The sequence below is a fragment of the Spinacia oleracea genome, chromosome 5 (assembly GCF_020520425.1).
Source record: "Spinacia oleracea cultivar Varoflay chromosome 5, BTI_SOV_V1, whole genome shotgun sequence".
In the NCBI taxonomy this organism is placed as follows: domain Eukaryota; kingdom Viridiplantae; phylum Streptophyta; class Magnoliopsida; order Caryophyllales; family Amaranthaceae; genus Spinacia; species Spinacia oleracea.
The window spans coordinates 78,522,030-78,594,118 of NC_079491.1; the positions used below are offsets into that span (position 1 = coordinate 78,522,030).

General features: G+C 38.6%; 4 protein-coding genes across 7 annotated transcripts; 1 reads left to right on the forward strand and 3 right to left on the reverse strand.

Annotated features, from left to right (window-relative positions):
* Positions 1 to 23,416: 23,416 nt before the first annotated feature.
* Positions 23,417 to 26,152, reverse strand: LOC110805482 (heavy metal-associated isoprenylated plant protein 28-like). Of its 4 annotated transcripts, none has more exons than XM_056828855.1 (3): positions 25,331 to 25,994; positions 25,158 to 25,237; positions 23,417 to 24,640 (listed from the first exon to the last, which is right to left on the reverse strand). In XM_056828855.1, exons 1-3 carry the CDS (start codon positions 25,391 to 25,393, stop codon positions 24,286 to 24,288), a joined length of 498 nt encoding a protein of 165 aa, XP_056684833.1. In that variant the 5' UTR covers positions 25,394 to 25,994; the 3' UTR covers positions 23,417 to 24,285. The 4 variants fall into 4 exon arrangements, 2 of the variants coding, with proteins under 2 accessions (XP_056684833.1, XP_056684834.1); XM_056828856.1 differs by lacking the exon at positions 25,331 to 25,994 and adding an exon at positions 26,017 to 26,152 and having other exon boundaries at positions 23,419 to 24,640; XR_008921282.1 differs by lacking the exon at positions 25,331 to 25,994 and adding an exon at positions 26,017 to 26,094 and having other exon boundaries at positions 24,490 to 24,626.
* Positions 26,153 to 36,103: 9,951 nt separating this feature from the next.
* LOC110805481 (pathogenesis-related protein PR-1-like) lies at positions 36,104 to 37,400 on the forward strand. The gene has a single exon (XM_022011094.2). It carries the CDS (start codon positions 36,647 to 36,649, stop codon positions 37,163 to 37,165), a length of 519 nt encoding a protein of 172 aa, XP_021866786.1. The 5' UTR covers positions 36,104 to 36,646; the 3' UTR covers positions 37,166 to 37,400.
* A 323-nt stretch (positions 37,401 to 37,723) lies between these two features.
* Positions 37,724 to 39,843, reverse strand: LOC110805483 (plant-specific TFIIB-related protein PTF2). Its single transcript, XM_022011095.2, has one exon. The coding sequence runs from the start codon at positions 39,503 to 39,505 to the stop codon at positions 37,892 to 37,894; it is 1,614 nt and encodes a 537-aa protein (XP_021866787.1). The 5' UTR covers positions 39,506 to 39,843; the 3' UTR covers positions 37,724 to 37,891.
* Positions 39,844 to 40,357: 514 nt separating this feature from the next.
* Positions 40,358 to 43,559, reverse strand: LOC110805479 (probable inactive dual specificity protein phosphatase-like At4g18593). Its single transcript, XM_022011091.2, has 3 exons — positions 43,373 to 43,559; positions 40,892 to 41,158; positions 40,358 to 40,773 (listed from the first exon to the last, which is right to left on the reverse strand). The coding sequence occupies exons 2-3, from the start codon at positions 41,124 to 41,126 to the stop codon at positions 40,619 to 40,621; spliced, it is 390 nt and encodes a 129-aa protein (XP_021866783.1). The 5' UTR covers positions 41,127 to 41,158; positions 43,373 to 43,559; the 3' UTR covers positions 40,358 to 40,618.
* Positions 43,560 to 72,089: the final 28,530 nt, after the last annotated feature.

Sequence of the window (72,089 nt, forward strand, 5' to 3'; positions counted from 1 at the left end):
AAGCGTCTTTCAACGCTTTCATTGGATTCACCAGGTCGAGGGGATGTTGGATGGTTGCCATCAACACCTTGGGGACATGTACCGGAGGCAGGAGTGCACTCAAGTTGATCTCCAATCGATTGAGTAGGGGGTGAACTATTGCCAATGTTGGGCCCTCAGTTCGATAGTCCAGGAACGTTGTGTACGCCGGGGGAATACGTACCTCCAACGTAATAGGGGGATGAAGAGGGTTCATTGTTGAGGTCATTACCAATCTGCGCTAGATCGGTTCTTGTAGGCAATAGGGATAATGACTTAGGGTATAAAGGAATAGAATTCTCTTTTCCTTGAGACACTGAATTAATAGGCAGAGAGAGATTTCTAGTATCCATAGACTTAGACTTTGACTGCAGGGAGTTTTCTTTGAAAGGAAATTACCTTGGCCCAAAAGATTTCTTCCCTAGGTGAGCTACTGGTGTATTTTTGGTAATATTACCAATGCCACGCGGGTCACGTTTTTCCTTAAAAGTGTGCTGAGATTTTGATACCAAATTAACCGTAGAGAAAGTATTCTCATTATTTTCCAAAGATAGATTCACCCCTTGTTCTGAGTTATTATTTAGGACACAAGAGTCCTCATTCAAATTCACCACAGAATCGTCTTTAGGGATCAAATCTTTCGAAGATAAACGATTTTCCTCATACCCATCCTTGATTGTGCAATTTCTTTCCATAGTATGATCTTGTGAATCAATTAACCCCGTAATTTCTTCCTGATTTTGTGGTTGTAAATCTTCCTGCATAATTTCCAACTGACTAGTTGGTAATTGATTTTCCACACTACTATCTTCATTCGGGATTTTTAATCTCGATCCCCGATTAATTCTTTTTTTATTTTAAGCCTGATTAATCTCCTTCCTTCTATGGTCCTGGGATTTCGCATTCGGTGGTCCTGACTATTGAGCAGCAACGCTCGTAGCCTGATTCTTGCCTTGAGTGACCTTACCTCGTTGTTGGTTCCGTCATGGAGGGCGTTGGACCAACATCCATGCTCCACATCGGGTTTTTTTTTAAGTTGGGATTTGAGGAGACTGGAAGGACTTTCCTCTACTTCGCCCAATTCATGGGCTCTTAAAGCTGCAAATGTAGGGCACATATCATCCTTGTGGCCAAGCTTGCCACACTTAAAGAAAATCTGTCTTAGACCTTCATACTGGACACCCTAAACTCTTCCATTGAGACGAAACTTAGATAACAATGGACGAGTGATGTCCACCTCTATACATAACCCGGATATACTAGCCTCTGCTCATGGACTCGGTGTGTGTATCTATTTTAATGACCTTCCCAATCTTCTCACCGATCTTCAGCAGGAACTTTGTGTCAAAGTACTCAACAGACAAATTAGGGATACGCACCCAAGCTGTTAAAACTTTAATCGGTTCCTCATCTGGAACAAAATTGGGAATCCATTTCCTAATAGTAAGGTAGCTATCAACAATCACCCAGGGACCCTTAGTTAATACGAAAGAATAGTCGTCTGAATTGGTAAATCTAACCACATAATAAGCACATCCTACATCTGTAAGGGAGATGTCTCCTTTAAGGCTCCATTTGAGACTTAACTTTTTTATTAACTCTTCATACCTCATTATTTTGTCAAAAAGCTTGACAACCAATGCATTCAGCCATGGCTTCCTTAGCTTTCTCCTCTTTTCCTTTGATAGTGCAATTACTGGACAAAGCGGATCTTTCATTTCACTGCCATCTATTATCTCATCATCAGATATTTCATCAAATAAATATTCTCCATTTTCCTCCTCCATAGGGTGGACTACTCCATTGCCTCCAATCGCGTTGCTGTACGAGATCCCCTCTCTCCTTCTTCCATTCACCAGGGTGAGTTGTTCCACTGTGGGGAAAACATGAGTCAATGGAACTTCGTCCATATCCATGGATGAATCATTATCATACCGATGTTTTACTTTCTTGTTTGATCTTTGCATCAGATCAATTTCTTCAAAGGATAGGCTCTCGTTTTCTCTCGACTCTCTCATAGTGAAAAAACTTAATATATTCTTTGATTTTGTCAAAAGCAATTTGACATTGTTCATCCCATTCTGTTTTATCCTGTTTTTTCACCTTTTTGGAAATTGGCTCGCAAGTCATAGTAAGTTTGGATATGAACCTACTAATGAATTGGAGTTTTCCCAGAAATCCTTGGATCCGTTTTTCATATTTTGGTGGAGGCATATCAGCAATAGCTTTGATCTTGGATGGATCGATTTCAATTCCCCGTTTGCTGACTGCGTATCCGAGTAACTTGCCTGAAGTTACACCGAAGACGCATTTTTACGGGTTCAGCCTCATATTATACTTCAAGATTCGGGCGAAGATCTTTCTAAGTGCCGGTAGGTGGCTTTGCCGGTCCTTAGATTTGACTATCATGTCATCGAAATAGACTTCGATTTCTTTATACATCATGTCATGAAGTAATGTGGTACTAGTCCTTTGATAGGTAGCCCCTGCCTTTTTCAAACCAAAAGGCATGATGGTGTAGCAATAAGTGCCCCACGGAGTAATGAAGGTGGTTTTCTCCATGTCCTCTTCCGCCATGAGAATTTGGTTATATCCTCCGTACCCATCCATGGAGAGAAGCACATGATTCGTCGTATTATCGACTAGTATGTCGATGTGTGGAAGCGGAAGTCATCCTTTGGACTGGCTTTGTTGAGATCGCGAAAATCTACACACATTGGCACTCGTCCATCTTTTTTAGCTACTAGGTCAACATGGGCTACCCAATATTGATAATTGGATACCTTTCTAAAGCTTGCCTCTAATTGTTTGGTGACTTCTTCTTTAATTTTTAGTGTTATCTATGGCTTAAGCCGTCGTAGATTTTGTTTTACTGGTATCATTGTGGGATTAAATGGAAACCTATGTTCGGCAATTTCGCGATTTATTCCGGGAATATCTTTGTAGGACCATGCAAAGACACCCATGAATTCTCTGAGAGTGGAGATAAGATCGGTTTTTTCAATTTGTGTAAAGGTTAAGAGGATTTTTATGAGTTTTGGATCCTCTTCAGTTCCAATGTTTACTGATTCAGTGTCCTCAAGTACTGGAGTTTTATATTCTTGCTCATTTACAGCCTTAATTAATTCAGCATATTCGTTTTCAAGTTCATTGTTTGCAAAGAATTTGGGGTTGCTATTTAGATTTTTAGACAATTCATACTTTAAAGTTTTATTCATCTTACTAAAATCATGGAGAATTACATCAAAAAGGTTTTCTGGAGTAGAAGTAGACGAATTTATGCTAGACATTGTTATTGTGTGGTTCAGACTCGGATTCAGAGTCAGATGCGGATTCATATTCATCGAACATTGGGCCTTCTCCGGCATACACGTTGAACTTTATTCCTTGAGCGTTGGTCCATTTGAAAGTCTTGCGCCAACCGCGCTCGATTTTTTCGGTTTGAACAGGTGATGGAGCAATTAGTTTCATAGGATTCACATGCTGAGTCCTGTAGGGCCAGGGTCATGATTTCAGCTTCACTTTTGGTTGGTTCCTTTTCTAGTCCAAATAGTAGCCCTAGAGAAGGTTGGCGGATAGTTGTTGTATAGTGCATTGCATTCATGGGAAATCTTTGGCCCATACTTTGGAATACCTTCGAGATCGATTGGTTCTCGAAAGTGGTAACTGTCCTGGTACGTAAAGTAGTGAGCCCTGATGATACCAATGTTGCCAATGATGTTTGTCATTGGTACCTCGGGTTCACTGCGGGTTTGTGCGACCGTTAGGGATAGATTTTCTGAATTTGACTTCCCTACAGGGGGATCCGTTAGTGCTAATTGAACTTGTGGATTTTGGAGTAGCATGACTTCTGGTATTGGGGAGAAATATTCGAGATACGATAATTGTTAGTTTGCATAATTATGCCAAGTAGCAGGATCGGTCCTATGTATAAGACAAGCTAGATTTAGGATTTTATATTGTATTTGGGCGGAATTTAGTCTAGACTCGGGATTTCCTTTTTTTGGAAAATGGTTTTCGAAAACGTTTTCCTTTATTTCTTTTTCTTTGTGAACGTTAAAATTATTTGGTTAGCATTAAGGTATTAGGCAGCGCATTAGTGTTATTAAGAGGATAATAACGACTTACAAATTGATTTTCGCGTACGTTTTAAGAAGTCAGTGCACGAAAAGAGCATCGGGGCGCTGAAAGGAAATATATCCTTCACCCAAGGTGCATTAAGTCTTATACCAAGGTTCAGATTAATTGCGAACAATTAATTCAGTGAGATCAAGTGATCGGAACAGCTAGCTGGAGCAATGCTTCTGATCAGTGAGTTCTAATGAATATTAAACTCACAGCTTACTCTTGACTGAACCTACAAGGTCACACCAATGACACGTAACAGATCACCGGATTAAATGAATCGGAAATTCATTTAATAGCTTTTCGGGAATTAGTTGGAAAACGTATTATACGACACGACCTTGCATCGGAATCGTATAATGTATCGCGAATATTCGTGGTGATTCGTCGTATACGAAACGATAAATAATATATCGGAAATATATTAATCGCGGATACGAGGAGGCAACGTTGCCAGCCCAACGAACCAAGGCGCGCAAGCGCGCAAGGCCCACTGGGCGTAGCAGCGAGCCAGCGCGCCAAGGCCCATGCCTTGGCTGGGCGCGCGCGCGCACGCAAGGAACAGCAGCAGCAGCGCACACAGCGCGGCCCAAGGCCCAGCGCCTGTGTGGCTGTGCGCGTGTGGGCTTGCGCGGACGAAGCTGGCTAGCGCTTGGCCTTTGTGCCATGGCCGGTTAGTATTATAACCTAAGGGTTATAATATTATTCCACACACATGTTTTCCATAACCTAATGCAAAATCAGATTCTAACCTAAGACAAGAGAAACCCTAAACTCTCTGTGCCTCCATTAGAATTGTTCTTCCCAAAAGCACAAACTCTTGATCGATTGTCTAAGCTACGATAATCAAGACGGATCTGATCGTGTCGGTGAACCAAGTAGAGGAACGACAATTGGAGTTCTAAGTTCGTGTTCGTTGACAATTTGTGGAAATCACGCTTCAAACGTAAGTATGCTTAATCTGTGCTTTATACATGTTTCCTGGCTTTGGGGATTGTTTCCGCACATGTTATTATGTTTAACAGTATTCCCCTACAGTGGTATCATGAGCCTTATGTATTCAAAGCATGTTTTAGCATGATTTATTTGTTTTTGCATCTGTCGAAATTTTGGAATTTTTTGTTGAATTTTCGGATTTTTTTACGAATTATTGGATGAATTGCGTAATAATCTGTCCCGAAATCAAAAAGATTCGTTTTTTCGATTTTTAAAACCCTAATCTGATTGAAAACGATTTTCTAAGATCAAACCATGGGAACGGAATTGCAAAAACAGGCCTCGAAGTGTCGTTTTTTTGGGCGTTTTTGTTAATTTTTTAATAAAAATTAAAAGTGTCGCACAGTAATTCAATTAAAAGGTCGACCTAAACTACTGGGAATTGCTTGAAATTTTGACACAATGTTTCTGGTTATATTCTTTATCTATGGGTATATTCCGATAAGTATAAACCCTAATTTTGCCTTTCCCCAATTCGTAAAATTTGGAACCCTAATTGAATTTTAATTAATTTTCGTTTAATAATTCGGTTAATTTGGAAACGGGATATAATTTCATGGGTCAGTGGCTAATTTTAAAAATTATTGGATTAAAATTTTGAATGGTTTCGTTAATTTTAATCGCTCTTAAACCTAATTATTAAAAATCTGAAATTTAAATGTTAATGAACGATTTAAATTTTTGGATTTTATTATTTAAAAGTTCAAATTTTTAATGTTGATTCGTTCGTTCTTAAAAATTTGAATAATTTTAGCCTTTGATTTAATATTTTACGAAATTGGATTGTCTTTGAAGTTTATTAAATCGTTAAAAATCGTTATTTTTCGAAAATAAAAATCGTAACTTTTTGAAAAATAATATTAATGCAAGTTCGTGAAATTAAGTTTATTTTTCATTGAGTTGGTCCGTAGCACGAACCAAAGGCACGAACATGTGTGTGTGGTGGGCATGTGGCTCGACGAGCCATGCGAGCTATCATGCGCAATCGAGTCGCAGCGACGCGGGCAGCAGCATGCACGCTGCGTGCCGCGCGCGCTGGGCGAGAGGTAAGGGGCATGTGTTGCGCGCATAGCAGGGCGCAAGCCTTGCGATGGTGCAGCGATGCGCTGCGACGAGTCGAGCAAGGCATGCAGGGGCAGCAACGATGATGCGGGTACGCGTGCACTGGATTAGATTAAGTTCACTAAATATTATGCGTGAATTTATGTATGCTTTGCATGAATAGGTTGTTTCATATGACTCGATTAGATTAAGTTCACTAAATAATCGAACTAACATAGAAACAACTAGGTCCAAAGTAATATTGAGTTTAAAAATTGCCTTCCAAATCAAGCACTTACAAAAATCTAAGGATCTAAGATAGTAGGTTTACGCTAAAGCGAGGTGCTATTTTAGTTGACTTAGGTGGTAAGGCGTCCCAAAGGAGCACGTTGATTGTGGTTTCAACTCAAACAACAATGGAATTATGTTGTGGCAATGGGATAAATTATGGTATTAATTTATTAACCAAGAGTAATTTGGAGATTACTAGCAATAGGTTTTGCTTACCTAGAATCTTAAACTACTTAAGACATGCCAAAGCTGCTTAAGGATTTAGGACTTTTAGGGTCTTGGAATCGTTTCATTCATTTTGGACCATGTTTTATTTTTGCATGAATGAAATGTTTAATAGCTTTGATGATTGCGTGAATGCTTTTATTTCAAGTTATTAAAGTATGATAAGTGTTTTTCTTTGCTAGTTCATTTTGTAGAATCGTAAATCTTCAACTTTATTGCGTTCGGACAATAGAACTGCGATATTTCCTCGATCGATTGGTAACTAATTTTGAGAGAGATTCTCAAAGAAAAGGAGAGTGAGAGCGTATCTTGAATGCTATTTTCTTATAGTGATCTTCATGGTTGTTTTCAAACTTAAATTTGAATGGTAGACCAATTGGACCTCATATATTCAGAATACTGGGTAGTTTTGAAATAATGAAGTATTGAGTTAAAGACTCATGTATAACCAATGGTTAACAACCAATTTTCTTTTGATTCAATAATGAACTAGACTCATTGGATGCGGTCATTCAAAGTGAATAAAAGAAAGGAATTTGTACGCATAACAAAGTAAGAAGATCAAGCAAAGAGTAAAATCTTTAGGACTATAAGAAAACGTGCTAAAAAGGATAGGAAAGGGGAACAAAAGAAATGAATTCAAGATTCAATTTCTACCTTGAAGTTTATGTTAAAGAGAAACGACTTAGCAAATAAACTCCCATGGTATTAGATTACCGCTTGAGGTTCTAACTCTTGTTAAGAACTCAAATTCCGGGAGCTAAGTCTGGTTGCTTGACCTACAAGTGGGAAATGAAGCAAAGTTGTGCTACATTAATTGTAGGGTGATCATGTTTGTTTTAAAGTCCTTCTAAAGGCTAGAACTTAATGGTATTATGTTCCATTAGTCATCATAATCAATTTCTGTTTAGACAACGGAAAGACTCACATTCAAAGTAAACAAAAACATTCGTTGAGTGTTTATTTGAATGAAATGGTCATTTCATGGTTGAGTCATATGATTGATTAATAAACAAACGAATCTCTTCACACTCAAACTTCAGAAGGTTCAAATCAAACATTTTGATTTGTGTTCCACATATCTTTGGCCTTGTCATACGACCATATCAACAAGTCAACATTCTAAGATTCCCTGACATGGATTTCTGAAAGTTGGTTAATTTAAGACACGTGGGTCTTGCTTGTTGAACATGACATAGAAATGAACCATTGTTAGAAGTTTCTAGACAATGAAGTTCATGGGCCAAAGATGGATTTTATGACTTACCTATTTCACAAGAATTTGAGAAAATATGGCTATATTTACTCAAAGTGAAATGTGTGAAATGCTTTAATGTAATTCACAAAAGGGTATAAAATCAACTTGGCATGAATTTCGGAACATCTAGGCTGGGTCACGGTGATGTTTGCATGAGCCAAGAAAGATTATCTAGATTGTTTATATGGAATTATAAAAATCGAAGATCCATAAGAATATGGTATGTCCAAACGGAGAAATCGGAATCCATTCGATTAACGATAATCAAGACTATTTTCCTATATAGTGTCTAAATGATACTCTCAAGTGACTATCACACTAAACAAGGTTGTCAAAGCTAAGGATAAGATGTCATAAGGATTGAACTTCGGTTCAGTACATCTTTTCAGTACATATTTATCTAGGGTTGTCAAAACCAGTGGGAGTTAGTGTTTACATCAAACAAACTCAAGGATAGATATATGTTTCTTTATGAGCGACTCATAGAAACAAAAGGTATTGATTCTGTTAGGTTATGATACATATGAAAATTCATAAATCATGCGGAAAAACCATAAAGCCAGGAAAACATATTATTTACACATAATCATTTAGCATAGTTTAGATGCATACTCTTTGTTGCGTGCCTTCCCTAGCTGCGCCCGAACCGAACAAGAACAAGTCTTTAGGACTCCAAGTGTCGTCCCTCCGTACATAGTCCACAGCACGTCCGGATCCGCCTTAAGATTGACCAACTAGAATCGCCCTTAAGGTACTATTATTTTCGGCACTTTATAGGCAAATGTGTGACTGAATTTTTCTCTCAAAAACTCACTTTGAATACTTTGAAACTTGTTATAAATTGTGAGCCCTAGCCTCATATTTATAGGGGTATGGAAAGGGAATCGAAATCCTACTCAGATACAAATTAATTAAACCTAGAATCCTACAAGAACTCTAATTTAATTAATTTATCAAATAGAATTAGGAATTTAATCATTAACCGAACTCTGCATGTTTTAGGAAACGTGCACGAACACAAACACTTGCACACACACGCACGGCAGCCACGATGGGCCCCCATGCGTGCGCGCGAGCAGCAGCCCACGCAGCGCCCGCGCGCGCCGCGCGCTGCGCGTGCTGTGCGCGCTGTGCGCGCTGCGCAGCCTGCTGGGCCTGGCCTTGCGCTGGGCCTGGCGAGGCTGTTTGTGCGGCGCGCTTGGCTTGCTGGGCGATGGCCTGGCTTCGTGCTGGGCCTCGTCCGGCAGGCCTCGTCCGATGCTTATTCGTACGATGCGCTTCCGATTAAATTTTCCGATTCCGGAATTCATTTCCGATACGAACAATATTTAATATTTCCGATTCCGGAATTAATTTCCGTTTCGAACAAATATTTAATATTTCCGTTTCCGGAATTATTTTCCGATTACGGTAATATTTCCGATTCTGACAATATTTCCGTTTCCGGCAATATTTCCGATTCTGGCAATATTTCCATTTCCGATAATATTTTCCGATACGTACCATGTTTCCGTTTCCGGCAACATCTACGACTTGGATAATATTTATATTTCCGATACGATCCATATTTCCGTTTCCGGCAATATCATCGTTTCCAGAGTATTCATTTCTTGCCTGTGACGATCTTAGCTCCCACTGAAACCAAGATCCGTTGGTTCCGAATATTCATAGATGGAGTATTTAATGCCATTAAATACTTGATCCGTTTACGTACTATTTGTGTGACCCTACGGGTTCAGTCAAGAGTAAGCTGTGGATTAATATCATTAATTCCACTTGAACTGAAGCGGCCTCTAGCTAGGCATTCAGCTCACTTGATCTCACTGAATTATTAACTTGTTAATTAATACTGAACCGCATTTATTAGACTTAACATAGAATGCATACTTGGACCAAGGGCATTATTTCCTTCAGTCTCCCACTTGTCCTTAGGGACAAGTGTGCATTTCCTAATTCCTTTGTCGCTCGATGCTTGCTCTTGAACATAAGGTAAGAGTTGTCATCCTTATTACGTCCAGAGGTGTTCCTCGGTTTCAGAGTTCAACTGATCAAATAAACAGATAATCATAGCCTATGATTCATCCGAGCACGGCCATGCATTTCACAGTTTCTAGCTCTCCGAGTGGCCTTGTACAACTTTTAAGCATCTCATCCCGATTTATGGGAGGACAATCCCAATCTTGCGATCTTGAGATTAGACTTCGTTTGATAGGTGATTACCTGAGCGTTGCCTTTATAGCCTCCTTTTACGGTGCGACGGTTGGTCAACGTCAAAGCAACCAGTTCTCAAACAAGTAATCTCAAATCACTCAGGTATTGAGGATTTAGTGTCTAATAATTTAATGAAATTTACTTATGACAGATTTTCATCTCTTACAGTAAAGTTTCATAGGTCTTGTCCGATACTAGTCTTCCCAAAGTAAGTATCTATGCAAATGATTATGACATTGCCATGTCCACATAGTTCAAGAAACAGAACTACTAGTCATCTTGCATTCTAATCGTCTAACGTTTTCTATGCGTCCAATTTTATAGAAAACTCCGATTAGGGACCATTTTCAACCTTTGACATTCAAGTTCACTTGATAGACATTTCTTAGTCACAGGACTGGTCCTGACAGTCTATCTTGAATACATCGTCAAATTGAAGGGACTCATCATTTAATAAACCACAAATTAAATGGAAAAATGAATTCATTTCATTTATTGTGAATGATTAACCAATAATGTTTTACAAAGATTTAAACTCTAAAACTTTAAAACATTAAACAGAGACATCAAAGCCATTCTCCAATATGCTTGATTCCCATAGCTGCAGTGTGCGAGTTGTGCTTCGCCTGCGGCAGAGGTTTAGTTAATGGATCTGATATGTTGTCATCAGTTCCAATTTTGCTTATCTCGACTTCTTTTCTTTCAACGAACTCTCGTAGAAGGTGAAATCTACGAAGTACATGCTTGACTCTCTGGTGGTGTCTAGGCTCTTTTGCCTGTGCAATAGCTCCGTTATTATCACAATACAGGGCTATTGGTCCTTTAATGGAGGGGACTACACCAAGTTCTCCTATGAACTTCCTTAGCCATATAGCTTCCTTTGCTGCTTCATGTGCAGCAATGTACTCCGCTTCAGTTGTAGAATCCGCAATGGTGCTTTGCTTAGCACTTTTCCAGCTTACTGCTCCTCCGTTGAGGCAGAAGACAAACCCAGACTGTGATCTAAAATCATCTTTGTCGGTTTGGAAACTTGCGTCCGTATAGCCTTTAACAATTAATTCATCATCTCCACCATAGACCAGGAAGTCATCTTTGTGCCTTTTCAGGTACTTCAGAATATTCTTGGCAGCAGTCCAATGCGCCTCTCCTGGGTCTGACTGGTATCTGCTCGTAGCACTGAGTGCGTACGCAACATCCGGGCGTGTACATATCATAGCATACATTATTGAACCAATCAATGATGCATATGGAATCCCATTCATTCGTCTACGCTCATCAAGTGTTTTTGGGCACTGAGTCTTGCTTAGAGTCATTCCATGAGACATGGGTAGGTAGCCTCGCTTGGAGTCCGCCATCTTGAACCTATCAAGCACCTTATTGATATAAGTGCTTTGACTAAGTCCAATCATCCTTTTAGATCTATCTCTGTAAATCTTGATGCCCAATATGTACTATGCTTCTCCTAGATCCTTCATCGAAAAACATTTCCCAAGCCAAATCTTGACAAAGTTCAACATAGGAATGTCATTTCCGATAAGCAATATGTCGTCGACATATAATACTAGGAAAGCAATTTTGCTCCCACTGACCTTCTTGTATACACAAGATTCGTCCGCGTTCTTGATGAAACCAAAGTCACTGACTGCTTCATCAAAACGTATATTCCAGCTCCTGGATGCCTGCTTCAATCCGTAGATTGACTTCTTTAGCTTGCATACCTTTTTAGCATTCTTTGGATCCTCAAAACCTTCAGGCTGTGTCATAAACACAGTTTCTGTTAAAACGCCGTTTAAGAAAGCAGTTTTGACATCCATCTGCCATATTTCGTAATCGTAATATGCAGCGATTGCTAACATTATTCGAATAGACTTTAGCATTGCAACTGGTGAAAAGGTTTCATCGTAATCCACACCGTGGACTTGCCTGTAACCTTTTGCGACCAATCTAGCTTTGAAAACTTCAAGTTTCCCATCCTTGTCCTTTTTCAGTTTGAAAACCCATTTGCTTCCAATGGCTTGGTAGCCATCTGGCAAATCGACCAAATCCCATACTTGGTTTTCAGACATGGAGTCTAATTCAGATTGCATGGCTTCTTGCCACTGCTTGGAGCTAGGGCTCGTCATAGCTTGCTTGTAAGTCGCAGGTTCATCACTTTCAAGTAATAGAACGTCATAGCTCTCGTTCGTCAAAATACCTAAGTATCTTTCCGGTTGAGATCTATATCTTTGCGATCTACGCGGGGTAACATTTCTAGATTGACCATGATTCTCACCAGATTCTTCTAAAGATCTCTGAGTTTCATCCTGAATGTCATCTTGAGCATTCTCTAGAGTTTGTTGTTCGACTCGAATTTCTTCGAGGTCTACTTTTCTCCCACTTGTCATTTTAGAAATGTGATCCTTCTCCAAAAAGACACCATCTCGAGCAACAAACACTTTGTTCTCAGATGTATTGTAGAAGTAATACCCCTTTGTTTCCTTTGGATAGCCCACAAGGATACATTTGTCAGATTTTGGATGAAGTTTGTCTGAAATTAATCGTTTGACGTATACTTCACATCCCCAAATCTTAAGAAAAGACACATTTGGAGGCTTTCCAAACCATAATTCGTATGGAGTCTTTTCGACAGCTTTAGACGAAGCTCTATTTATAGTGAGTGCAGCTGTATTTAGTGCATGTCCCCAAAATTCTAATGGAAGTTCGGCCTGACCCATCATTGACCTGACCATGTCTAGCAAGGTTCTGTTCCTCCGTTCCGACACACCGTTCCATTGTGGTGTTCCAGGAGGAGTCAATTCTGATAGAATTCCACATTCTTTCAGATGGTCATCAAATTCATAGCTCAGATATTCACCGCCTCTATCAGACCGCAGTGCCTTAATCTTCTTGCCTAATTGATTCTCTACTTCACTCTGAAATTCCTTGAATTTGTCAAAGGATTCAGACTTATGCTTCATTAGGTAGACATAACCATACCTACTGAAGTCATCAGTGAAAGTGATAAAGTAGCTGAAACCACCTCTAGCATTTGTACTCATTGGTCCACATACATCTGTATGGATTAAACCCAATAGTTCATTTGCTCTTTCTCCAACTTTAGAGAAAGGTTGCTTTGTCATTTTGCCAAGTAAACATGATTCGCATTTACCATAATCCTCTAAGTCAAATGGTTCTAGAATTCCTTCTCTTTGAAGTCTTTCTAAGCGTTTCAAGTTTATATGGCCTAATCGACAATGCCACAGATAGGTGAGATCTGAATCATCCTTTTTGGCCTTTTTGGTATTTATGTTATATACTTGTTTGTCGTGATCTAATAAATAAAGTCCATTGACTAATCTAGCAGATCCATAAAACATCTCTTTAAAATAAAACGAACAACTATTGTCTTTTATTAAAAAGGAAAATCCCTTAGCATCTAAGCAAGAAACTGAAATGATGTTTTTAGTAAGACTTGGAACATGGAAACATTCTTCCAGTTCCAAAACTAGCCCGGAGGGCAACGACAAATAGTAAGTTCCTACGGCTAATGCAGCAATCCGTGCTCCATTTCCCACTCGTAGGTCGACTTCACCCTTGCTTAACTTTCTACTTCTTCTTAGTCCCTGTGGATTGGAACATAAGTGTGAGCCACAACCTGTATCTAATACCCAAGAAGTTGAATTAGCAAGTATACAGTCTATAACGAAAATACCTGAAGATGGAACGACTGTTCCGTTCTTCTGATCTTCCTTTAGCTTCAAGCAATCTCTCTTCCAATGCCCCTTCTTCTTGCAGTAGAAGCATTCGGATTCAGAAGTGGGTTGACTGACCTTCCTCTTTGCAGATTTGGCGCCAGTTTGCTTAGTTGGGCTGGCCTTGTTGCCACCTTTCTTAGCATTCCTCTTCTTTCCAGATTTCTTGAACTTGCCCCCACGCACCATAAGCACATCCTGCTTATCACTTTTGAGCGTCTTTTCAGCGGTCTTCAGCATACCGTGAAGCTCAGTGAGCGTTTTGTCCAGACTATTCATACTGTAGTTCAGTTTGAACTGATCATACCCGCTATGAAGAGAATGGAGGATGGTGTCTATAGCCATTTCCTGAGAAAATTGCTGATCCAGCCGACTCATATTCTCAATGAGTCCAATCATTTTGAGAACATGTGGACTTACGGGCTCGCCTTTCTTAAGCTTGGTCTCAAGAATTTGCCTATGAGTCTCGAATCTTTCGACTCGAGCCAGATCTTGGAACATGTTCTTCAACTCACTGATGATTGTGAAAGCATCTGAGTTGATGAACGTTTTCTGCAGATCCGCACTCATGGTGGCGAGCATTAGACATTTCACATCCTTGTTGGCATCAATCCAACGATTGAGGGCTGCCTGAGTGACCCCGTCGCCTGCAGCTTCGGGCATCGCCTCATCTAGGACATACTCCTTTTCTTCCTGCATAAGAACTATTTGCAAGTTCCTTTGCCAGTCAAGGAAGTTTTTCCCGTTCAACTTCTCCTTTTCGAGAATTGATCGAATGTTGAATGAATTGTTGTTTGCCATATTAAAAACTACAATTGAAAAGAATAAACAAATAAATAACCATTCACAGTTTCTCTTAATAAACTTAAATTCTAGCATACATGCATAATTCAATGTTTATTAAGCATTTTATTCAAATTATGTGTTCCGGCAGGTGTGAATAAAATGATTCCAAGATCCTAAAATCATTGAAGAACTAAGCACAGTTTGTCGACTTAATCCTAGAACATCTTAGGTAAGCAAAAGCCTTTTGCTAATAGTCTAGAAACTATTCTTGGTTGATAGGTACGTCTAAGAACTTATTAGGTAAACCTATCGAATTTGCCACGACATAAAAGGACTCCTTACTTATATCGTTGAGTTTCACCAAAACTAACATGTACTCACAATTATTTGTGTACCTTGCCCCTTTAGGACCAATAAGTAACACCTGGCTGAGCGAAAACTATTACTAGATTGATGTAAAGGATATCCAAGCAAGTGTATATTTTGGCATGGCACCTTTTAACTCAATTTTTAAGTTTGGAACTTAAGGCTCTTACTATGTTGGTTAGATTTTAAGTGAACTAAAATCCTTAATCATGCAACATAATCAAGCTTTTGATCTCATGCATTTTAAGACATATTTAAAACAATAAATAACTTAAAACATGCATAAGATATTTGTGATCTAGTATGGCCCGACTTCATCTTGAAGCTTTGACTTCAAAGTCCGTCTTGAAAATCTCCGTGGGAGGCACCATTTTCTTCAAATAGGATAAGCTATAACTAATTACAACTATTTGATGGTTCGCAGACCATATTTGAATTGAAAAATAACTTTGGTACTTTAGACCAATTACATTCAAATTAATGGTACGCAGACCATATTTTCTATCCTATTTGGGCCATACTAGTCACTTCATAACCTGCAAAACAGTACATATACAATATATACCATTCACCCATTCATTATCATGAATGGCCCACATAGCTGGTTAGTAAAACACATTATGCATCACGTAAACATTTGCAGCAATTAATCAAGGGCACCAATAATCTACCAATTATTCAGTCCTTATTAATTCTAATCAAGTTGTTTTAACCTTAAGGATTTGTAGACCTAATCAAGAGTTTATGACTAAAATACGCTCCCACTTAAACCAATAAATTCATATGCTTTACTAATTTTAAACATAAAAATGTATTTCTAGTCTAACCGGAAACATACAAATTTAATTAAAATTTAAAGCTCATATAAACTTATAATTGAATCCAAAAAGTTTAATTTAATTTCAGTCGTATTTAAATTAGTTCATGATTTTAATTTTAGTAAAATAATTAGAATAAATAAAATTTATTATAATTACAATATTCAAAATTAAAATCCAAGAAAATAATTTAAATTATTAATTTTAAAATTAATTAAAATTACGTGAACTGGAATTTTCAAATTAAACATTCAAAACGATCTTTAATCGTAACGCAAACACCCTACGCGTTGCACGCCCATGGGCCGCACGCACACAGCCATTGCTGGCCATGTGCGCGCAGCCCATGCGCTCGTCGCATAGCTGCTGCATCCCCATCGCAAGCCTCCGCACGCATTGGTGCTCGCTGCGCGCGCCAGCGCTCATCGCACGCGAGCTATCGCTCGCAGTGCGCGCGCAACATCGCTCGCTGGGCGCGCGAGCCATCGCTCGCTGGGCGCGCGAGCCATCGCTCGCTGGGCGCGCGACATCGCTCGCTGGGCGCGCGACATCGCTCGCTGGGCGCGCGAGCCATCGCTCGCTGGGCGCGCGACATCGCTCGCTGGGCGGGCGACATCGCTCGCTGTGCGCGCGAGCAATGCTGGGCGCAGCGCTCGTGGCACGCGAGCTTGCGCTCGCTGCGCGCGAGGCTGCGCGCTCTTGTGCGAGGCAGCGCGCGTTGTGGCGCAGCTCGCTTGCTGCCCACACGCGACTGCCTTGGCTCGCCCTTCGCCCATGCCCATTCGTCCATTGCTCGTGGCACACGACACAAGGCAGGGCTGCTGCCTTGTGCTCGTGCACTACGCCCTTGCTCATTGCATTCGTGCCGCACGGGCGACGAGCTCCCTTGCTCGTCGTCGCATGCCCGCATTATACAACACCCCTTAAGGGTAACACGAAGCGTCCATTGCTTTGTGCGTGCAAGTTTTATGAACGAATCGCATAAAAAAAATTTAAAATTTATAAAATTAATGACAAATTAATAAATATTATTAATTTCATAATTTTAGGGCGAAAAATCGAAAATTTATTATCCAATTGATTTCCGATTGTTATGGATTCAAGTCTAGGTCATAAAAATTTAAAATTTATCATAAATTTACAATTTTTATGGTGGTTTTTAATCATAGGTTTCTAATTAAATTACAATTAATTATGAAAATCAAATTAATTCTAAATTATTCTAATTTTCAACAAATTAATCATAATTACAAATTAGATTGCATAATTAACAAGACTAGGCATTCAAACTTGTTAAACATATGCAGTAGGTCAATCAAAAATTCAAGATTTATCAACAAGAATCGCAAATATTTAATTTAACATCTTAAATTTACGAAATTTTGCATTCGAAAAACTAAAACCTTCGAAAAGTCATAGTTAGGCTTCGAATTTGAGAATTCTGGGTTCGGCAGAAAATTATTATTTTTGTCAAAATTTTAGAATGCCTTTTACATGCGGAATTGACACAAAAATCACTCAATTCGGATGAGTAACGAAGAAACTGCCGAAAAACTGCGTACGTATAATTAAATAAACGCAATTTGCAATTAATTAACAATTACGAAAATTAATCACCCCTTTTAATTCTTGCAAATTTGTAATATTTAACCATGTTCATGCAATTTAGATTATGAAAATAATAAGGGGCTCGTGATACCACTGTTAGGTTATGATACATATGACAATTCATAAATCATGCGGAAAAACCATAAAGCCAGGAAAACATATTATTTACACATAATCATTTAGCATAGTTTAGATGCATACTCTTTGTTGCGTGCCTTCCCTAGCTGCGCCCGAACCGAACAAGAACAAGTCTTTAGGACTCCAAGTGTCGTCCCTCCGTAGATAGTCCACAGCACGTCCGGATCCGCCTTAAGATTGACCAACTAGAATCGCCCTTAAGGTACTATTATTTTCGGCACTTTATAGGCAAATGTGTGACTGAATTTTTCTCTCAAAAACTCACTTTGAATACTTTGAAACTTGTTATAAATTGTGAGCCCTAGCCTCATATTTATAGGGGTATGGAAAGGGAATCGAAATCCTACTCAGATACAAATTAATTAAACCTAGAATCCTACAAGAACTCTAATTTAATTAATTTATCAAATAGAATTAGGAATTTAATCATTAACCGAACTCTGCATGTTTTAGGAAACGTGCACGAACACAAACACTTGCACACACACGCACGGCAGCCACGATGGGCCCCCATGCGTGCGCGCGAGCAGCAGCCCACGCAGCGCCCGCGCGCGCCGCGCGCTGCGCGTGCTGTGCGCGCTGTGCGCGCTGCGCAGCCTGCTGGGCCTGGCCTTGCGCTGGGCCTGGCGAGGCTGTTTGTGCGGCGCGCTTGGCTTGCTGGGCGATGGCCTGGCTTCGTGCTGGGCCTCGTCCGGCAGGCCTCGTCCGATGCTTATTCGTACGATGCGCTTCCGATTAAATTTTCCGATTCCGGAATTCATTTCCGATACGAACAATATTTAATATTTCCGATTCCGGAATTAATTTCCGTTTCGAACAAATATTTAATATTTCCGTTTCCGGAATTATTTTCCGATTACGGTAATATTTCCGATTCTGACAATATTTCCGATTCTGGCAATATTTCCATTTCCGATAATATTTTCCGATACGTACCATGTTTCCGTTTCCGGCAACATCTACGACTTGGATAATATTTATATTTCCGATACGATCCATATTTCCGTTTCCGGCAATATCATCGTTTCCGGAGTATTCATTTCTTGCCTGTGACGATCTTAGCTCCCACTGAAACCAAGATCCGTTGGTTCCGAATATTCATAGATGGAGTATTTAATGCCATTAAATACTTGATCCGTTTACGTACTATTTGTGTGACCCTACGGGTTCAGTCAAGAGTAAGATGTGGATTAATATCATTAATTCCACTTGAACTGAAGCGGCCTCTAGCTAGGCATTCAGCTCACTTGATCTCACTGAATTATTAACTTGTTAATTAATACTGAACCGCATTTATTAGACTTAACATAGAATGCATACTTGGACCAAGGGCATTATTTCCTTTAGATTCTACCACAAAGCTGAGAACATATGGTTGTTGCTTAAGATAATGTCTTTTAGGAAACCATCATATTTCCAAAAAGGCAAGTGGGAGAAAAATGACCTCGAATGGACTTCGAGTCAAGCAACAAACAAATGTAGGATACTTAGGAGTCTTTGGAAAAGCTCCGTACTCAGAAGCCTTTGGAAGAGCTTCATGAAGACTTTAGAAGTGCTTCAAGAGAATCATAATACTCAAAGGACTTGAGTAATGTCTTTATAGACACTAACGTTGGATGTTCAATACCTAGGTAAATCGTATAAGGAATAGAATTCAACCAAGATAGACACATAGATATCTTGAGGAATGAAAACTATGAAGACTTTGGAAAGTGCTTCAAAAACATACGACTTACAGGTTAGCTACGACGAATTAAAAATTCCCAAGTATGGTTTGAGGCCATCAGAAACATAAGTATGGTTCGAGGCCATACAAAATGGTTTGAGGCCATTTCATCCAAAGTACCTTCATCTTGAAGAATCAAATCTATGATTTGGTTGATTTGCATAAAGGGTTCACTCCCATTAGTTGCAAACATGTTTTCTAAACATACAACGTTGATTTGCATAAAGGGTTTACTCCCATTGGTTGCAAACATGTTTTCAAAACATACAAAGATGATATTGTATACACATACAAAAGAGAAGCTAGATTGGTGGTTAAAGATTGTAAACAACTTCACGGCGTTGATAATGTTGAAATCTTTTTCACCAAGTCGGAATGCTTGAACTATTTTGGATAAATCTATCAATCATTGCATATGGCAATATGGCAATTGGAAAACGAAACACCTTACTCAATTGGACTTGTAGAAAGGAATTGTGTACATCACACAATGTAAAAGTTTTGGATGCTAGATAAAAGAGCAAGCTTAAGAAATCTATTCGTAGATTAAAGCATGCAAGTGGGAATTGGACCATATTTGTCTAAAAGGCTATTCAGCAATCATAGCTTTATGAAAATATGGATCATCTTATAGATGAGGAGTTTAGTGGGAGCTAAGTCCAGTTTATTGGTTCTATATATGAGATACATATCTCTGTATTGAAAATGACATTCAAATTCTAAATGGTTAGATTTGAAAGTATTTTATTAGAACCATGGCAAAACTTAGAACATACTGGGTTAAAGATCTATTGGATAGGATCTAAAGCGTTGTTTGGATTCTGTAAAAGTAATTACTAAATCAAACACAATGGAGAGACTCAAAAGAAACTCTCAACCCATATGAATAAGTCTAAGTTATGAATGATTTAACTAAGTATAAAGCTAGGCTGTTATCACTAAAGTTAAGCATGAAGGACCTTGAAGAGGTGCCTTCACCTTATATCACATGGAAATGCCAAGATTTTAGCAAGATTCAGTGTCTCTTGAAACAGAATGAAGCTAAAAGTTACATGGATGGATTTTAAAATGCGAATGGTTTTTGCATTACAATCAATCATGTATAATGTGATATATAGATCGCCAAGATAACTCGTGAACATTGGATCATGACGAGTTTACACCAATCTCTATTGATCTGGATCAAAGATCACTGGAATAGTATCAAGAACATCCAATACATTTGGATATGTAGGATGAGCACTTGATAAGAGGAAGTGAAGATAACCAAAGTTTTGATGCTACATGCATTTGCCTAAGCAAAAGTTGAACCTTGTTGTTAGGCAAACCACAAACAAACAAGGGCAATTAGGCGTCGTGATTAAAAGGTTGTTACATAGGTTCTAAACCATATGTGGTGCACGGGAAACTGAATCAATGATTAGTTTCCAAGTTCTCATGCAGTTGAAAGATGTATATCTCCCACATCTATGTGAACTGGTTGGAGCATTCCAAAAGGGAAGCATCATTTGAAATTCTACATAATTGAAATGAATTCATTGTTGCCTAAGAAGCAATAAAAGGGAATTGTTTTTAGTGGGAGTTCTTCAATGAACTCAGGTTGATCACAAGTCTGCTACCTGGATGATTTTCTATTTTAGATATGCTTATCATTCTAAACAGCAACGAAAGACTATATCATTCTAGAAACATATTCAAAGATCTTTTCATCTTACATCGAAAGCCTTTCGATAGAAAAGATGCTAAAGGATAGCAAAGTATGATAAACTAAACCTCTGCATTGAATGATACACAACATTCATATGCAGATATGGAATCAAGTTTGAGTTCCATGAATGTTTTAAGTATTGGTTGAAAGTCCTACATCTGTAAAACATTAAATGCTTGATTTTGGGTTAGAGGCCCACAAATTGGTAAGCATTTGGTTTAAACATTTATCATTTATGAAATTATATTTCATAGTTCATTTAATCTTGGTTTAGTATTAAATGATAGGTCCATGTGATTCAAATCATTCAAATGGGGTGTCAAGATGGATTCTTTGACAAAGAAACACCCATAAGTGAACTTGAATATTGAAGTCACAAAAGGATCCCTAATCCAGGTCATTGAAAGGTGGACGGCCAATGACTAATGAAGATTAGATTGCAAGTAGATTACTTAGTTCTGTTTCTTGAACTAGAATGACTGGATGTCAGAATCTTTTGCATAGATACTTATTGGATCTTGTATCGGATTGACCATGAGAACACTTTAAGAGATTAAAGTCATGTCATAGGTAGTTCTCATTAATGGTGATTAGAAACCGTTCCTCAGAACATGAGCGATTATGTCTTCTCGTTTGAGAATTAGTTCGCTTTGATACTAGCTAAACGTCGCACCGTAAAAGGAGGCTATAAAAGCAGTTATTGGGCGTACTATTAATCAAAGTGAGTGTTCATAGATTGCAAAAATGGATTGTCCTCCTATCTTTGATAGGATATGGTGTTGTTGTATAACAAGGCCTCTCGGAGAGTTAGATACTGTAAAATGCATGGCCGTGGTCAGAATGGTTAAGGCTTAACCTTCTGCAAAAGTTTAACAGTAGAGCTCTGTAATCCGAGAAACACTTCTGGACCTAATAAGGATGGCTTGGATCTTACCTTATGTTTAGTAAGTAACACTAAGTGACAAAGGAATGTGAATGCACACTTGTCTGAATGACAAGTGGGAGACTGAAGGAAATATGTCCTTCACCCAAGGTGCATTAAGTCTAATACCAAGGTTCAGATTAATTGCGAACAACTAATTCAGTGAGATCAAGTGATCGGAACAGCTAGCTGGAGCAATGCTTCCGATCAGTGAGTTCTAATGAATATTAAACTCACAGCTTACTCTTGACTGAACCTACAAGGTCACACCAATGACACGTAACAGATCACCGGATTAAATGAATCGGAAATTCATTTAATAGCTTTTCGGGAATTAGTTGGAAAACGTATTATACGACACGACCTTGCACCGGAATCGTATATCCTATCGCGAATATTCGTAAGCTAGGCGAAACGAATAAATCGTATCGTACGACGGTGATTCGTCGTATACGAAACGATAAATAATATATCGGAAATATATTAATCGCGGATACGAGGAGGCAACACTGCCAGCCCAACGAGCCAAGGCGCGCAAGCGCGCAAGGCCCACTGGGCGTAGCAGCGAGCCAGCGAGCAAGGCCCATGCCTTGGCTGGGCGCGCGCGCGCACGCGAGGACAGCAGCAGCAGCGCACACAGCGCGGCCCAAGGCCCAGCGCATGTGTGGCTGTGCGCGTGTGGGCTTGCGCGGACGAAGCTGGCTGGCGCTTGGCCTTTGTGCCATGGTCGGTTAGTATTATAACCTAAGGGTTATAATATTATTCCACACACATGTTTTCCCTAACCTAATGCAAAATCAGATTCTAACCTAAGGCAAGAGAAACCATAAACTCTCTGTTCCTCCATTATAATTGTTCTTCCCAAAAGCACAAACTCTTGATCGATTGTCTAAGCTACGATAATCAAGACGGATTTGATCGTGTCGGTGAACCAAGTAGAGGAACGACAAGTGGAGTTCTAAGTTCGTGTTCGTTGACAATTTGTGGAAAACACGCTTCAAACGTAAGTATGCTTAATCTGTGCTTTATACATGTTTCCTGGCTTTGGAGATTGTTTCCGCACATGTTATTATGTTTAACTGTATTCCCCTACAGGCGCAACAAATTTCTCACGCCTGGATGTTAGGCGCAAGATTACTGTTGCACCGGCCTATTGGGCGCAAGGGGGATCTTGCGCCTGTAGGTCTTTTTCTGCTTGTTCGTACATTATTATTTTTTGGTCATTCCAATTTCTCCGTAGCTTATATTTTACTGAATTAGGCCCTTTGCTTGAGCGTATGTGCACTCAAACATTCAGCCTTCCGGCACGAAAGTATAATTTGTGCGTATTAGCCTTTGGGGTAATTCGTAAATTCTATTTGGATCAATTTCATGAATCGCTTGATTAACTTAATTCCGTAAAAATGCCTTTGGCGCAATTTCGAATTTGCACTTTTTTTGGGGGGACATTTTAACTAAACCAACTTATCTTTTAGCACAAATGCGTTTTGGTCGTTTGAAATAGTTGCACGAATATATTTTTTTTGGCTTCATAAACATACAAATTAAATTCTGGAAAAGTAAAGTGGGCGATATAAACAACGCTCTAATCAGAACATTTGTTTGTTGCTTCGGACAGAGAAAAGCTTCGATCAATACCTGTAAGCTTCGGACAGAGAATAAGATACGTTTGAGAAAATAAGAGTTTTATGAAAAGCAACCTGTAGCGCTAGAAAATTTTAGCGCGCGCTCAACAAGTCAGCGCCAGATCTGCATTTTGACAGTTGAATTAAAAATAATATATGGGCCCACAACGTACCCCACACCCGCGCATCAAAGATCCCAAGCCGCGAGGCATGAGCCCGACCAGCCCGGCCAGCGCACACATGGGTGTGTGTGTGCGCGCGCGCACCGTACCCCTCTTCCCACTTCCTTAAACAAGTAATACACTCAAACCCCAATATATAAATAAAGGAAGATGTTGGTATTTTACCCATGTGGGACATTTTCCCCCCTCACTGTTGCGCTCATTTCTTTATTGTTTCCAACTAGAACTTCCAACACTAACAACATTCATTTGCATATTACTATAGTATACCTTTTTTTGGACATTATAGTATACCTTTGATTTTCTCATATTTGCAACATCCAACAACTATTTAGGCCCTGTTCTTTAGAGCTGAACTGAACTGAACTGAACTGAACTGAATGCTCCTGAACTGAACTGAACTGAATGCTCCTGAACTGAACTGAACTGAACTGAACTGTCAAATATGTCCTGAAGCTGAAATTAAGCCAAAAAGAACAGGGCCTTACAACCATTAGGAACTTGATTGCACTACATAATAGAACATCCACTAGGATTATCATCATTGAACATAGTGAATGTATCATCTCCATTATTATTATCGACCAAAGGAAGAGGATCATACGTACGTTCGTGAACGACGACGATGTTACCATTATTCTTGTGATGTGATGAAGGATTAGGCCTGTAATTGAATGACTTGTGTTGTTCGTAGAAATGATCGAAATCCTGAAATTGAGGATTATAAGGCATTGTCCATGCCTCAACTCTTAGCCCCGTTTTCATGATCGCTTTTTGTATTTTCTTTTGTTCTGCCCATCCCGTCACCGTTACTTTTTGTGTACCTATATCGACTTCGACATCTTTAACTCCTGAAATTTTAAAACTATAAAGGTTTATATAATTATATTGGATATACATTATGTTATCAGCTTTGTACCCGTGTACTGCATGTGTTATTGACTAGTGCGCAACATGTGTTAAGCTAGTTTTAGGTCTTATCAAAAAAAAATTGTAGAGAGTAATTAAAGGTAGAAAAAACACAAAATAGATAAATAGATGATTATACATCATACATTAAGGATATATATAGTAATGAAATGAATTGTAAAAATTATTTGTGAAAATAAAAGTTAACTTTTATTAGAGAATCCAGAATACGTATAACTGAAGTAAGATTTTTTTGTGCCAATGTGCACGGTACAAGCATATAACGATTGAAATAGCATTGATCGATTGTACATAGATCATTGTCTAGTATCGAACTCTATCGTGTAATTGAACTGGATACCTATGACTATATTATATGCAAATTTAAGTATGAATTAGTTAATATATAAACCAATTTGCTAGCAATCTCATATTTAGGTCTAGCTAGCTTATATGAGTGAAAGAGATTATACCATCTAACTTGAGGAGATCTAGCTTTCTTCACTTTGTTCTCGCATCCTGAGCAGTCAATACCAACTCGAAACTCCACTATCTATGTAAGACATATAAACAGAACATAAGTTTTACAGGTATTCATATGAATTATATATGAACGTACAGATCAAAAAAGTCGATTGAAACATACGTTAAGAATTAGAAGGACCCTCAACTCGTACGTACGAGTAACGAGTTGTATGTTGTTTGACATGGAATAAGAAGATATCTAACTTAATTACAACTCTAGTAATAAGGTTCTCGACTTGGTTTAAGGGTGAAACTTTAACTAAACCAGATCATAGGTCGTTATACTTTTCACCCTAAGGTCACGTTTGGATTAGGTGTAATGGGTTATTGGGGTAATAAAAGTCAAACCATCATAATAAAAGGACAATGAAGGTGAATTTAGGTGGTTGCAAGGAGGGTGGTGTGGAGGTATTGTAATGAGAAGTTGTGGTAGTGGTGGTGTTGTGAGGAGAAGGGAGGAAGGGGGGGAAGTAATTACCCCCCAAATTAGGGTAATAATCACCCTAGTGGGATGGTGGGTAACTATTTCCCCCAGATGATGGTATTTGTTCCCCCTTCCCTTTTATTTTCTTCTTGCCAACACTACCTTGTTCCCTTTGCCACCACTTCATCCCTCATCATCACCTTCAATTACCTTAGTTTGACTTTTATTACCCCTTTAATACATTACCCTCAATCCAAGCATGCCCTAAGCATCACTCGTTTTCCGTTCCTTGTAAGTAACTTTATTTATTTAGAAGTGGAAGCAATTTTTTATGACCCATAATACGAGTGAAAAAACAGAAAGTGCAAGAAAGATGAACTCACCGACGTCATTTTTACACTTCCATGACCTCAAATGCTAAAACTCTCAAATTCAAGTTTGATTACTAGGAAGTAAGAAGGAAATAAATTAATTATTTGAGTAGCATATTAAGCTCAAATTGTAAGATTATATAGAAGTAACAGAACTTAATTAGGATCTTATAGTTTGACAATTTCACACCTTTCTTCCAAGAATAATAAAATGACGATGATGTAAGCAAATTAAAATGTCGTTCTTTACTTAAAAATCGAATGCATAATCTTTTCTTTTTTTTTTCTTTTTCAAATAAGTCACAATTAAGGATAATACAAATCTCTAATATATAAGGGAAAGTCTGAGGTAACGTAAATAATTGTCTATTTTACCCTTTATCAAAATAGAAAAATAGCAAAATAAACCCAAAAATATTTTATATTACAAGATGATAAGGAAAAGATATTTACTAAAATCACCAAATATTAAAACTAAGTAAAAAAAATATCAATAAAATGGCAAAAGTAATTAACCAAATAAGTATTATTGTATGTAAGTTTTTAAATTACAAGCATGCATTGCATGCGTAGAAAATTAGTTACATGTGGGAGAGGGAGAATTCGAACATAAGACTTGATTTGAACAGTCGTTCAATCTTATCCACTAGGCAGACCTCGTTAATTTGAATAGTCGAGTATAAATCATGATTTTCTCATTTTATTAAATCGATCTCAAGATTAATTTATGTTTGTGTCTGTATTTCAACTAACAAGTTGGAAGTAATGTAAATTACATGGAAAATGTGTTATGGATAGACTATGTGGAAGTTTAGTTAAGCAATTAAGCTAAAAATTCAAGTTTAACTAGACGCTTAGTCAACTAATGTAAGTCTCCTTTCATTTCATCATAGCATCAATTAAAAATTATAGTAAAATTAAGAAGATGCACTGCTTCTGGGTAAGCCGTGCGTAAGAGTTTGTTGAATGAGTACGTGGAGGATGCATCATTATCCTTTATAATTATATCTCCACATATATTATTAAATTTTTAAGACAATTCATGTCATCTCTCTATGTGTCGCAATGACTTGGCAAGTGACATGACATTTCCACACCATGTCAAACGCACACGTAAAATGATGATACCTATCCTTAAACCCATGATCTCTCATATTTTAATGCAAATTTTTATCCATCACTCCAACGACACAACTTATGACTCTAAAATCGTTCTTTTGAATGTATAAAAATTTAATGCTCAAATTTATGTACTCTCTCTGTTCCATAATGTTCTTCATGTTTACTATTCATATGGTTAAAGTTTAAAAACTTTGACTGTAACTAATAGTATGATTAAGAGTATAAATGTTAACTTGTGAGATATCATTGGATTCGTTTCAATATAAATTTACTAATTATAAATTTTTTATAATTTTTACTAATACGAAATTAAAATTATAACGGTCAAAGTAGTGCATTGGAGACCGTGCATAATGAAAAAGTGAATAACATTATGGAACGGAGAGAGTATGTGAGTAACAATTTATTTATTATAACAATTTTTTTCCTTAATTTTTATAAATTTACTAATCAAATCATATACCTTTTCTAGAAATTTATTTAGATCAAACATAAAACCATGAAATCAACAAAGAAAATAATGGGGAAAAATATTGATGCGCTTTCTTTTAGCTAATCAAATGTGTTTTTTTCCCTATGTATTTCGATTTTGTAACTCAATATACATTGTAACTTAGCACATGTATTTCTTAAGTTATATGTAAACTTGTAAAGTACTACAAAAATAAAGTTTTATACAAACAAAGAAAAATACTCAAAAATTATTCATCAATTTTATTCTTAAACTACATATATAAAGAAATATATATTATTCTCAAACTACAGATATATAAATAAATTTATAATCAGACTCTATGCAACCCGCCCTCTTGGGCATCGCCCAGATCACTAACTAGTTGTCTTGTAAATGGCAATGGATTTATTTTCATATTCGATTTAACTCGTACGAAGGCATGACTAGGCTGCAAATGAGTCGAGTCAATCGAGTTTTGGTCTGATCGAGCTGAACATAATAAGGATTTAGTAGTATTCGAGCTTTAACGAGTTCTAAAAATTCTTGTTCAAGTTTAATTGGCTCGTTTAGAGTTCGGTTTGTTCGAGTTTTGTTCACGAACATGCTCGTTTACATTTTGAGTTTGAGCTCAAGGTTAATAAAATAACATGTGGAGCTCAAGGGTTAACCCTTTCCAATATCCTTATTTCAGAGGCATAGTGAGAACCTTCATTTAAGAAATTTAAAATGAATAAAATAGTACTTTCATGTTTAGGATTACCTAGTGATGCTACTCTCTCCGTCCTTAAAAGAAATTTGTAAAAAATAATTCAACCTTTGACCGTTATTCTAAAAAAAATCTCACATATGAGTTATTCATGAATAATCCAATCTTTGAGGCTTATCATCCCAAAACATTCTTTTTTACCTACAACCTAAATAGCAAGTCAAAATTTTTTTTAAGTTAAACACGCCACATGTCGCTCTTTAACTGGTCTAGATTATTTTAACTTTAAAAAAATATCACTAACATTTATATTTATTTTAACACACAATCTTATTTACAATGGGTGTACAATAAATATCGTACATCGAAGTAAAAGTTAACTCAAAATACTTAAAAGTTAAGCTTATATATGTAAAAGTTACCTATTGTTAAGTGATAAATTTTTTCATTTTAGTAAAACTTATTTCTTCAAAATCACTAATAATGTATAAAATTAATCATTTAACCCTTTAAAATATTTATCTTTCAATTTTTTTTTACTAATATAAAAGTTAAACAAAATTAGGTTAAAGTTACAAAAAAAAGGGTTAAAGTTATCTTGGTGTACAATAAATTTATTGTACACCTTGTGCGCGCAAGACCTTTTGTTATTTTAATTATTAGAAAAAAGCCTCCTCTCCCTTACGTCTTTTTCCGGCCTTCCCCATTACCTTCTTATTCTCTCCCCTCAGCCTCCACCGCCTAGTTCCCCTCTCTTCTCAGTTCCCTCCATTGGCGTTTTCTGCCTCCTCCCCCTCTCTCACCCTTAATCCGCATCACTCTCTCCTCTGCGTTCGTTAACTCTCCCTCTCCTTGCTTAGCCTCGGAATTCTATCTTCGCCGGCTACGTCAATGGTGGGCGGCTCCTCCATGTGGGGCCTTGGTGGGGTCCTTCTTGTTCTGGTTGAAGGTGTTGAGGATACGAGTATGGGTTGTCTTGCAGATGAGGGGCTATGTGTTTGGAATTTTGGGTCAAATCGAGCCCCAAATTAGGAGTGTTGGTGCTGGATATGAGGAGGTACATCAAGGTGGTAAGTGGTGGTGATTCTGGGTTTTGGTTGGTGGTTTGGTGGAGAGTCTGAGGAGGGAATAAAGGTGGTAGGTGGTAATGATTCTGGGATTTTAGGTGGGTGGTTTGGTGGTGAACTGGTGATGGAAAAAGGAAGGGAGTGGTTGGGTGATGGCAGCAGAATGGTGGTGCTTAAGATATGGCTGCCATGGGAGATGACCAAGATGGGTGATGAAAACAATCCAAGAAGGGAAAAAAGAGAAACAAAGTAACTAAAAAAAAGTTTGTTAAAACTAACTCTAAACTTAAAATTTTGACCAATGAATGAGTGATACGTGTCATAACTACCCATTAATCCGGTTACCAACAAGTTCAGGACTGTTTTGGGAAGATAAGTCTCAAAGATTGGATTATTCATGAATAACTCAAAGGTGGGACTGATTTTAGAATAACGGTCAAAGGTTGGATTATTTTGTCAAATTTTCCTTAAAAGATAGTAGCATTTTAATTTTTTGGGTTAAACTTCCGCCCCGGTCAAACCGGTGCGAGTATTAATGGACAGAGGGATTAGTTTATATTACGTTTCTTTTTGTTTCTTATGTATTCTTTTTAGGGTGTTTCACAATGTTTGTTACGTGGAAGAATCTTTCCTTTTATGAACTTATTATACTATCATTTTTTGTGCCATCTTTTAATTTTAATTGGTCCAATTTTTTTAACTCATTAAATTTCTTTACAATTTTCCCAAGTATGTTATGGTAGCATTTTTTGTGCTTTTCCATTATTGGTTCATTTTGATAAATAAAACAATCTTATTGGTTGTTGTAATGATTAGTGGATTGAGGTTTTACTTGGGTTTATTTTTTTAATAAAAAAGAAAAAGAATCTTTATTATACGTTAATAAACGTGCAAAAGTCCAAATGTAACAAACAAAAAGAAACAGAGAGAGTACTTAAAAAGTTAATTCTCTCCTTTAATATGTTGTAAATATTACTACATTGTGATATATTTTATTTTAGCTTCCAAAAAAGGCCTTAAACAATTGGTTTTTATATAGTATATATTTTCTTTTTTACCATAATTTTTAGAAAAAATAAAAAATATATAGAAATAGGTCTACAACCGGTCCAAACCGGTCCAGTCCGAATTTTGGAACGATTTTTCCGGTCCGATCCGGTCCAGATCCGGTCCAAGTATAATCGGTCTAATATTTGGGTCTCGAATTATCAAATTTTCGATTTTCGGTCCGATCAGATCCGGGTTTAGCCTGATGAACACCCCTACTATGATAGTATATTACTCCCTCCGTCCCGGAATACTCGCAACGATTTGACTTTTTGCACTATTCACATAACTCACTTTGACCCTATTTTATTACTAGTATATGAAAATAAGTATTAGCATAAAATATATTGTTGGCTTCATCTTAATATATATTTTCATAATATTTATATTTTATAAGTTTTTATAATATATAATTAAATATATTGATGGTCAAAGTTGTGCATTGACAAACGTGTCCAATTAAACCGTTGCGAGTATTCCGGGACAGATGGAGTATTTACGTAGATTACTCCCACTGGCATGTGAAGCGACAAGATCTTACATTTTCACCAATGGCTTAAAAAAGTGTATGTTGAGTTCTTGACGCTTAAAAAGTTGGATAACATGTTAGCCTTACTTCAAGGTGCTTAAATTGCTTATCTTGTCACATACGATGAGGAATACCATTTTACTCTAATGTCAACTCTTTTTTTTTTTTAACACAAAGTCAACTAATTAATCGAAATCTAGATCGGTTACTTTAATCATTTTTTTCTTCTATTTTTTGGATATATCCCTCTCTTTATTTTTACCCCTTCCATCAACTTTTTATAAAATTTAATTTAGGTCCATAAGATAACACAAATCATGGTCCACCTTCTAAATTGCGTAACACAAAGGATAATAAAAGATAAAAGAATACTATATGTGTTTTTGAATGTTAATCATTTTGGAACCTAAGACAATCCAATATAAATACACTTATCATATGAATCTAGCTCATGTGGGTAGGAGAGAAATAATTAAGGTACTTAATGGAGATAAAGTGTATTTGAGAGTAAACAAGTGAGTTATTTGGAGATTTATGAGGGTATAATGGCGATAAATATTGGACAAATAAGGAAACATTCTAAAAAGGACTAATAAATAAAAACAATCAAAGAAGGAAAGAGAGCTAACATTTAAAAACGGAGGGAGTACAAAAATTCGTAGTTTAATAATGTGGTGTACAATAAATATTGTAACCTGGGTAAAAGTTAAGTCTAGATGTTTAAAAGTTACCTCGATATAATGTAAAAGTTAACTATTTATTAGTGATAAAAAAATTCGCTTTAATAAAAATTATTAACCCCTAACTGTTGTACCCGGGTACAGCCAGCTCTGGCTGTACCCCAAAAAACGATGCGCCCATATTGTTTGTTCTTTCTTGTCAACTGTTCGTTCTTTTTTGTTGTACGGTTTGTTCTTTCTTGTTGTACTGTTTGTTCTTTCTTGTTGTACAGTTTGTTCTTTCTTGTTGTACTGTTTGTTCTTTTTTGTTGTACTGTTTGTTCTTTCATATTGTTTTTTAAATTCATCATCAAATTTTCATAGTTGTTGTATTTTTGTTCTTTTTTCTGTAATTTTATGTTCTTTTTTATATTGTTTGTTCTTTCTTGTTTATTTGTTTGTTTATAATAATCATATGGTTAATGTTCATAATGAAATTAAACTCTTCATTAATCTTTTATGTTTTTACAAGCGCCAATATTGTTTATTCTTTCTTTTGTATTGTTTGTTCTTTCTTGTTGTACTGTTTGTTCTTTCATGTTGTTTTTTAAATTCATTCATCAAACTTATTGTTGTATTGTTTGTTCTTTTTGCTGGAATTTTATGTTCTTTTTTATATTGTTTGTTTATTCTTGTTTATTTGTTTGTTTATAATAATCATATGGTTAATGTTCATAATGAAATTAAACTCTTCATTGATCTTTTGTGTTTTAGTATTGTTTATTCTTTCTTTTTGTATTTCTTGTTGTACTGTTTGTTATTTCATGTTATTTTTTAAAATTCATCATAAAATTGTTCATAATTGTTGTATTGTTTGTTCTTTCTTCTGGAATTTTATGTTCTTTTTTATATTGTTTGTTCTTTTTTGTTGAATTGTTTGTTCCTTGTTTATTTTTTGTTCATAATAATCATCTGGTTAATGTTTATAATGAAATTGCATGTTCATACTTTTTATTTTATTTGTTCATATATTTTGTATTCTTTGTTCGTTATTGTTCTATTAAGTCCACTTATGTAAACATTACCAGATTGACACCGGAAGAATTTGAAGGAATTATCAATATTTTCAATTGCGGTCATCTCCTTTTGTAGTCTTTCATCCTATAGAAGAATAGAGTTGGTTGTTCACAAGAAAAATGTAAATAATCTGCAAGTCTCTTCTCTTAGAAGTTGTTTAGCTTGCCGACTGATCCTAGCTTTAGACCATTACAATTTTTTTTGATCAATGTAGAGAAGGTGCAAAACAGATAAACTTATGAACCAAAACACAAAGTTTCTACACCTTAATCTTAATCACTACTACACATAAAGGTAATGCCTAATTGTCCAAAAATAAAATAATGCCAATCTTCCTGAGTTAATGACTAAGATGAACAAGCTCAAAAGCATCAATGTGTAGAACCAACAATCGGACGAATTCAAAACGGTGTTCTATAAGGATTTTATTTCAAGATAATGTAAACATATGTTCAAAGTAATAACATCGTAATGCAATAACTAAGTTCATTTTAAAATTAGTAAATATTCATTTCACAATCAGTAGATAAATACATTTCTAAATTGGTTGAATAAATGAGGATTGTCAAATAATTAGATAAACGTTCATATTCGAATGGGTGGATAAATGTTCATTTACAAATAAATAAATAAATGTTCATTTCCGAAATAGTAAATGTTCATTTCCAAATAAATAAATAAATGTTCATTTCCGAAATGGTAAATGTTAATTTTCATACCAGTATATTAATGTAATCTTAAACAACATAAAACGACGTCGTTTTGGATGAGGGTACATCCAACTCTAGCTGTACCCGGATACAGCCAAAAATTTGCGAAAAATTACCTCTTCAAAATCACTAATAAAGTATAAAAGTAACCCTTTAAAATGTTTATCCATGAAAAAAATTATAACATAAAAGTTAATCAAAATATGTTAAAAATTAACAAAAACTGTGCAAAAGTTATCAAAAGCTTAGTAAAGTTATCAAAAACTGAGTAAAAGTTACCCCGGTTTTAAATATATTTATTCACACCTAGTGCGTGCAATAATATAAGATAAATTCGAGGTTAATAAGGCCCTGTTCTTTTGGACTTTATTGTAGTTCTATTCAGTTCAGTTCAGTTCAGCTCGATCCATTCAGTTCAGTTCATTTTAGTTCAACTCCATTCAGTTCGGTTCAGTTCAGTTCAGTTTAGTTCATTTTAGTTCAACTTCGTTCAGTTTAGTTCAACTTCATTCAGTTCAATTCAGTTCAGTTCAAAAGAACGGATTCATCTTTCTTTGTAGTTATTTTTATTCTTGATATTGCAATTAAACAATTCTATATATATTTATTTAAGTAAAAAATAATAAAAAATATTTAAGTAATATATATATATATATATATATATATATATATATATATATATATATATATATATATATATATATATATATATATATATTGGTATGTTATACATAGTACATACCTTCTCCATTTATTGGTATGTTAACATACCAATTAATATGCAACTTCAATAACAGGCAAAACGATTAAAAAAGTGAAGGAAGTATATTTTTTGGATAAGTAAAATATTATTTTATGATAACCATGTTCTTCTTGTGAAGTAGTATGATAGACGACTCACAATCCACTCACATATACGTACCTTCTCCATTTATAGGTTTCGTTTTTTCTAGAAAATATTGATAAAAAACATATAATTTATGAAACTACTTATAATTTTCTAAATATTAATTTTTTTTTATTTTTGAGGGACTATATATTATTTTTAGTGTTCTTTTTTAATATTAATTTGTATTCCATATATATTAAGATGGCTAAATTATTTTTTAACACCTAAAAATTTCAAAAAAATATTTTTTACCATCTAAATAACTAAAACTTGTATTTTACCACCTAAAAAATATTTAAAACTTATTTTTTACCACCTGAAAAATGGAAAAGTAGATGAAAATATTATGTGGGGGCACAATAACGATAGTATTTCTAATATGTTCTCTTTTTCCACGATTTCACGTATTCAACTCTCTTCTCTTCCCCCGCTTCCTTATCTTCCATATTAATTCACATAATTTTTCACCCCAATTAATTCTCAAAATTGACAAAATTTAATGGAGGTAAAGAGAGAAGGGTGAAAGAGTTAAAGAAAATTACATAGGGAGTGTAAAAAAGTGGAGGGAAATTGAATTAGGTAGCTACACATTAAGGTTTCATCTATTTTTTCGTTTCCAGGTGGTAAAAAACAAGTTTTAGTTTTTTTTTTAGGTGGTAAAATACAAATTTTAGTTTTTCTAGGTGGTAAAAAACAAATTTTCAATTTTTATAGGTGATAAAAAATAATTTGTCTTTTAATTTTTTAGGTGATAAAAAATAAATTTTCGATTTTTATAAGTGATAAAAAATAATTTGTGCTATTAAATACAACGAAAGATCAACATTGATTATCGAAAAGCAATTAAAATGACATATATTTTAGGAAATGATGCCAATGTTTACAAGAAATGTGTACATTTTGTGTGGAGACCACACTAATCAGAGTTTGGTCGGTGTCACTCTCGTTTCAATTTTTTATTTAATGATTTCTGAAAGACATAGTCTTAGTTAAAACACGAACTTAAAATGAATCATACATTCATACTTATAATAATAATGTTGAAAACTGAAAAAACATTTCGTGTATACTCCTTCCGTACATTTCAAGGGGTTAATCGTATATTACTACTTTCGGCCGTATTTAATTAGGAGTTGCATGTTTATTTTTAGTGACTTTTACACTCACTCTCCAATTCTTTATTATTTCCTACTTCAAATACAATCATAAACAATTGTTTTTAGGAAAATTTGGTAATATTAATCCAACCTTTGACCGATTTTCTTTTATTAAGCCCACATACGACATATTTTTTAATAATCCCACCTTTATTACCCAACAACTTTTATTGGGCCCAACAGGTCATAAAACTGTTGTAAGCGGCATTATTTCTCTACATGGCAGTACTCTCTCTCGATATATTCAGTCATCATCATCAATTTATCACCATCTCGTTGACTTTTTCACCGATTACCGGCCACTTAAGCCCAATAAAAGTCATCGGGTAGTAAAGGTGGGATTATTAAAAAATATGTCGTAGGTGGGATTAATAAAAGAAAATCGGCCAAAGGTTGGATTAATATTACCAAATTTTCCTTGTTTTTAAGTAACTTGCCCAACTTTTACACCCCAATTCTTTTTCTTTTCTATTTCTTTGTTATCAATTACCTCATTTACTTCATTATTATACTTCATTCAACTAAGGTTTCTTAATACTTGTGTCGATCAACATATAACCCGTACAAAAATACGGAAAGAGCACATATTTTTATATTTATTTTTTAAAAAAACTGAAAACAAAAAATGAACAGACAAGCCCTTAGTTACTCGGAAAAAAAAACTATGTCAATGTTCACCTACCTAAGGAGAGTGGTTTCTTACTTTGACGTTTATAGCCTACAAATCCAGCACCTCAATTAAAAGGGTCAAAGGCTCAGGAAGAGCCAGAAGAAGAAGAAGAAGAAGAAGAAGAAGAAGATGAGTCAAAAGAGGTAGAGTAGAAGATTGGCCACTAAGTAAAAAAGTAGGATTCTAAGATAGTAAGATCCAAGATTACAAGTACAAAAGTTTATGGATTCTTTAAAAGTCCCTTTAAGCTAAGTTTTTTTTAGTCTGATATCCCGGAAGGTTGAAGAAAATCATGGTATTTCCTTCGTTTAAACTCTAAATCTCGCGTAATATTTGTCTATATTGGTCCAAGTTTTGATGCTAGTCTCTGTGCAGCAGCTTAAATTTCAATCAACTAACATAAAAATCCATGTGCATATAATTGAATATCAAGCAATTGAATTCCTGTTAAGTTAGTGTATTCTACTTTCCTGTATTTTCTATATAAATAAGACTCCTCCTGCAGCATACATTAAACCCAAACTTTTCATAATAGTCATTAGTCAAAAGCCTAAAATGGCGAAAAAACTGCAGATTCTAACCTCGATCTTTCTAACCATCTCACTACTACTAGTCCTGATGCATGTCAAACCTGCTCAAGCAAAGATTAACCAAACTGAATTTATCAATGAGGTCCTAGAAGGGCATAATGCAGCTAGAAAAGCAGTAGGTGTTCTACCTCTGAGGTGGGAAAATTTGCTAGCTAAATATGCACAGATATACTCATCAAGGAAGAGACGAAAAGACTGCAAACTGATCCATTCTTCCGGTCCATTCGGGGAAAATTTGTTCTGGGGTTCAGGAAAACGATGGACAGCGAAGGATGCAGTGGCAGCATGGGTAGCAGAGAAGCAATGGTATAACTACAGTAATAACTCTTGTATTAGTGGATATCAGTGTGGCCACTACACACAGATTGTTTGGAAGCAAACCAAGTTGGTAGGATGCTCCAAGATTATATGTGATACTGGGGATAGTTTCATTACTTGTGAATACTATTCTGCAGGAAATTATGTTGGGGAAAGGCCATACTAGGATCATCACTTACATATATACATGCCTAATGTCTTTGTGTTCATCAATATGTGTTTATTCCTAGTGAGGAGCACTTTATTTTCGGTAATACCTTGGACAGGGATATTATTTATATTTGCTTTATTATGTCTATTGTTCCTATTTTCTGAAGTTTCTTTATTGTAGCAGTAGAAAAACGAGAGGAACAAGAGCTGTACTACCTTACACCAGCAATAATAAATTTTCTTAATTTGCTCTTTGTAGTTCAAATAATACAGTAGGTTGCGAAACTACAAGCAGTTAAATGCCTTCAGACAAATGGCAATAATGTTTGCAATTTAGCCAAAGGAAACAAAATTTGAGCTATAGGAAACAGTTCAGTTAACACACCAGAACAACAATATTGTCAAGATATATCTGTCAACATGCTTCCAACCAAAAAGTAAACAAAACATGCTCCCAACAACAGTCAACAACAACAAAAAATGCAGATGTTTTTTTAGGACATTGATAGAATGATAGAAAATGACTACGAATAATGTAATCAAGGTAGACCAGCAGTTGCAGGAAATCATGAACTCTACCAGGAAAAAATAAGAATCTTATAATTATATTAAAACATATACATAATCTTACAGTTAATATACAATTTAGTGATCTACCCCCAAAAATGGCTTATTTAGCAGATTTCATCCCCTTGAGCCAAAAGCATAAATTAAGTGCTTGAATGAATCTAAACAGATCCTTTCAGACGAGACCAGATCTAAACACATACAAGCCTAACAAGGCATTGTAGTGGCCCTTCTCTATTTCCTCTTCTTTCACCTGATGCAACAGGAGTGACTCGATGATAAAATCTTCCCAATCAATGGTATCGTGCTGTTTCTTCCTCTTCTTCCGGCTATTAACATTTTCCACAGTGTTAATTTCATTACTACTACAGGATTGAGCATCCAAACTTCTATGCTTAATTGTGTTGTTGGATTTAACAATTGGGGGATTAATAATGTTATTAATGCGCCTCTTCGCGGCTCTTATCTTTTCTTGCCTCCTTTTAACAGCTTTGCAACCACGAATATATGATGGTGGGAGAGGATCCAATCCAACATCTTTCTCCAATAACTGCTCCATCAAAAGCTTTTCACACAATTCTGATCTCCCACTCCACCACTCATCAAAAAGTTGATCATCTAATCCACTTAGTCTATCTCCATAGTCAACTATGTCATTCTTATTAGTTAGTCTACGGTTTAAAAACTCAGCCTTGAACTTTGAGTACACATTTGCCAATTCACTATGTGAAACCTTGAGATTCTCCCATTCCTCTGCTCCGTCTAAACATCCCGAACCACTTGCAACAGCACTAACACCACCATCAATCCCATCATAAGCAACCTCCTTACCCAAACACTCCCCAATTATATCACCCAAATTGAAATCCCCACTCTCCTCCGAAAGGTTTGTTTTCTCTATCCGCCTATCCTCCATTGATTTCATCTCCATATACTTCAACACAAACGGTGCATTCCTCACAATATTCTTAACATTGACATCTTTCCCCCAAGGCAACTTTTGGGCCACCTCCACCATGGCCTCCAAAAGCTCCTTGTACCTCAACTTGCAAGTACTAATCGCCACATTCTCCTCCTTTGCCACATCCTCCATCCGAACCTGAACCCCATTCACCGCCCCCACGAAAACTAACACTGCCACGATAACAGGCACCGGCCTCCGTCCAGTGGTCAAAAACCACTTAATAGCACATTGAATTACAAAATTCCCCTGCTTTACCATCAAATCAACCTTCTCCTTATCAATCTCACTAAACCCAGAAAACCCTTTAATTGTCCTCTCCAACAAACCCACCAAATCAAATTCCTTCAACTCTAACCCTAAAAAATCAACTACCCTGTTTACCATCTTCCCCATTTCATACAATTCACACCCCACAGCCCCAATAACCTCAGAAATTGGCAATGGTTTATTATTCTGACGCATTACAATATAACAACAAGCACCAACAAGAACATAGAACCAGTTACCTAACCCGAATTCGCCATCGGTGACTTTCTTAATCATTTCCTTGACCTCCCGGGTTCGAATATCGCCGAAGCTGAGGCGATTCACGATGTCGTCAATGATCTGATTTGCTTCATAGAGTTTCCGTTCCTTGTATGAGTAATCAGTGCCTGCACCGGCGGTTCCGACACGAACAAAGGTGCCTTCGGGGCCGGAAACACCGCCGAAAGTGTACTGGTAGTCGTCGAAATCTTGAACGATACCGCAAGATGTACAAACTGTTCCTCCAGTGACTTCATCGGTGGTAAGTGCCTTCGATTTACAGCTTCGGCAAGCTGCCATTAAGTGGAGAATGGAGGAGAAGAGAGTCTAGGTTTGCTGATTTTATGTTGATTTTTGAGAATTTATAGGTTTTGTTTTCCAGCCTTTTAAACAACGTCGTTTCCTGTTTGTGAAATATTTTATTTGTAGGGGTGGGTTTTTAAATTGCCAGATCAAATCCTTTTTTCAATTATTGGACTTCAACTTATAAATTGTAAAAATTTACCGAACAAACACGATCTATGATTTCTTTGCTCAATGATAAAGAGGGTTTGTGCCTGATGGATGAAAGGTTTAAATTTCTCCACAAATTCTTATTTACAAGTGGTGTATAATGAATCCTAAACATCGGAATAAAAGTTAACTCAAAATGCTTAAAAATTAAGCTTATGTATGTAAAATTTATGTATCTTTTTTTAGTTATAAAAGTTTTCATTTTATTTAAAAAAATTATCTTGGTGTACAATAAATTTATTGTACAACTTGTACGCACAAGACCTTTTGAAATTTCTCTTCCATAAAAAAAAGAGGAGCTAATTTCACTTTGTAAAATCATCAAAAGGTAATTTCTGTTTTGAAGATTGGCACGAAATTAGTGGAAAATACATAATGTACTCTACCTTTTGCCTAGCTACTCTCTTGCTAAAAGAAACGATAAATTTCAGATAAAAAAATAAAATTAACTTTGATAAAATTATGAAAACAAAATAACCATTTTGCATCAATTTTGAAATATCAAACTCCGTAATCCGCAGAAAATTTTGCAAAACATTACCTTTAAGTTTGGTGATTTTATAAATTGCTACATTTTAAAAGCTTTTTAAAATTTAACTACCTTATAAGTAATCCGTACTTGCTCAAATATACAAGTAGTAACAAACTAACAACAATAAGCATGGAGCTCGCTTATGATTTAAAAGGTACGAGACGGCGAATATTAGCAGTTAAAAAGAGATACGGAAGTAGTTACAACTTACAACAGATGGTTTAGTGAAATTTTCCACACATTTTGGCATTGCTGAAAGCCTTGCGCAAATATATATACAAAGTATATCCATGAAACAGAATCAAAACATGCTTCAAGCTTAGATTAATTATGCTCAACTAAAATAACTATAAATTCATCAACAAAACTCATATACGGCATTCATCTATCCGACTTTTAAGAATCTGAAAAGCTGGATTAACCCAAGCGCCACAGCTACATTGCAAGCCTGCCCAGTTGAAAGAACCTAATCGAGACTTGCACCCCATGCAATAGAGCTTCTCATATATATACCCTTCTTGAACTGGAGTAAAAATATTTACCAAATGGAAATTCAATTAGTATCTTCATAAACTTGGGATTCACGGTTACTCAACCAAAGAAAAGCAGCAATGACAGACTTAAGCCAATGACTCACTCACCTGTTTGCATCCACTTCAAAGGCTCGACAAATATGGCAGTGCATTCGGGCAATGAATCATTTTCAACCTTCTTCTTTCCCCATCTAAAGCTTGCCTCCCCCTTACCTTGCTCATGCGAAACTATACTCTCTTGTGAAGCAACAATTTGTCGGCATTTCTTACACCGATATATCAGTTGAATTTTCACATCAGGCTTTGTCTCAGAGCAGCTGTCAGAACAGCTGGTTTCTGTCATTTAAACAACAGCAGGTGATGCTTCTTAACAATCTGTCAAGTCAGAAAAGAAGACAAAATTGCTGAGCAACTCTTCCACAACAGTTCTGGAAAAACAAGCTATTTTCGGGAACATGCAACATCAGCTAACAAGCAACCAACAATACTACAGTGCAGGAATATGTTCATCTGTTATTTGTTTAAACAGAAAGAAATTTTCAACAGCTGCAATGGTTCCTCATCCATTCATCATATCTTTTACGTCTTACTCTTCTTGACAATCACATATGATGTATCCCCAAGACTCCAAGATAGAACGGTCTTATACTAATGGGAAGAGGGGCAGGAGGGAAATTAACACATTTTGCAATCATTTCATATCTGTGCTAAATGTAGTCATCTTCTGTTGGCATGTCCTCTTCCTCATCTTCTCCCTTACTTTCCATCTCTTCGTCATTAATCATAGGTGGCTCATCATCAATCACTTAGATGGTACGGCATCATAGATAAAATATTGGTGAAATGACACAACGTGTCTTAACTTTAGGTCAGAGCCAGTTAGCATAACCCTAGGCTAACTGTAGTCCTTTGAGTTAAAAATACTCAATGGGGTTTTCACACTTAAGGACTAAGACCTATTTTGGTGGTTACACTAATTCGAGTGGTAGTCTTGCACTACACTTTGGTGGAATTATCTTGTTCACTTAGATCTAAGAAATAATTAACTCATAATAAATGAAGTGTTTGTGTGTTTGCTATGTGTTACTTGTGCATGAAAAGTTTTAAAATAAAATGTTTTCTAAGGTAATAAAAGAGTTTTCGAAAATGTTTTCAGCGGTGAAGTAGTACTTACTCAATTTCCACCATTTGTGGTTTTCTTTTGTATATGTTTTTCCTAATTTAAGGTATGCATGACACGTATTGAGTGATCGTTTCACAACAAAGTTATTAGTAGCAAGACTATAAAGTAGATCGCTTTAAAGACAATTAGTTTGATTATATTTGATTAAATTGTAAATTTGTAATAGATATTTGGGAGTTTGGGTTAAGTTTCAATTATGACAATGTTAGTTTATTTACATTGGGTAAACGGTTTTTGGATGATTTAGCCTTGCATTTGGATTTGTAGCCTAAATTGGAAGTAGTACACTCAATTTAATATTTTATGCTTCCCCGATAAGGGCTGTTCTTTTTGGTTTAATTTTAGGAAAGTTCAGTTCGGTAGCCTTTACTTTAGTTCAGTAAAATTCAATTTAATTCAATTTTAGTTCAGCTTATTATTGTTGTTATTATTATTAGGGTCATTGTTGTTGTGAATAAATAAATTCTTGATTCTATTTTTTCTAAAAGATCTTGTTTCCCAAGTAAATATTGAGGATATTCATGGTAAAGGACCTCAACAAGATGTTGTTCATATTATCTGTTTGTGTCTAACTTAGCTGACCAAGGAAAAGAAAGGGTGGCTTTCTGGTGCAAGATAGAGCGACCCAGAAAAAGAAATGACAGATAATTTTATACGTAAAGGCGTAAACATAATCCTCCCAGTAGAAATGAATCAGATACAAAGGCAGCAAAGCCTATATCCTCCTAGACAATCCTCGTAACAGGAAGGCGATGCAGAATAATCTAATTGTACACAAAGAGGATGGTCCTAAAACTTGTCACGGGAGGTAAGTATGTCAGTGCGGACTTAGAATTGCAGAGATTAAGAGGCTTCCCAATCCTACAGTATTTAAACACAGGATTGAGATTTGAAGTTAGTTCAATACAAATCCAAACCCAATTAACACGAGCCTATGGGGTTTTACCAAGCTATCATAAACTCTCTCTTCATACAAAATCTACTTAGGTCCCCAATTTGTTTATTGCTTTCGCTTATCTTACGACTAATATTTGGGGGAACCTAAGTCCAAATCCTCTATGTAATTCTTGCTACACTCCAAAGGAGGCTGCATTATTTAACATAGTTTCTCTCTCTAAGTACTCTTCAAAAATAATTTTAAGCACATCAAACATTACCCAAAAAAACCCCAATTACAGTGCAATATCAACCATTATAAGGATGATGAATGCTAATCAACTACAATTTTAAATAAAAGCTAGTGAAGTCATGACCAAAGAAAGGCATACAACGCAAAAAATTAAGAATCCAGAAATTCAGTTCAAGTGTAATTGCTCAAGGTTTTGAAATTGAGAAAAAAAATCCACCAAAAACAAAAGAACGAATAATAATTAAAAGTAGGAAAGAAGAGAGAAAAAAGGGAGCACCGTGGAAGGGGCCGGAAATCCTCAACGTGCGACAAGGCGGTGAAGGCTTTGTTGGCGGTGGCGTGTTGCCCAGGGTTCTTAGGGCGTTAACGGCTTCTTCCACTGCGTTTTATTAACCCCCCACTCCCCAGGCTCAAGTGCTCAACTCTCTCTAAATAACAAACCGCCCTATGTCCTTCCCGGTATAACTAAAATAAAGCCGTACGACCTTACGTTTAAGTACTCTTAAACCACAAAACGCACCCGACCTGAATCCGAATCGTATTCGGGACTTTGACTAGAATTAAACGGATTAGACCTAACCAGTGCCAAAATCAAAATTCTACTTGAATATTTTTGTTAGTCTTTATGACTTATTTCATCCGTGTCTTTTTAAACGTTAGGGTTAAATCTCCATTATATAGGAGTTAAGAGTCCTGCTAGTTTAAGACTCCCTAAATCTGTGAAATAGTATATTTTTCCTCAAAAGGTATTGTGCGCACAACTAAGATAACTTTTACTCTTTTTTTTTTTTAACTTTAACCTAGTTTGATTAACTTTTATATTAGTAAAAAAAAATTTGATAGATAAACATTTAAATGATTAATTTTATACATTATTAGTGATTTTGAAGAAATAAGTTTTATTAAAATGAAAAAATTCACTAAAAAATAGATAACTTTTACATATATAAGCTTAACTTTTAAGCATGTTGAGTTAACTTTTATTCTGGTGTACAATATTTATTGTACAACCCTTGTAAATAAGAATTTGTATTTTCCCTCAGGATAAAAACTTTTGTGTAAGATCGTTTAACAGTTAGACCATTATTTTGGTACTAATTAAACTAGTGTAAAATATAACTAAAATTAATAAAATTATAACTAATGGAATAACAAAATAGTTAAGGTATAAAGACAGTAGTTAAATTTATGAGTCGAATAATTATTACTTTTGAACAAACTTATTATTAACTAATTGCATGTTACCCTAAACCCTAAACCCTAAACCTAAATCATAAAATCTAATAATAAACCAAACAATAATATCCTTTCAAGGGTACATAATTGCATGTTACCACTTGCTAAACATACATAAGCAGCCAGACATAAAATATCATACAACAACCACCTAAATATAGTAAACATCCAACTTAATGATGCCTCATTATCACCAGCAAGCTAGAATAATAATGTAGACACCTAATTTGTGTCTCCTCTTTGGGATGATGACGATACCATTATCCTTGTTAGGTGATTGGAGTAACTCCAGGCGAAATCCCAATTGCTAAGAATGCCTCCGAAATTCAAGATCCAAAATCCAACCCCCGAGACCTTTCCCCTTTCAGTTCTCGGTACAAAATACAATTTTCCAAATTCAATTTCAAAATCCAAGTACAACCTCATCTAGTAGACCATCCCATTGGTTTTACTAGGCCTTTTCCACTCAAAATCATATAAGGCAAGTCAAATTCGGGCGCCAACCCAAAAAACCGAGCATGCCGGGCCCCGTCCCGTAAAACCGGAATTCAAAAACCCGAGAAAGGCTTGTTTTTAGACGTTAAACGATGCCTTAACCTCCAAGAAAATACAAAACGCCAAACCTAGTACTATTCTTACAACAGGTACAACACTACAAGACGAAACAAGGACGATTCCCCGTCCTTGCTTTGGCGGCATTCAAGCCACGTCACCAGCGCCCAGCGCTGGTCCAGCGCCCTGCGCTGACGTGTGCTGGTGCCTTGCACCCATTCCTTCTATAAATACCCCTCATTTTTAGCATAATGAGGAGGGGAACAACAATACAACGTCGTAATTTCGACATTACGCCCCAAAATACAATTCAAAAACTCCTCAAAAACACATACAAAATTCCTAAATTCCAAAGCAATTGGGAGCTCTTGCCTAAATCTAACTAGGTAAATCCGAATCCCATTATAATCTACCATGTTGCTTTGATTTCTAAATTATTAGCAAGTTGGTGTTTTTTTTAATCATTAAAAAACACCACTTGCAACAATCATACATGTTTTCCAAAAATACAAAATTTTCAAAATGCAAAATACAAAATTTTCAAGATTCGAGGATGCCCAAGTTGTTTACAATCACCTCTTGGACTAGAATCATCTTCAAACATGGGGTAATCAAAGATAACACCTTTTAACATTTAAAGGTTTAGTCTTTTGAGATTCAAAACTCCATTGTCAATATACAAGTTCAAGTTTTCAATTTTCAAGATCCCACCATGTTTAGGGTTGTTCATGGTTATTTTCCTAAACTAGGATCATTTCAAGTTCAAATTTCAATCATTTCAAGTTTAAACTTCAATTATTTAAAGTTCAAAACTTCAATATTCAGCTTTCAAGTTCAAGTTTACATGCAAAATCTAGGACATTTGGGTTGAGCAACCTCTCCCAAGTTGAGATTTTTGGCTTTGAATTCGTGTCGGGCGCACTTATTTTTAAGGAGCCTCTTGGCGTTCGAATCTCATGTGCCCAAGTATAAATTTCAATTATGCACCTTTCAATATTGCAATTTCAATATCGCACTTTTCAATACCGCAATTTCAATATCGCACTTTCAATACTGCACTTTCAATACCGCAATTTCAATACCGCAATTTCAATATCGCACTTTCAATTCCGCACCTTTACTTGCCTAGTCCCTTTCTAGGCAATGTGGACCTACTCCCTAGTCCTTTTCTAGGGGTCTTGTATTTACTAATTCCGCACTTTATTTAGTATTGTGATGTTGCTTTATTTTCTTTATTGCTTTCATCACCAACATGCTAAATACAACAAAATGCAAAGGTTACATCACGCTTAACAAAGATATTTTTGGACAAACCGGCCTTAGGTTCCTTACATCAATCTTTAAAGAAAAGTGACCACCATACAATTAGAGATTCAATTTGCTCTAAATACAAACCCACATGGTCTAATCTAGGGTTTATTTTCGAAAACAATGTTGTACCAACGTACTTGAATATTTCTAAAGCTCGCCGAATAAGCAATTTTGTTCCCGTGCCCGGATCTCACCCATCCGTTTCAAGGATTCAAGGCCTTATCCAAAATAGAGTCACTTGCGGTCTTTCCAAACGAGACTTTAAACAATGTTTGGTGGCGACTCCTTCGAGGTACAAAAATTCTACGGTTTTTTAAAGAACCGCTCCTCTTGTAGAACGGGAAACAAGTTTTGACACAAAAAAAAAAACCCCCTACAATTCTGGCGACTCTGCTGGGGATTTTTACTAATTTCAATTCGAAAATGCGGGCAGATTTCGAGCAACAAACCATTGATCTGCTTAAGTACTGGATGCCAGCACTGGCGCCAGGCGCAGCCCCTGCGCCCAACGCCACTGCCTGCGTCCAGGACAGTGGCTCACAGTGGCTCGTCGCCCACTTTTGCTCAACTTTTCGTGTTGGGAGTTAGTCTATTTTTGAATCTGGAAGGAAGCTCCCAAACCTCGTGAACAAGTGCCGAAAAATGAGCTTTACAAATACAAATTCAAGTACGATTTCAATTTCAATTTCTAGGCATTTCATGCATTTTTCGAAAACCATATTGTGCAAAATTAATTTCTACTTTTGCCCAAACGGATGTGTTCTACATTCGGGCTAGCCCTGGGGGAAACGAAATGGTGACTCTCCAAACGGTTCCCGACCAAAGTGTGTGACCATTTCCGCGCCTACCGAAACTTAGCATTTACTTGACATTCCCGATGTCAAGTATGGAGGCCGTCTGCCGACACACACTTCCCTTAGGCGGATGTGAAAGCTTGTCGCCGGATCCGTCTCTTAGCCAAGTACCTTTTGACACCCAAAGCCGACCACTTGCATCATACAAAACTTAGACCGAACTTAGGTTGAGAACTTTGCATGTCGCATTCATATTCATGACTAGTGTGACAACGTGCTACTTGTGCATTGTGTGGGCGTCTTTGCACGCGTGAATGGCTAACCTCGAGTTCTAGCTTGCCAAAACCAATTAGCCTCCAACTAGGAAGCCAAACCCCTAGGAGCATCATTCAAACCTCATGCATCAAAATCGCCGATTTTAGGGTCTTTAGGAGTGTCACTCCATTTGATTCAAAACCCCTAAACACGCCTCACGCACAAATGCCAAATCAAAAATTCAATCCAACGGCGTCATAATGCCGGATTTTCAAGTCCAAATTCCAAGTTTCAAATTCAAAATTCAATCCAACGGCGTCATAATGGCGGATTTTCAAGTCCAAATTCCAAGTTTCAAATTCAAAATTCAATCCAACGGCGTCATAATGCCGGATTTTCTAGTCCAAACCTCAAGTTTTCAAGTCAACAGTTCAAATCCAACGGCGTCGTAATGCGGGATTTTCTAGTCAAAATTTCAAGTTTTCAAGTCAAAGTTCAAATCCAACGGCGTCATAATGCCGGATTTTCTAGTCCAAATTCGAGTTACAAATTCAATCCAAATTTTCAAATCCAAACCTCAATTTTCGAAATTCAAATCCAACGGCGTCATAATGCCGGATTTTCTAGTCCAAATTTCGAGTTACAAATACAATCCAAATTTTCAAATCCAAACCTCAATTTTCAAAATTCAAATCAAATGGCGTCATAATGCCGGATTTTCTAGTCCAAATTTCGAGTTTCAAGTTCAAATCCGAATTTTTCTAGTCCAAAACCTCAATTTTCAAATCCAAGTCCAACGGCGCCATAATGCCGGACTTTCTAAATTCAAATTTCGAGTTTCAAGTTTCAAATCAAACCTCAAATCCAACGGCGACGTAATGCCGGATTTTATGGTTCAAATTTCAAGTTTCAAGTTTCAAGTTCAAATCCAACGGCGTCATGCCGGATTTCCTATTTCAAACATTCAAGTCTTCAACTCAAGTTACCAATTCCAATCTCAAAGTCTCAAGTTCAAATATCCAAGCCCATACCGGCATAATGCCAACTTTCCAACTCGACCTTTCAAATTTTCAAAGCTTCAAGGATCAAATTCCAAATTCATACCGTCGTAATGCCGACTTTTCTATTCTATATTTCAAACCTCAAAGTCCTATACTTCAAGATTCCAAGTCCACGGCGGCATAATGCCTGACTTTCAAGTTCCTTTCAATGTTTCAAATCCACGGCGGCATAATGCCAGATTTTTCAAATACAAAGCCTCATACAAAAGTGCGTCCTTTCCATTTCAAAGTTCAAGCTTCAAGCCAAATTCAAATTCCAAATTCATCTTCAAGTTACAAAGAAATCTTGCTTTCCATTGCTCCCCAATACAAAATTCGAAACATTTGCAACGGGTTGAAACTCCCCATAAATAATACAAATTCAAATTCCATATTCTATCTGCGGGTTGAAACTCCCCAGAAATAATGCAAGTTCGAGATTCCATTCAACGGGTTGAAAATCCCCTGAAATAATACAAATTCAAATTCTATCCATGGGTTGAAACTCCCCTAAAATAATACAAGTCCAATCTTCCAACGGGTTGAAACTCCCCTAAAATAATACAAAATCCAATTCTCAAGCGAGTTGAAATTCCCTTCAAATATTCCAAGTCCAATGGGTTGAAATCCCCCTAAAATATTGACGGGTTGAAATTCCCTTGAAATAATACAAAGTCAATTCCCTTTTCAATCGGGTTGAAACTCCCTTCAAATACTCCAAGTCCAATGGGTTGAAATCCCCCTAAAATATTGATGGGTTGAAATTCCCTTGAAATAATACAAAATTCAATTTTCTAGTACAGTCCAATTTCCAAATTCTCGAGCGGGTTGAAATCCCCTTCAAATAAGTCCAATTTCCAATAGGTCGAAATATTCTTTTCGACATTCCAAGTTCTAGTACAAAGAGTCAATCTTCACAAAAGAATGAACGCTCCTCTCAAACATTTCCAACGGGTTGCAAATCCCGAATATAAGTACAAAATCCAAAATCCCGAATCTTCGGAGTGGCACTTAGGGTCAAGTCTAGGTCTCATTCATTGCATGCATATCATATCATGTGTCGGGAAGTCCAAGTTCTAAAATCGTCTGGTATGTTCTAACTAGGAGTCCAAAGATCCTGTGGGTTCGCCGACGAGGAGAAAGGTTGAAAGAAATCCATCAGCCCTAGCTTCCCTCATAGCCGGCATCGAACGAGCAGCCAGTTCATCTCCTACAAATCAAACTCCCAGTCCCATTCAAGAAACAATCCAAATGTCTGCCTCTGATCAACTCGCTCAACTCCTAACGGCTTTCGCCAGCCTCAGTGCCAATGTGGAGAGCATAAGCAACCGATTGGGTGTCGTGGAATAGGGCGCGCCCACTGATGACTTAACCAAAAAGATCGAGAGTCTTGTCAGTAAGGTTACCAATCAAGAGAACTAATTTGACCCCTCAATGGAGGACAACCTCAAGGGGAGGGCGAATCTGCCAGACAAATTCTCCACCAATGACATTCCAAAGTTCAAATCAACTGACAATCCCAAGTACCATCTCAAGAATTTCAGAGCGACAATGGCCATCAAGGGGGTCGAACTCGAGCTATACCCAGTGGTATTCCCTATGTCTCTGGAACCTGTCTGCCAGAAGTGGTACTATTCACTCAAGGAACATCAAACAAATACATGGGAGACAGTTGCTCGAGTATTCATGGAGCAATATCGACCCAACATTCAACTTCAAACCACTCTCAGGGAACTGGAAGTTCTCAGGCAAGGGCATCAGGAAGGCTTCACTACTTACCTCAACCGGTGGAGAGAAATGGCATCCCAAATGGTAACCCGACCCTCCGAGAGAGAATTAGTCAAGATTTTCATTGCCGGTCTTCTTCCAAAGTACAATGCTCACATGAAGTACCTAGGCCTGGAAAGCTTCAAGAGAACCTACGACATCGGGGTCGACATAGAGGATGGCCTGATGAAAGCACCCGCAGCCCCAGCTCCACAAACTGACAAGTGGAAGGGAAAGAGACCTGAGACAACACACAAAGTTCATGAGGTTAACGCCCTAGAGGCTCCTCAAGGTCCAAAGTCAAACAACTTCAAAAGCAATGCTAATCAGCGCAACTATCAAGGAAGACCACAAAGAGTCTTCACAAACCTCGGGATGTCTTACAGTGAGGCATTCGATCGGCTGGTCGAAAAACAAGTCATAGCACCAATCGGTCCAACACCCGATCCTCCAGTTGACAAAAGATCTAAGAGTTGGGATCCGGCAGCTCATTGCAAATACCATCAAGGGAAGGGTCATGACATTGAGGACTGCTACAAGCTCAAGCACTTGATCCAGAACATGGTCGACAACAAGACTTTACCCTTACCACCCGGGGCTAAGAAAAACCCCTCGGTACAAGCCATCTCCTATGACTGTGAAGATGAAGAAGAGGAGTTTCCATGCAATCTGATCTCCACGATATACAAGCCAGGTTACGAGATGATGGTTCCAAGCTGTTGCCATCTACTTCCGAGTGCTCAAAACTGGGTGATCCCCGAACCTAGGGTAACCACTGACATCCAAGAGAAATTTTTTCCACTCGCCACCTTGAAGGCTTTAGGGTTCTCCGAGTACGATCTCATGCTGAGTGCCCAACAAATTGTCAAGCTCCAGGGTGTCACATACAAAGTCTTGGGAGTCCTTGAGCTGGTTTTCTTCTTCGACACCTATTACGACAATGATGAGTTCCTGGTAATCGATGTGTCTACTAACTTCGACCTACTATTCAGAGAGCCTTGGTTCGAGGAAATACTAGATGGCCCTGCCTGCCTCACCCTCAAAGGCTCAAGCTTCCGAGACACTCTCATCAAGCAAAGGCCGGCTATACGCCAGGAAAAGGATGAGTGCATTCAAGAATACTACCACAGATGGGAAATCTCCGCTCGTACAATTCAGCCCGAGCTGCCAGAGGGCAAAATGGTGAGAATGTTCCTCTTAAGGCTCAACACTTCATGCAAGGGCAGCTTTGCCGCATTTCCTTACAGCACATGGAATCAAGTCTGGGACCAAGTCCTGAAAGTCTGTGCATGCAGCCCCGTCTTCGATGATTATGACGATTATGACACAGATGTCTGGGAATACCCTGAGAACTATCTTTACGATTAGTGTCTTTGTCCAGGTCCAGAGTCTGTCTTTCAATTTCCGAGTCTAGCAATGAGTCTAAGTGTCTAGAACTAGAGTCTTGCATCAATCAAGAGCCTCTAAAGGCCGAGCTTCAAGTCAAAACAGTCGATGTAATGATTGCTGATTTCAATAACACTTCAATTTCTACTTACTCTTCGAGTCCTAATTCAAAACACAATCCTAATCCAAACAACTTTTTCTTTACAAGAAACTGACTTTGAATTTCTAAAAGTTATCGAAAATCATGAAAACAGGACGCCCATAATTGAGGAAACAGAAAAAATCAACCTTTCTAACAACGGTGACTCAAAACTAGTTCAGATTGGTTTAACTCTTTCTCAAGCAGAGCAGGATGATCTTATCAAGCTACTTTCAGAGTATGTAGACGTCTTCGCATGGTCCTATCATGATATGCCAGGGGTTGATCCAAGCATCGGTCAGCATACAATTCCCCTTATTCCAGGTTCAAAACCCATCAAGCAGAAACTCCGTCGCATGAAACCGGATGTTTCCCTCAAAATTCAAGAAGAGGTCTCCAAGCAGCTAGAGGCAGGGTTTATTCGAGAAGCAAAATATCCAGAATGGATCGCAAATGGTCGTCTCAGTTCCAAAGAAAGATGGCAAAGTACGAATGTGTGTGGACTACAGGGATCTTAACAGGGCCAGCCCTGAAGACAGTTTTCCATTGCCTCACATCGACATCTTGGTCGACAACACCGCAAATCACGCCTTACTCTCTTTTATGGACGGGTATGCAGACTACAATCAGATTCCCATGGCAGAGGAAGACATGGAGAAGACAACCTTCATCACTCAGTGGGGTACATATTGCTACACAGTTATGCCGTTCGGACTAAAGAACGCAGGAGAAACTTATCAAAGAACAGCCACAACCATCATGAGCGATATGATTCATAGGGAAATCGAGGTATATGTCGACGACATGATTGTCAAATCCAAAGAACGGCACGAGCATACCTCGGTACTTCAAAAGTTTTTCAACAGGCTCACACAATACAACATGAGGCTCAATCCTCAAAAGTGCGCATTCGGGGTAACGTCAGGCAAGTTACTCGGATATGTTATCAGCTCTCGAGGCATAGAGGTTGACCCTTCAAAAATCAAAGCAATTCTCGAGATGTAACCACCAACGAATGAAAAGGAAATTCGGGGTTTTCCTCGGCAGACTACAATATATTAGCAGGTTCATTTCAAGACTCGCAATGATCTTTGAACCTGTATTTCGAAAGCTCCGAAAAAGCGAGCCCAAGGTGTGGGATGACGACTGTCAGCATGCATTCGAAACAATCAAGAGCTACCTTTCCAACCCACCAGTACTAAAGCCAGCCTTGCCAGGGATTCCCCTCAGGCTCTACCTCACAGCAACTGATTCAGCAGTGGGGGCTATGCTTACCCAGGAAATTGAAGGCAAGAAGAACGCCGTATACTACACAAGCAAAAAGCTGATCGAGTACGAGACCAAATACACTCAGCTCGAGAAACTCAGCATCGCCTTGGTTTGGGCCACAAAGAAACTACGGCACTACATGCTCTCCCATACAATACATGTGATCAGCAAAGCGGATCCTCTCAAATATCTATTCGAAAAACCAGCACTCAACGGGCGGTTGTCCAGATGGTTGGTCATGCTAGCGGAATTCGACCTCAAATACATTCCACAGAAGTCTATCAAGGGTTCAGCAGTCTCAGATTTCCTAGCCGACTGTCCTGTCGAGGCAGAAGAGGAAGATTACGACTTACCCGATGAGCAAATCTTAATGACCAGTGATGATAGTTGGTCAATGCATTTTGACGGTGCTTCCAACCAGAACGGGTGTGGTGTTGGAGTAATCCTTGTAGCTCCAGACGGCACACACATTACGATATCAGCAAAACTACAATTCAACGTCACAAACAATGCGGCAGAATATGAAGCATGTATCATGAGCCTGGAAGCCGCCTTAGCATTGGGCGTCCAGAAACTTCGAGTGTATGGGGATTCCTCCCTGATCATCAATCAAATTTCTGGCAAATGGAAAGTAAGGAGCGAGAGCTTAGCTCCATACCAGTCCTATCTCGAACAACCGTCTGAACAAATAGAAGAGCTTCGCTATACATACCTCCCGAGAGAGGAGAATCCATTCGCCGATGCACTGGCAAAATTGGCTTCAATGATCAATATTCCAAGCAGCATGGCTGAAATGCCACTTAGAATTGAAACACGTCAAGAAGCAGCATATGTCCATGCTATTGACAACGTCGAGCGAGCTGAAGATGCGCCTTGGTTTACAGACATTCAAAGGTATCTACAAAATTCAGAGTATCCCCCGCACTTTTCAAGCAAAAATCAAAGGGCTCTACGACTACAATCAGCCAACTTCGTCATGGAAGGCGGCATTCTATACAAAAGGTCCCTTGGCGGTCCTAACCTCCGATGTGTTGACAAGCACGAAGCTCAAAGAGTCATGGACGACATATATGCTGGAGTCTGTGGCACCCACATGAATGGGAAAATGCTACCCCTCAAGATCATCAGGGCACGATGCTATTGGACTACCCTCGAACGGGACTGCTACTTCTTTGTCAAGAAGTGTCCCACATGCCAAAAGTGTGCGAATCTGAAGCACATTCCTCCATCACTACTATACTCTCAATCATCACCATGGCCATTCCCAGCCTGGGGTATCGACGTCATCGGCAAAGTCACTCCAACAGGCACCGGGGGTAATGAGTTCATACTGGTCGCCATCGACTATTTCACCAAATGGGTCGAAGCCAGATTATTCAAAATGTTGGGTTCCAAGCAAGTGGCCCAGTTCATACAAGAGAACATCATATGCAGATACGACGTTCCTCACGAGTTCATCAGTGACCAGGGAACCCATTTTCAAGGAGAGTGTGAAGATCTATTCACCGAGTACAAGATTCAACATCATCACTCTTCACCTTATCGCCCGCAAACCAATGGGGCAGTCGAAGCAGCCAACAAGAATGTCAAGACCATCATCATGAAAATGACTACCAATTACAAGGACTGGCCCCAGAAGCTGCATTTCGCATTGTGGGGATATCGAACTTCAATTCGCACTTCAACTGGTGCAACTCCGTTCTCATTGGTCTATGGAATAGAAGCAGTACAACCTATCGAGCTAGAGATACCTTCTCTAAGGATAGTCCTCGAAAGCAAAATCCCATAAGCTGCACGGGTACAAGCCAGATATGACGAGCTAGTCATGCTCGATGAGCGACGGCTTCAAGCCGCTCACCATGTACAAGTCTATCAGCGCCGAGTGGCCAGACATTCCAACAAAAGGGTCAGAACCCGAAACATCAAGGAAGGCGAGCTTGTCCTGAAAGCCCTTCGCAAAAGCACCATGGACCCAAGGGGAAAATTCAAACCCAACTGGGCAGGCCCATACATTGTCAAGAAAATCCTCTCCGGGGGAGCAGTCGAACTAACAGACATCGACGGAACAGAATTCAGATCTCTGACCAACTTCGATCAACTCAAGAAGTTCTATGTCTAAGTTCCATGTTCAAATTCAAGAATCCAAATTCAAGTCTTGTAAGGTAGTCAGAACTACGTCCGGCCTGATTCCCTAACGGGACACGTAGGCAACCTCATTTCGAGGCCCGACCACTTTAATACAAAAAAAATTCAAAATTTCCTCAATTAAGGGCATCCTAAAAATCAAATCAAATCAAAATTCAAAACTCAAATTGTTGTTGTTTTTATTCCAAATGTGCCAATTCAAAGCAAAGCATGTTCAAGCAGAATTTAACACAATAACTCTTTATTTGGCCCTAGGGCCTTCAAAGCTAATTCAAATACAAAGTCAGGATCAAGTGAAGCAAAGTTCAAAAGCCTTTTCACTTCCTAAACACATCTTCCAAACACATTCCAAACACATTTAGCCTACAAAGATCTAGGGTCGGGCGACTATGCTCTCGAGTCTTGGCACCTTGAGTACTATCCCCTGGCTCCTCCCGCAATCAATCATCAATCTTCCCTTTGCCCAAGCGGCGGGAGAAGGAACTTGCAAGCCTTCCAAGACGGGAGGACGACGAACCTCCTTTGGATTCCAAACGGTCAAGCACCAGATGGGCCACGCTCCCGTCACCTTCCTCATAGTCAGTTGATGCAGGACGTCTAGCTCTAGAACCTCGGACTCTAGCTGGTCCGGAGAGAGAAATGTCCCTCTGGCTTAGGCCTCTCATCCATACAATATACCCCGCAGACAGAGTAACTGACTCAGGTGGAAACTGGATACTCAAGAACGGTTTGGCAACCCAATACCGCCTCCAAACTTCAAGTCGATTCGCATTCAGCACAGCAGGTTTTGGGTTCTCTTCAGTACAGTCCGGGATCTCCCGTTTCAAGCCATATTGTCTCATCACTCGAGCAGGCGAGTAGAAGACCAACATTGTGAGGCTTGGCACCCTCAAAGCGGTAGAACCAAGGGAATGTCTCATAGCAGCAATTCCCTACCAAGGAACTATCCACCTTATACAAGATTCAACCGCAGAGAGTGCGCACCGCCACTCATCCAATGAAAGCCGGCCATGCAGCATGGGTCGCACAGTGAATCCTTTTCTATTATAGCTCGCCATGTTCTCCGGTGGTGCCACCAACATGAGCCTCTCCATAAGCCAAACCTTGGGGAGTATACAAGAAGCACATTTCAAAATTCAACATTCAATATTCAAGATACAAATACAAATTCAACATACAAGAAAGCTCTAGATCCTTACTTGGAGTAACACCAGACTTCCCGATGGCAAGGAAGAGGGGTCCGACTTTAGCATATCAAGGCTCGTCAATGTTTCGCCAATCACAAGCGGCATTGGGTCCCGACCTTAGCAAACTGCTCTACAGTTTCTATTAGGGAGGCATCACCATTGCCAAACCCCTGTTTCGAAAAGAGAAAGCGAGCGAATATACAAAAACTCAAGGCTCTCAGGCAAAATACTTTGGGAACATCAAGCCCAGCAAAGTAGGTGACAAAGAGGGACGAATCCACCCCTCTGCCATATACAACAGCACTCAAAAGTGGGGGCTTCAAACCCAAATACCTATCGAAATTCAAGAAAAAGTGTTCTTCAACACTAGGCATGCAGGGCTCCAGCATGATGGGCCACCCCAATATAGCACTAAATTCCTCAGGGAGGGGACATACCTCATTATTTCCAAAACGGAAGACATGATGATTCGGATCCCAAGCCTCCAGAGCAGCAAGAATGAAGTGCAAATTCAATTTTACAAACCCAAAAGAGACGAGCACCCCAAGATGCATGCCATCAAGCTCCCTTTTCTCCAATTTGCCTAGCGAACCAAGCCATGAGTTCAAGGCACTCTCAAAGGACACAACCATATTTTCTTTTCTTTTCTTTTCGAGAGGAAGTAGTATGCAATGATAGCAGGGAAAGATTGATGCAAGAAATGATCCAACAAGCTCTCTATTTATACAAGAGTCGGCTTGCACGACAGCCCACGAGCGCCAGGCGCCAAGCCTGCGCCAGGCGCAGGGGCCTGCATCTAAGGACGAGGCCATCGTCCTCTCTTATGACTCCGAGCACACACTCTTTAGTGTTTCGGACAACAGAGTACAACCTCCATTATTCAAGATTCCAAAGCCGCAAACCGCGCAACTTCAAGCAGTCCGGATCAACGCTTCGGGCAGATTTCGGGTCATTTCAAAATTCAAGCATCCAAGTCCTAGATCGGCGTCCTAAGTCGAGTCTGCATATGCATAGCAAAAGTTGAATATACTTTGACTTGCGCTTTTCCTAACTAAAAAACCTCAGTCAAAGTGGCGGCTTATAGTGGGTATATACACCCGAAAAAAATGGGGCAAATTTTTTCAAAATTTTTTGGCAAATTTGTCATGCATGCATCTAGCCACAAATTTCAAGGCACACACAACGCATACAATTCCAAACATTCAAGCATACAAAAAACCAATCTTCAAATTTTGCAAACCAATTCAAAGTTCAAAGCCATACAAACCATACAAAAATTCAAATTTCAATCCATACAAATACAATACAATACAACCTATACAAAATCAACCCAAGCAAGCTGGAACTCGCTACCATGCAGGGTCAGTCCGAGTCGTCACCAGCAGTGATTTCAACCACAGGTGCCTTGCCCTTTTCCGGCTCCTGAGACGCTCCAACTCCTAATCCAGCTCCGTCCCAGGGGTACTAGGATCCTGCTCCGAGAAACGAAGTGCGCCAGTGGTAGGATGAACTCCCGGCTGAGGAGAGGAATACTGATACAGCGACGGCATCGGCATATAGTGGTACAACCCAAACATCTGAGCCTGGCGCATCCGCTCCATCTCTACATAGTAAGCCCAGGAATCTGCACCCCAAGGCTGAGGACCACTTCCTCCGAAATAGTAACCAGGAGGAGAAGAAACAAAGGGCCGCAAACCGCCTGCACCTCCAAACGAATGCCTGGTGGGATCAACATGTACAAAAGGGGAAGCTCCCCGCTCAGCATCAGAATGCCTCTGATGAGCACCAGCACCGGACCCCTGTCCCAGATCCAAGCTCGGCCCCTCCTGCCTCAAGGACGGTTCCGCCTGGGGTTCTCTGTCAACAGATCCTCTACGGTCTCGACGGCGCTCCTATACAAAATACAATTTCAAGAATCAACATCCAAGTTCAAATTTCCAGAATACAAGTTTCAAGCTCAAGAAAGGCACCTCTCTATCCCGGCCAGAAAGCTTCCGGGTTAGCTCGGCACAATGCCTCTTCCAAGAATCAAGCAAGAGCATCCAGCGACGCACTCTCGCCCGAGGGGCCTGCATACAAAATCCAAGATCAATACCCCACTACAAGATTACTAACAGTTTCAAAAAAATGCAACAGTACTTACAGCGACATAATGCTCAGGTACAACATCATATGATTTCCGGTGCGGAGGAGAAGCAAAAGGGATGGTCTCCACCACCTCTTCCCCATCCGAGTTCTCATAGCGGAGGATCCTATCAGCATGGGGAATATCCTCAGGATCAACCTCCTCCTCCTATATACAATCATACAACCATACAATCATACAATCATCCAATCAATACAAGAATACAAGAATACAAGGTTCAAAGTGAAGGAAATAATGCCCTTGGTCCAAGTATGCATTCTATGTTAAGTCTAATAAATGCGGTTCAGTATTAATTAACAAGTTAATAATTCAGTGAGATCAAGTGAGCTGAATGCCTAGCTAGAGGCCGCTTCAGTTCAAGTGGAATTAATGATATTAATCCACAGCTTACTCTTGACTGAACCCGTAGGGTCACACAAATAGTACGTAAACGGATCAAGTATTTAATGGCATTAAATACTCCATCTATGGATATTCGGAATCGACGGATCTTGGTTTCAGTGGGAGCTGAGATCGTCACAGGCAAGAAATGAATACTCCGGAAACGATGATATTGCCGGAAACGGAAATATGGATCGTATCGGAAATATAAATATTATCCAAGTCATAGATGTTGCCGGAAACGGAAACATGGTACGTATCGGAAAATATTATCGGAAATGGAAATATTGCCAGAATCGGAAATATTGCCGGAAACGGAAATATTGTCAGAATCGGAAATATTATCGGAATCGGAAAATAATTCCGGAAACGGAAATATTAAATATTTGTTCGAAACGGAAATTGATTCCGGAATCGGAAATATTAAATATTGTTCGTATCGGAAATGAATTCCGGAACCGGGAATTTAATCGGAATCGTATCGTACGAATTAGCATCGGACGAGGCCTGCCGGACGAAGGCCCAGCACGAAGTCGGGCCATCGCCCAGCAAGCCAAACGCGCGCCCAGCCAAGGCAGCGCCCAGGCCCACCGCAAGGCAGGCCCAGCGCGCGCCAAGGCCATGGCCTCGCTGCGTGGGCTGCTGCTCGCACGCACACGCATGGGCGGCCCATCGTGGCTGCCGTGTGTGTGTGAGTTTGTGTTCATGCACGATTCCTAAAACTATTAGAATTAGTATATGATTAAAATCCTATTCCTAAAAGGATAAATTAATTAATTAGAGTTCTTGTAGGATTCTAAGTTTAATTAATTCGTATCCTACTAGGATTCCAATTCCCTTTCCATAACTCTATAAATACGTGCCTAGGGTCACATATTTTCAGAGATTAATTCAAGTATTCAAAGTGAGTTTTGAGAGAAAAATTCAGCCATATTTCTTACCTAAGAGTGCCGAAAATTCTAGTACCTTAAGGGCGATTCTAGTTGGTCAATCTTAAGGCGGATCCGGACGTGCTGTGGACTATCTACGGAGGGACGACACTTGGAGTCCTAAAGACTTGTTCTTGTTCGGTTCGGGCGCAGCTAGGGAAGGCACGCAACAAAGAGTATGCATCTAAATTATGCTATATGATTATGTGTAAATAATATGTATTCCTGGCTAAATGGTTGTTTCCGCATGATTTATGAATTGTCATATGAATCATAACCTAACAGTGGTATCACAAGCCCCTTATTATTTTCATAATCTAAATTGCATGAACATGGTTAAATATTACAAATTTGCAAGAATTAAAAGGGGTGATTAATTTTCGTAATTGTTAATTAATTGCAAATTGCGTTTATTTAATTATACGTACGCAGTTTTTCGGCAGTTTCTTCGTTACTCATCCAAATCGAGTGATTTTTGTGTCAATTCCGCATGTAAAAGGCATTCTAAAATTTTGATAAAAACATTATTTTTCTGCCGAACCCAGAATTCTCAAATTCGAAGCCTAACTATGACTTTTCGAAGGTTTTAGTTTTTCGAATGCAAAATTTCGTAAAATTAAGATGTTAAATTAAATATTTGCGATTCTTGTTGATAAATCTTGAATTTTTGATTGACCTACTGTATATGTTTAACAAGTTTGAATGCCTACCCTTGTTAATTATGCAATCTAATTTGTAATTATGATTAATTTGTTGAAAATTAGAATAATTTAGAATTAATTTGATTTTCATAATTAATTATAATTTAATTAGAAACCTATGATTAAAAACCACCATAAAAATTGTAAATTTATGATAAATTTTAAATTTTTTATGACCTAGGCTTGAATCCATAATAATCGGAAATCAATTGAATAATAAATTTTCGATTTTTCGCCCTAGAATTATGAAATTAATATTATTTATTAATTTGTCATTAATTTTAAATATAAATTTTAAATTTTTTATGCGATTCGTTCATATAACTTGCACGCACAAAGCAATGGACGCTTCGTGTTACCCTTAAGGGGTGTTGTATAGTGCGGGCATGCGACGACGAGAAAGGGAGCTCGTCGCCCGTGCGGCACGAATGCAATGAGCAGGGGCATGGTGCACGAGCACAAGGCAGCAGCCCTGCCTTGTGTCGTGGGCCACGAGCTATGGATGAATGGGCATGGGCGAAGGCAAGGCATGGCAGTCGCGTGTGGGCAGCAAGCGAGCTGCGCCACAACGCGCACTGCCTCGCGCGCAGCGAGCGCAAGCTCGCGTGCCACGAGCGCTACGCCCAGCGCTGATCGCGCGCAGCGCGCAATTGCTCGCGCACAACGAGCGATGGCTCGCGTGCATCAAGCGCTGGAGCGCGCGCAGCAAGCGCTGGCGAGCGATGCAAGCACCACAGCGTGCGATGGCTTGCGATGGAGATGCAGCAGCTATGCGACGAGCGCATGGGCTGCGCGCACATGGCCAGCGATGGCTGTGTGCGTGCGGCCCATGGGCGTGCGATGCGTAGGGTGTTTGCGTTGCGATTAGATCGTTTTGAATGTTTAATTTGAAATTTTTCAGTTTACGTAATTTTAATTAATTTTAAAATTAATAATTTAAATTATTTTCTTGGATTTTGATTTTGAATATTGTAATTATAATAAATTTTATTTATTCTAATTATTTTACTAAAATTAAAATCATGAATTAATTTAAATACAACTGAAATTAAATTAAACTTTTGGATTCAATTATAAATTTATATGAGCTTTAAATTTTAATTAAATTTGTATGTTTCCGGTTAGACTAGAAATACATTTTTATGTTTAAAATTAGTAAAGCATATGAATTTATTGGTTTAAGTGGGAGCCCTTTTAGTCATAAACTCTTGATTAGGTCTACAAATCCTTAAGGTTAAAACAACTTGATTAGAATTAATAAGGACTGAATAATTGGTAGATTATTGGTGCCCTTGATTAATTGCTGCAAATGTTTACGTGATGCATAATGTGTTTTACTAACCAGCTATGTGGGCCATTCATGATAATGAATGGGTGAATGGTATATATTGTATATGTACTGTTTTGCAGGTTATGAAGTGACTAGTATGGCCCAAATAGGATAGAAAATATGGTCTGCGTACCATTAATTTGAATGTAATTGGTCTAAAGTACCAAAGTTGTTTTTCAATTCAAATATGGTCTGCGTACCAACAAATAGTTGTAATTAGTTATAGCTTATCCTATTTGAAGAAAATGGTGCCTCCCACGGAGATTTTCAAGACGGACTTTGAAGTCAAAGCTTCAAGATGAAGTCGGGCCATACTAGATCACATTTATCTTATGCATGTTTTAAGTTATTTATTGCTTTTAAATATGTCTTAAAATGCATGAGATCAAAAGCTTGATTATGTTGCATGATTAAGGATTTTAGTTCACTTAAAATCTAACCAACATAGTAAGAGCCTTAAGTTCCAAACTTAAAAATTGAGTTATAAGGTGCCATGCCAAAATATACACTTGCTTGGATATCCTTTACATCAATCTAGTAATAGTTTTCGCCCAGCGAGGTGTTACTTATTGGTCTTAAAGGGGCAAGGTACACAAATAATTGTGAGTACATGTTAGTTTTGGTGAAACTCAACGATATAAGTAAGGAGTCCTTTTATGTCGTGGCAAAATCGATAGGTTTACGTAATAAGTTCTTAGAAGTACCTATCAACCAAGAATAGTTTCTAGACTATTAGCAAAAGGCTTTTGCTTACCTAAGATGTTCTAGGATTAAGTCGACAAACTGTGCTTAGTTCTTCAATGATTTTAGGATCTTGGAATCATTTTATTCACACCTGCCGGAACACATAACTTGAATAAAATGCTTAATAAACATTGAATTATGCATGTATGCTAGAATTTAAGTTTATTAAGAGAAACTGTGAATGGTTATTTATTTGTTTATTCTTTTCAATTGTAGTTTTTAATATGGCAAACAATAATTCATTCAACATTCGATCAATTCTCGAAAAGGAGAAGTTGAACGGGAAAAACTTCCTTGACTGGCAAAGGAACTTGCAAATAGTTCTTATGCAGGAGGAAAAGGAGTATGTCCTAGATGAGGCGATGCCCGAAGCTGCAGGCGACGGGGTCACTCAGGCAGCCCTCAATCGTTGGATTGATGCCAACAAGGATGTGAAATGTCTAATGCTCGCCACCATGAGTGCGGATCTGCAGAAACGTTCATCAACTCAGATGCTTTCACAATCATCAGTGAGTTGAAGAACATGTTCCAAGATCTGGCTCGAGTCGAAAGATTCGAGACTCATAGGCAAATTCTTGAGACCAAGCTTAAGAAAGGCGAGCCCGTAAGTCCACATGTTCTCAAAATGATTGGACTCATTGAGAATATGAGTCGGCTGGATCAGCAGTTTTCTCAGGAAATGGCTATAGACACCATCCTCCATTCTCTTCATAGCGGGTATGATCAGTTCAAACTGAACTACAGTATGAATAGTCTGGACAAAACGCTCACTGAGCTTCACGGTATGCTGAAGACCGCTGAAAAGACGCTCAAAAGTGATAAGCAGGATGTGCTTATGGTGCGTGGGGGCAAGTTCAAGAAATCTGGAAAGAAGAGGAATGCTAAGAAAGGTGGCAACAAGGCCAGCCCAACTAAGCAAACTGGCGCCAAATCTGTAAAGAGGAAGGTCAGTCAACCCACTTCTGAATCCGAATGCTTCTACTGCAAGAAGAAGGGGCATTGGAAGAGAGATTGCTTGAAGCTAAAGGAAGATCAGAAGAACGGAACAGTCGTTCCATCTTCAGGTATTTTCGTTATAGACTGTATACTTGCTAATTCAACTTCTTGGGTATTAGATACAGGTTGTGGCTCACACTTATGTTCCAATCCACAGGGACTAAGAAGAAGTAGAAAGTTAAGCAAGGGTGAAGTCGACCTACGAGTGGGAAATGGAGCACGGATTGCTGCATTAGCTGTAGGAACTTACTATTTGTCGTTGCCCTCCGGGCTAGTTTTGGAACTGGAAGATTGTTTCCATGTTCCAAGTCTTACTAAAAACATCATTTCAGTTTCTTGCTTAGATGCTAAGGGATTTACCTTTTTAATAAAAGACAATAGTTGTTCGTTTTATTTTAAAGAGATGTTTTATGGATCTGCTAGATTAGTCAATGGACTTTATTTATTAGATCACGACAAACAAGTATATAACATAAATACCAAAAAGGCCAAAAAGGATGATTCAGATCTCACCTATCTGTGGCATTGTCGATTAGGCCATATAAACTTGAAACGCTTAGAAAGACTTCAAAAGGAAGGAATTCTAGAACCATTTGACTTAGAGGATTATGGTAAATGCGAATCATGTTTACTTGGAAAAATGACAAAGCAACCTTTCTCTAAAGTTGGAGAAAGAGCAAATGAACTATTGGGTTTAATCCATACAGATGTATGTGGACCAATGAGTACAAATGCTAGAGGTGGTTTCAGCTACTTTATCACTTTTACTGATGACTTCAGTAGGTATGGTTATGTCTACCTAATGAAGCATAAGTCTGAATCCTTTGACAAATTCAAGGAATTTCAGAGTGAAGTAGAGAATGATATTCCAGTAGGAACACTGACAAGAGGGGGGGGGGGGGTGAATTGTTTCGTTGAACTTAGGGTGTTCCTTTGCGGAATTTAGAAATTAAAGGAACAACTATCAAATTAATACGAAGAATGTGAAAACTGAGGAAACTTCTTGATCCTTATCAAGAAGGGAAAACCTCAAACTCTTTTATATATTGTAATCGCTCGAATACAACACACTCAATAACTCGAGTTCCACTTGAACACGAGTTCCCCACTGTAATCCCCTTTGATTACAGTGCTTGCTCCTTTCACACTCTCTTACTGACTTGACTCTAAGTCACTTTAAGGATCACTCAACCCTTACACTCAAAACTCAAGGATCACTTGATCCTTAACCCCACAACTCAAGGATCACTCGATCCTTAACCCCACAATTACAACTCGAATTATGAAAACTCTAGTATTCAATGAAGCTTATGTACAATAAAGGAACTTTAGGAACACGCTCTTTTGCAAACTGACTTTTGATAAAAACTCTTAAGTTCTTTAAAAATATTGCTCGTTGTCAGTTGTGATTTGAGAAATGTAAAACCTTTTCCTTTTATAGAAGAACTTTCTTGGTCAGTTTCCCATGTTCCCCTCAACGGCCACTAACAGTTACTGGGAGCAGTAACGTGCACGTTGATTGAGAGAAACAGGGACACTTCTTCAAACCACTTTTAACACGTTCAATTTTAGAGAAAATAGTGGGAGTAGTTTTAGGAACAAGTAAAAACCTTTTCTTGGAAAACAAGGAATTCTAAATCAGAATCCAATGTTGATTTTCTCAAAATCGTTTTATTTATTTTCCAAAAGATTTTCCTTTATAAAACTTTATTTTATTTACAAAAACTATTTTCTCAAACATATTAAAACACACGTGTTCCTTTTGTTCCATATTATGCATAAACGTTATTAAAATACTTACATAAAATCTAAACATAAACTCATATGTTGTAGCTTCTATGTTGGCACCTTTTGAAGCTTCGCTTGAACGCTTCATGCATTGTTCCTTCTCCGGAACATTGATGATCCTTATAATATATGAGGAACACCTTAATAACTTGCTTAGGATCAGCCGTTGAGGATCAGCCTTCTTTAGGAACAGCCGTCTTTGGGAACAGCTGTCTTGGGAACAGCCATCTCGGGAACAACTGTCTTGGGAACAGCCGTCTTGGGAACAGCTGTCTTGGGAACAGCCGTCGTGGGAACAGCCGTCTTAGGAACAACTGTTCCCGCTGTCTTGGGAACAGCTGTTCCCGCTGTCTCGGGAACAGCTGTCTTGGGAACAACCTTCATAAGCAGACTTGATCGATTCTTTAGGAATTCCATGCATTGCTTAGTGTTTGTTCCACATGCTTAGTTTGTCCTACTCAGGCACTCCCTAACTTAGCATTCCAAAAACACACTTAAACAACGATTAGGAAGTTTGCGTTGTCATCATCAAAACTCAGAATCAACAGAGAATCAATTAGGCAAGAAGATTAAGGCACTACGGTCTGATAGAGGCGGTGAATATCTGAGCTATGAATTTGATGACCATCTGAAAGAATGTGGAATTCTATCAGAATTGACTCCTCCTGGAACACCACAATGGAACGGTGTATCGGAACGGAGGAACAGAACCTTGCTAGACATGGTCAGGTCAATGATGGGTCAGGCCGAACTTCCATTAGAATTTTGGGGACATGCACTAAATACAGCTGCACTCACTATAAATAGAGCTCCGTCTAAAGCTGTCGAAAAGACTCCATACGAATTATGGTTTGGAAAGCCTCCAAATGTGTCTTTTCTTAAGATTTGGGGATGTGAAGTATACGTCAAACGATTAATTTCAGACAAACTTCATCCAAAATCTGACAAATGTATCCTTGTGGGCTATCCAAAGGAAACAAAGGGGTATTACTTCTACAATACATCTGAGAACAAAGTGTTTGTTGCTCGAGATGGTGTCTTTTTGGAGAAAGATCACATTTCCAAAATGACAAGTGGGAGAAAAGTAGACCTCGGAGAAATCCGAGTCGAACAACAAACTCTAGAGAATGCTCAAGATGACATTCAGGATGAAACTCAGAGATCTTTAGAAGAATCTGGTGAGAATCATGGTCAATCTAGAAATGTTACCCCGCGTAGATCGCAAAGATATAGATCTCAACCGGAAAGGTACTTAGGTATTTTGACGAACGAGAGCTATGACGTTCTATTACTTGAAAGTGATGAACCTGCGACTTACAAACAAGCTATGACGAGCCCTAGCTCCAAGCAATGGCAAGAAGCCATGCAATCTGAATTAGACTCCATGTCTGAAAACCAAGTATGGGATTTGGTCGATTTGCCAGATGGTTACCAAGCCATTGGAAGCAAATGGGTTTTCAAACTGAAAAAGGACAAGGATGGGAAACTTGAAGTTTTCAAAGCTAGATTGGTTGCAAAAGGTTACAGGCAAGTCCACGGTGTGGATTATGATGAAACCTTTTCACCAGTTGCAATGCTAAAGTCTATTCGGATAATGTTAGCAATCGCTGCATATTACGATTACGAAATATGGCAGATGGATGTCAAAACTGCTTTCTTAAACGGCGTTTTAACAGAAACTGTGTTTATGACACAGCCTGAAGGTTTTGAGGATCCAAAGAATGCTAAAAAGGTATGCAAGATAAAGAAACAATCTACGGATTGAAGCAGGCATCCAGGAGCTGGAATATACGTTTTGATGAAGCAGTCAGTGACTTTGGTTTCATCAAGAACGCAGACGAATCTTGTGTATACAAGAAGGTCAGTGGGAGCAAAATTGCTTTCCTAGTATTATATGTCGACGACATATTGCTTATCGAAAATGACATTCCTATGTTGAACTTTGTCAAGATTTGGCTTGGCAAATGTTTTTCGATGAAGGATCTAGGAGAAGCACAGTACATATTGGGCATCAAGATTTACAGAGATAGATCTAAAAGGATGATTGGACTTAGCCAAAGCACTTATATCAATAAGGTGCTTGATAGGTTCAAGATGGCGGACTCCAAGCGAGGCTACCTACCCATGTCTCATGGAATGACTCTAAGCAAGAATCAGTGCCCAAAAACACTTGATGAGCGTAGACGAATGAATGGGATTCCATATGCATCATTGATTGGTTCAATAATGTATGCTATGATATGTACACGCCCGGATGTTGCGTACGCACTCAGTGCTACGAGCAGATACCAGTCAGACCCAGGAGAGGCGCATTGGACTGCTGCCAAGAACATTCTGAAGTACCTGAAAAGGCACAAAGATGACTTCCTGGTATGGTGGAGATGATGAATTAATTGTTAAAGGCTATACGGACGCAAGTTTCCAAACCGACAAAGATGATTTCAGATCACAGTCTGGGTTTGTCTTCTGCCTCAACGGAGGAGCAGTAAGCTGGAAAAGTGCTAAGCAAAGCACCATTGCGGATTCTACAACTGAAGCGGAGTACATTGCTGCACATGAAGCAGCAAAGGAAGCTATATGGCTAAGGAAGTTCATAGGTGAACTTGGTGTAGTCCCCTCCATTAAAGGACCAATAGCCCTGTATTGTGACAATAACGGAGCTATTGCACAGGCAAAAGAGCCTAGACACCACCAGAGAGTCAAGCATGTACTTCGTAGATTTCACCTTCTACGAGAGTTCGTTGAAAGAAAAGAAGTCGAGATTAGCAAAATTGGAACTGATGACAACATATCAGATCCATTAACTAAACCTCTGCCGCAGGCGAAGCACAACTCGCACACTGCAGCTATGGGAATCAAGCATATTGGAGAATGGCTTTGATGTCTCTGTTTAATGTTTTGAAGTTTTAGAGTTTAAATCTTTGTAAAACATTATTGGTTAATCATTCACAATAAATGAAAAGAATTCATTTTTCCATTTAATTTGTGGTTTATTAAATGATGAGTCCCTTCAATTTGACGATATATTCAAGATAGACTGTCAGGACCAGTCCTGTGACTAAGAAATGTCTATCAAGTGAACTTGAATGTCAAAGGTTGAAAATGGTCCCTAGTCGGAGTTTTCTATAAAATTGGACGCATAGAAAACGTTAGACGACTAGAATGCAAGATGACTAGTAGTTCTGTTTCTTGAACTATGTGGACATGGCAATGTCATAATCATTTGCATAGATACTTACTTTGGGAAGACTAGTATCGGACAAGACCTATGAAACTTTACTGTAAGAGATGAAAGTCTGTCATAAGTAAATTTCATTAAATTATTAGATACTAAATCCTCAATACCTGAGTGATTTGAGATTACTTGTTTGAGAACTGGTTGCTTTGACGTTGACCAACCGTCGCACCGTAAAAGGAGGCTATAAAGGCAACGCTCAGGTAATCACCTATCAAACGAAGTCTAATCTCAAGATCGCAAGATTGGGATTGTCCTCCCATAAATCGGGATGAGATGCTTAAAAGTTGTACAAGGCCACTCGGAGAGCTAGAAACTGTGAAATGCATGGCCGTGCTCGGATGAATCATAGGCTATGATTATCTGTTTATTTGATCAGTTGAACTCTGAAACCGAGGAACACCTCTGGACATAATAAGGATGACAACTCTTACCTTATGTTCAAGAGCAAGCATCGAGCGACAAAGGAATTAGGAAATGCACACTTGTCCCTAAGGACAAGTGGGAGACTGAAGGAAATAATGCCCTTGGTCCAAGTATGCATTCTATGTTAAGTCTAATAAATGCGGTTCAGTATTAATTAACAAGTTAATAATTCAGTGAGATCAAGTGAGCTGAATACCTAGCTAGAGGCCGCTTCAGTTCAAGTGGAATTAATGATATTAATCCACAGCTTACTCTTGACTGAACCCGTAGGGTCACACAAATAGTACGTAAACTGATCAAGTATTTAATGGCATTAAATACTCCATCTATGGATATTCGGAATCGACGGATCTTGGTTTCAGTGGGAGCTGAGATCGTCACAGGCAAGAAATGAATACTCCGGAAACGATGATATTGCCGGAAACGGAAATATGGATCGTATCGGAAATATAAATATTATCCAAGTCGTAGATGTTGCCGGAAACGGAAACATGGTACGTATCGGAAAATATTATCGGAAATGGAAATATTTCCAGAATCGGAAATATTGCCGGAAACGGAAATATTGTCAGAATCGCAAATGTTATCGGAATCGGAAAATAATTCCGGAAACGGAAATATTAAATATATGTTCGAAACGGAAATTGATTCCGGAATCGGAAATATTAAATATTGTTCGTATCGGAAATGAATTCCGGAACCGGGAATTTAATCGGAATCGTATCGTACGAATTAGCATCGGACGAGGCCTGCCGGACGAAGGCCCAGCACGAAGTCGGGCCATCGCCCAGCAAGCCAAACGCGCGCCCAGCCAAGGCAGCGCCCAGGCCCACCGCAAGGCAGGCCCAGCGCGCCCCAAGGCCATGGCCTCGCTGCGTGGGCTGCTGCTCGCACGCACACGCATGGGCGGCCCATCGTGGCTGCCGTGTGTGTGTGAGTTTGTGTTCATGCACGATTCCTAAAACTATTAGAATTAGTATATGATTAAAATCCTATTCCTAAAAGGATAAATTAATTAATTAGAGTTCTTGTAGGATTCTAAGTTTAATTAATTCGTATCCTACTAGGATTCCAATTCCCTTTCCATAACTCTATAAATACGTGCCTAGGGTCACATATTTTCAGAGATTAATTCAAGTATTCAAAGTGAGTTTTGAGAGAAAAATTCAGCCATATTTCTTACCTAAGAGTGCCGAAAATTCTAGTACCTTAAGGGCGATTCTAGTTGGTCAATCTTAAGGCGGATCCGGACGTGCTGTGGACTATCTACGGAGGGACGACACTTGGAGTCCTAAAGACTTGTTCTTGTTCGGTTCGGGCGCAGCTAGGGAAGGCACGCAACAAAGAGTATGCATCTAAATTATGCTATATGATTATGTGTAAATAATATGTATTCCTGGCTAAATGGTTGTTTCCGCATGATTTATGAATTGTCATATGAATCATAACCTAACACAAAGCTCACCGGCAGTACGAAGCGTACTGGTGGAGCCAGCCTCCTCAGGAAGTCGTCATAGCTCCCCTTCCTGTGTACAAAATCCCTCCAAGAGCGGCAAACAGCATCGCCCCTAGCCTCCACATAGAGCCGGGCCAACTCTTCATCCAACGCCAGCATGGACCCTGGTGGGTCCTTGGGGATAAGTCTCTCCCCCGAATTGTGCTGAGGGGACACTCTCTCTACTAGGTACCACATATGGCGATACACACCTGGAAGAAAAACCCGCCGCCCAGACAGGAAATGGGCACGTGCAGCCGAGGTAGGTATAAGCGCATTGGCAAAAGGACGCCATACCACCTGCAAAACAGACAACTCAGGCAACAACACAAATACAAATACAAAGAGGGCACAACAGTACAAGAATATTACCTCTTCAGCAGGTAAGACTCTCCAAGCTTTACGAGAGGCCGCCAGAGGCACACTGCTGCGCACCGCTCCTATCCAAGAGGCAGCATACGGGTAAGCCGCATCTCTAGTACGATCCGGCGCCAAAGTCAGAAAGTGCTCATATATCCAAATCTTTCAAGAAGAAAGAAAAACATCAGTCAAATTCAAATACAAGCATACAAGTACAAAGTACAAGGTACAAGGAGTCTTAAATACCTCCAGCACACTCCATAGAGAAGCCATGCTCGGGTCACTCCCCACCGCAGTCCGAGAAGCCCGCTTCATCTCATACAAAAGGTGGCTATATGCTAATCCACCCCAGTTATAGCTCAAAAAAGCTCTTAAGTCCCCTAGAACGGACAGGAACTGGATGTGCCCCCGACTATTCCTACTCGGGACCATCACTCTGCTCACCAAGGCTAGGAGGAAGAGCCTAACCCTCTGCTCCGTGGACACACCCACACCGCAGATAGCCTCCACGATCACCGTCACAGAAGCATGGGCATCGTCATCTGACAAGTCAACAACAGGGCCAAGCAAGTCCCTGGCAGCGGCAGAGCGCCACGTCAGCTCCGGATCAAAGGTCACGTTCCTCTCAGAAAAAGGAAGACCCGTGATCATAGCAAACTCAAAGGGGGTAATGGTGATCTCCCCCCATGCCATGTGAAAAGTGTTGGTGGTATCCCACCACCGCTCCAACAAAGCCCACAGTCGGGGCTTGATCCCTTTTCTCCTCGAAGAGCCTCCCGTAGTACACCAGAAGTCGGCCAGACCCGTCTGCGACCAAATCGCCATGGCCTCCTCATCAGCACGAAGAGCTTTAAAAGCCCTCTGAACCTCCACCAAGGACCAGAAGGTACGAAACGGCTTTCCATCGGCCTACAGGTGAACGAGTTAACTCCAAACCTATATAAATACAAGATACAAATTCAAAGCACAATACAAGACTCACCATGCCAGCGCGAGGCCGCTGAGACAAGTGCCACTCCTGCCGAAACACCAGGTCGGAAGAGCTCCAACCAGCACCACTAAAGGCAGGCGCATCCCGGGGAACCATACCCACGTTGGGCGCGTTTATTGCAGCCGCTTCATCATCTGAAGCGTCCTCCTCAGCAGCTCGAGCTATCGACAATTCGGCGAGCTTCCTCTGAGTGTGACGAGGCATACTAAATCAAGCGGAGTACAAGGTATCAGAATTCTAAACTGGGGGCTATCCTATACTAGCCTAAACAAAGTCAAAGAATTCAAGATAAATCCCCAGTGGACCGCCAGTTCAAGGTACAAGTTCAACACCAACGCCTAGGCTACCCATGCCAAAGCAGGTATACAAGTTTAAACACCAACGCCTAGGC

Bases quoted from the DNA above. Each gene is read 5' to 3' on its own strand.
- LOC110805483 (XM_022011095.2), bottom strand. From the start codon at position 39,505: ATGGCAGCTTGCCGAAGCTGTAAATCGAAGGCACTTACCACCGATGAA.
- LOC110805481 (XM_022011094.2), top strand. From the start codon at position 36,647: ATGGCGAAAAAACTGCAGATTCTAACCTCGATCTTTCTAACCATCTCA.
- LOC110805482 (XM_056828855.1), bottom strand. From the start codon at position 25,393: ATGTCAAACAACATACAACTCGTTACTCGTACGTACGAGTTGAGGGTC. The intron at 25,238-25,330 runs GTATGTTTCAAT...TGTCTTACATAG, and splicing joins GGGTCCTTCTAATTCTTAAC to ATAGTGGAGTTTCGAGTTGG. The intron at 24,641-25,157 runs GTATAATCTCTT...AAACCTTTATAG, and splicing joins AGATCTCCTCAAGTTAGATG to TTTTAAAATTTCAGGAGTTA.
- LOC110805479 (XM_022011091.2), bottom strand. From the start codon at position 41,126: ATGACAGAAACCAGCTGTTCTGACAGCTGCTCTGAGACAAAGCCTGAT. The intron at 40,774-40,891 runs GTGAGTGAGTCA...TTTTTACTCCAG, and splicing joins TTTGAAGTGGATGCAAACAG to TTCAAGAAGGGTATATATAT.